This window comes from Nomascus leucogenys, chromosome 5 (genome assembly GCF_006542625.1).
Source record: "Nomascus leucogenys isolate Asia chromosome 5, Asia_NLE_v1, whole genome shotgun sequence".
Lineage (NCBI taxonomy): Eukaryota > Metazoa > Chordata > Mammalia > Primates > Hylobatidae > Nomascus > Nomascus leucogenys.
Window position 1 is genome coordinate 104,834,675 of NC_044385.1, and position 72,089 is coordinate 104,906,763.

The 72,089-nt window shown below is 37.2% G+C and overlaps 1 long non-coding RNA gene and 1 pseudogene across 1 annotated transcript; both read left to right on the plus strand.

Annotated features, from left to right (window-relative positions):
- Positions 1 to 24,872: 24,872 nt before the first annotated feature.
- LOC115835112 lies at positions 24,873 to 50,710 on the plus strand. The gene is made up of 3 exons (XR_004030033.1): positions 24,873 to 24,885; positions 33,835 to 33,844; positions 50,611 to 50,710. It is a non-coding gene; the product is annotated as an uncharacterized LOC115835112 (long non-coding RNA).
- Positions 50,711 to 65,749: 15,039 nt separating this feature from the next.
- LOC100586553 lies at positions 65,750 to 66,421 on the plus strand (annotated as a pseudogene).
- The last annotated feature ends 5,668 nt before the right edge of the window (positions 66,422 to 72,089 follow it).

The window sequence follows — 72,089 nt, forward strand, 5'->3', positions numbered from 1 at the left end:
AGCCAATTCGTCACTGAAGCTCCAAGTGAGACACTTAATGCCCATACAAGCTGCCTTCAGTGAGCCCAGCCTAGATTTTTTTTTAATCCTCAACACACAGATACACAAGTGAGCCCAGCTGAACACAGTCTAGATTGTCTAGATTAGCAAAAGCACACTAACATAAAAATAAATATTAACTTTGTACTATTGAGTTGTGGGGACATTTTTTTTTTTTTTTGAGACGGAGTCTAGTTCTGTCGCCCAGGCTGGAGTGCCGTGGCGCTATCTCGGCTCACTGCAAGCTCCGGCTCTTGGGTTCACGCCATTCTCCTGCCTCAGCCTTCTGAGTAGCTGGGACTACAGGCGCGTGCCACCAGGCCGGCTAATTTTTTGTATTTTTAGTAGAGACGGGGTTTCACCGTGTTAGCCAGGATGGTCTCAATCTCCTGACCTCGTGATCCACCCGCTTCGGCCTCCCAAAGTGCTGGGATTACAGGCATGAGCCACCGCGCCCGGCCGTGGGGACAGTTTCTTAAGCAGCAATTCTCTGGCAATAGCTTGCTTATATGCCACACTTATACTATCATACTTGGAGAATTGCTGTGGGCACATTCATCCATTCATGCAATGGTATTTAAGACATATTTCTCGAAGTTACCATGTGCTAGAACTGTACTACCTATGGAATTAGACTAGCAAACATATGGGCACAACCCTGAGTCTAGGCATGTATTTAGGATCACTGGCTTCAGTTGGAAAACAGATTCTTCAAATGGTTCCTGTAGGCAAATATTACTGAGGATTTCAAATAGCAATTTTAAAATGAGAAAACAAATATAAAATTATAACACATTTATTTCTTCCTTCTTCTTGCGCAGAATGTAACGTAACAGCAATTTTCTCTCAATTAGGTCCTTTGTATCCCCTGAAAACGGTAAATATTTTTTGCCTCTCAAGTGAACTTGAGGAGGATAGTTGTTCTCAGTGAACAAAAGCAAACAATTTTAGCAAATATTCAAAGCAAGGTGAATTGTTGATTTGTTTAATGGAATCAGAACTAAACTTTTTATGAATATGTTTAATAACCTATTCTTGTATATTTTTAATATGTTTAATAAGCTTATTAAATATATTTAACACAGTATTTTAATGTTTTCCATAAACTTTTTTCCCTTTAAATAAGAGTTTAGCCTCAATGCTAACCTTACATCAGATTGGGTCAGTAGGCACACCCTCCAGCTACAACTTATAGATGTGATAAAATTCCAGACACTAGACTAATGATATTAAAAATTATGTTTAAATATGTAGCCAAGCTGAAAAGGAAGGTAAGACCTCTAGACACAGGAATGAAGGGGGAACTCGAAGCCAGGGTAGCGGTTTCATTCAAAATGCCAGATGCATTTTAAAGCCAGGTATGATCATAAGAATTGTGGGATTGCAGTTTTAATGACAATGCAAAGACAAGAAATGTTACCATGGGAGAAGAGCTGAGATGAAGATCATTTAATAAAGCCAATATCCTTAAAAGCTCACCCAATCACTGAAAAGAAATTTTTAAAAATTCTACCTATTGGCTTGTAGATGTAGTTAAGACTGCTATATATCCCTGTTTCTGGTGAATTCTTGATTTTTTTTTTAAGGGTCCAAGCACAGTGGCTCATGCCTGTAATCCCAGCACTTTGGGAGTCCAAGGAGGGTGGATCATGAAGTCAAGAGATCGAGACCATCCTGGCCAACATGGTGAAACCTTGTCTCTACTAAAAATACAAAAAATTAGCTGGACATGGTGGCAGGCGCCTGTAGTCCCAGCTGCTTGGGAGGCTGAGGCAGGAGAATCACTTGAACCTGGGAGGCAGAGGTTGCAGTGAGCCAAGATTGCACCACTGCACTCCAGCCTGGCGACAGAGCAAGACTCTGTCTAAAAAAAAAAAAGGAATCTTTTTCTCCACAACCTGACCAGCATCTGTTTTTTTTTTACTTTCTGATAATAGCCATTCTGACTGGTGTTAGATGGTATCTCATTGTGGTTTTGATTTGCATTTCTCTTATGATCATTTATGTTGAGGTTTTTTTTATTCATGTACGTCTTTGTTTGAAAAGTGTCTGTTCATGTCCTTTGCCCACTTTTTTTGTGCAGTTGTTTCGTTTTTTTCTTGTCAATTTAAGTTCTTTATAGATGCTGAATATTAGACCTTTGTCGGATGCATAGTTTGCAAAAATTTTCTCTCATTCTTTAGGTTATCTGCTTACTCTGTTGACAGTTTCTTTTGCCGTGCAAAAGCTCTTTAGTTTAATTACCAATGAAGTTATGATAAGAAAAACAAAAACAGTAAACTGTATTTGAAGATAAATTGTGTATGTGTGTGTTTTTCTTATAACTCTCTCACCTAATTTCTGCTAACTATAGGGCATAATTTATATTGATACTTATTCATTTTTCACCAGGTCTGGAATGAGAATGTGTTGTGCATGACTGTGCAATGCTATTATCCTAAACCAATAAATAAGTTTCATTATGCTACTACAGTTTGTTTTTATAGTTTACATTAATAAAAGGGCAAACAAGAAAAAAAAGGAATCAGAAGAAAATGATCAGACATTTTTTCTTAATATAGTTGAATAAAATATTATGCATAAACTATCTTTTCTCTTTTAAAGAATAGTTTAGTCTCAGTGCTGACATCATGGCAGATTGAGAAAAAAATATGCATAAAAATGAAACTTCCAACCTTATACTTTGCACGGTTATGGAGGGCTAAATGCTATCCCTGTGGTGTTGGAATCCCAAACTGAGAAATTAAAACCTCTAACATCTTGGCAAAAATTGTGCAGTTGCAACATAGGAAAATATATTCAATAGGAAAATATATTCAACCTAAGGCACATGAAACTTTCCAAGAAAACAAAGAGAAAAAAATATCTGCCAAACAGGGAGGGTCAGCAGATATAGCAAATGAGAAATGGCACTACAAAAAAATAATTTGAAGAAAAAAATTTAAAGTGTGCTTAATATAATAAGCATGTAACGAAGATAAACCATGATAAAATATGACTAATGAAGTAGAATTTCTAGAAGAAAATCTTGCAAGCTGGAAAGAGGGTAGAGGGAATTACCCATTAAAAAGGCCAAAAAAGAAATTATACTGATAGAAGCCAAAACACATTGAAATAATAATTTCAAATAGTTGGTAAAAATAACTGTCAAATTAAAATTCTATAGCCAGCAAAGCTATAATTTTTAAAGAACAAAAATGAAAACACGTTAAGACAAAGAAACATTAAAAATTTTACCATTTAGAGATAATACTCAATAAAAAACAAAAAATCAAAAGGCACACTTCTATTAAAAAGAAATTAAATTCAGAAGAAAGGAGTAGTATGTGAAGAAAATGGTATGTGAAGGAATTGTAAAAATGTAAGTGGATCTAAAGAAAGAATAACTCTTAAGATCCAGGAATACTACTTGTACTAATAATCAAGTAGTTGAAGGCATTATAAACAAGATGAAAGTAAAATATTGAACAACAATAATATAAAATGTCAGTGGTAGATTACAATTAAAATATTATAAGAATATTGTTGTTCAATAAGAGGTTTAGAATATTTACTGTTTCAGATATTATTAAATCAACTACACATGGTAAAAGGCAATTAAGGGCAATTGCCACAAGAATAGACATTGAATGTATAACTTCCAAAGTTAAAAGGGGAGATAAAAAGCAAAATAAAAAACAATAAAAGCCTCAATACAATTAAAAATAGAAAAAAATTAAAAAGCATAATAAATGCAAAACACAAAATAAGATGTTATAAATTAGTACTCCCCAAATCAGTAATAATACTAAATGTAAATGGATTAAACTCCTTTGTTGACTTTCTCCTTGACTTACAATGGTTGGACTTACCAGTTTTTGATTCGACAATAGTATAGAAGTGATACACATTCAGTATACTCCTCAACTTATGATGGGGTTTATCCATATGTAACCCCATCATAATTCATGAAGCATCTGTACTCAGATTAGAACAAAATTTTAAAAATAAACATCACAATCCAGATCTATTTACAATAGAAGTGCCAAAATGCAACAAAACAAAAATATTGAGTATAAAGTAATGAAATATGCACATGTATTTGGTAAAAACTAAAATATAATAAAACTAGTCAGGCAATAATAAAATAAAACACAGCAAAAATTAAGGCAAAACCAATTTTTATGGCTAATGATATATATATTTCTTAAAGATAAAAAATTTACCTGACAGATATAACAATCCCAGATATTTATGCATCCAACAATAGAGCCACAAAATATATAAAGTCAAAAGTCCCTGATTATAAGGAGAGCTGGCCCAAGCCACCATCAGAACAGGGTCTTTTTTAAAAAACACATTTCTTCCAAATATGTGTACATTCAGGCATTTAAGAAACAAACAAATATGGAAAAGATTTGAACAACACTAGACGTATATGGAACCTCATATCTCACAATCGGTGGACACACGCTTTTTTTAGGCATACATGCAACATTTTAAAAAATCAACTATGTTCTAGACCATGGAGGAAGTATCAGTAAATAAAAAAGGATCAATTTTCTTGATGACATATGATGTATAGCATCTTTTCACATGCTTATTTACCATCTATGCCTTTGCTTTGATGGGGAGTCTGTTAAGGTCTCTCACCCATTTTTTCAGTCAATTGTTTGTTATGTTGAATTTTAAGAGTGACTTTGATATTTTATATAACAGTTCTTCATCAGATATGTCTTTTGAAAACATATTCTTCTAGTCTGTGGCTTGTCTTTTTCTTATCTTTGCAGTGTCTTTTGTAGAACAGAAACTTTCCATTATAGTGAAGGCCAGCTTATCCATTCTTTTTCTCTCATGGATTACGCCTTTTGTGTTGCATCTAAAAACTCCTTGCCAAACCCAAGGTCATTGAGATTTTCTCCTATGTTATTTTCTAGGAATTTTATAGTTTTGTGTCTTACATTTAGGTCTGTGATCCCTTCTGAGTTAATTTTTGTGAAGAGTATGAGGTCTGTGTCTAGGTACATCTTAATTTTATCACGTAGATGTCAAGAGTTTCTTTTCTTCACTGTATCACCTTTGGTCTTTTGTCAAAGATTAATTGACTATGTCTGTGTAAGTCTATTTCTGTGTTTTTTATTCTGTTCCATTTATCTATTTGTCTATTCTTTCTTCAATACTACACTGTCTTGGTTGCTGTTGCTTTATAGTTAAGTCTTAAAATCAGGTAATGTCAGTCATCCAACTTTGTTCTTCTCTTTCAATATTGTGTTGGCTATTCTGGGTGTTTTTCCCCTTCATATAAACTTTAAAATCAGGGAAATAGCTCATCAGGGAAATGCAAATTAAGGCAACAATAAGATAAAAGGACACATATATTAAAATGGCCAATACCCAGAACACTAGCAACACCAAATGCTGATGAGGATGTGGAACAACAAGAACTCCCATTCACTGCTGGGCAGAACACAAAATGATACAGCTACTTTGTAAATTGGTTTAGTAGTTTCATACAAAGTTAAACGTACTCATGCCATACAATCCAGCAATCTCACTCTATGGTAGTTACCAAAAGGAGTTGGAAACTTACATTCATACAAATACCTGTATACAGATGTTTATAGCAGCTTTACTCATAACTGCCAAAACTTGGAAGCAACTAAATTATCTTTAAGTAGGTAAACAGGTAAACTGTGACACATCCAGACAATGGAATTCATTTAGTGCTAAAAAGAAATGAACTATCAAGCCACAAAAAATATATGAAGGAAACGTAAGTGCATATTGCTAAGTGAAGCCAGTCTGAAAAGGCTATCTACTACATGATTCCAACTCCATGGCACTCTAGAAAAGCCAAAACTGTGGAGTCAGTATAAAGTTAGTGGTTTCCAGAGGTTAGAAGGGAATGGGGAATAAATAGGCAGAGCACAGAGGATTTGTAGGGCAGTTAAACTACTCTGTATGATACTACAATGGTGAACACGTTATTATACATTTATCCGAATGCATAGAATACACAACATTGAGAGTGAACCTTAACGTAAACTATGGTCTTTGGATGATAATGATGTGTCAGTGTGGTTCATCGACTGTAACAAATGAACCACTCCAATAGGGTTGTTGAAAATGGGAGGGGCTATGCATGTTGGGGGATAGAGATATGTGGGATATCTCTGTACTTTCCATGACATTTTGCTCTGAACCTAAAACTACTTTAAAAAAATAGTCTACTACATGTATGCAGCCGATATACATGAAAAAAAAAGCTCATCATCACTGGTCATTAGAGAAATGCAAATCAAAACCACAGTGAGATACCATCTCATACCAGTTAGAATGGCAATTACTAAAAAAGTCAGAAAACAACAGATGCTGGTGAGGCTGTGGAGAAATAGGAACACTTTTACACTGTTGGTGGGAGTGTAAATTAGTTCAACCATTGTGGAAGACAGCGTGGTGATTCCTCAAGGATCTAGAACCAGAAATACCATTTGACCCAGCAATCCCATTACTGGGTATATAGCCAAAGGATTATAAGTCATTCTACTATAAAGACACATGCACACATATGTTTATTGCAGCACTATTTACAATAGCAAAGATGTGGAACCAACCCAAATGCCCATCAATAATAGACTGGATAAGGAAATGTGGCACATATACACCATGGAATACTATGCAGCCATAGAAAAGAATGAGTTCATGTCCTTTGCAGGGACACGTATGAAGCTAGAAACTATCATTCTCAGCAAACTAACACAGGAACAGAAAACCAAACACCACATGTTCTCACTCATAAGTGGGAGTTGAACGATGAGAATGCATGGACACAGGGAGGAGAACATCACACACAGGGGCCTATGGTGGGGTTTTTGGAAACAGCCCTTTAGGGTAAGCACCAATATATAACAGCAAAATATTACATTTCTTTAAGTTTCAGTCTTAAAATTAGCATTCCAAAAACCAGACTGGAGAGAGGACAAGGATGCAAGTAAGCGTTATGATGTCTGTTTGCTGCTTGCCTGTGTATAAGCACAACAGTAGGTACTTACACAGCGCAGACAGATTGATCAGAAGATCACTGTCCAACCTTACAAGGCTGACTGTTACAAGGCATAAAGAAAGTGACTTCCGCATTTGAAATGTTTCATTTAACCATGTGTAAGTTTAAAAGCAAAACTTTAAATTCGCTCAAGTAAAATTTCCATGTCTTGTCTCATCCGTATCTGCCCATACATGAGACTTACTAAACTTCCCCTGGCTCTAAAACCAGAATGAAAATTTACAAATAAAGAAAGCACCAGATAACACCTTGTTTAACAGATCTCAGTCACTTTGCTGCCGTGAGGTCCTCCTGGGTCACTTTCAGTTCTAAAAATGTATGTGGCACATTAGAAAAAAATATCACCTAACCCAGCAATATTTTCAGAGGCCAAGCCTTGCTCAACTGCACCATTTGGTATGATGAGTGTTTTAACAGCTGCCACCCTGTAAAGGGCTTCTCCATTACCCATTCCTGCCAGAGTTGCTGGCTTGCTCTAGTTTATTTCCTCTCTGGCTTTTCTTCTTTGAAGATTTGTGTTTGTGCAACTGTGGTGCCCAGATAATTGTATTTATTTTAGGTATTTTCTACTTCGTATGGGTTGAACTGGCTTGAGAGAGATCATGCTGCTTTTGGCAGGGGGTGGGTAGTTACAAAATTTTCAAGACAGGTCATCACATTTTGAAATATGTATAAGTGTGTGTGTGCATGTGCATGTGTTTTAGAATTTAAGTGTTGCAAATAATAAGTCCCTCAGAGTGTGTTTTGTTTGTTTTCTAGAACACGAAGAACTTTTGAAGTTTGGTTAATTTCCATGCCAAGAGTTCTGTGGAGTCAAGAGGCAGCACCCCCACTGTGAAACCAATGGAACTCTCTTCAGGGATGCTTAGTGAAAGACAAAATTTAAAAATGTACAGAACATAGAAACACCAGCACCTGCAAAACCAGACTTGGGATTTGCCACTTGTTTCTTGGAATTTAGGCTGCCCTGGGCTATGAGGGCTTTCTGTTTCTTTGCCTAGATATTCTTCTACAATTATTGAATATCAGACCTAATTTTGCTTAGCTTCTCTTTGTTTTCAAGCATGGTCATTGTGATGGTTAATACTGAGTGTCAAGTTGATTGGACTGAAGGATACAAAGTATTGATCCCGAGTGTGTTTGTGAGGGTTTTGCCAAAGGAGATTAACATTTGAGTCAGTGGGCTGGCAAAGGGAGGCCCACCCTTAACCTGGGGGGGCACAATCTAATCAGCTGCCAGCATGGCTAGAATATAAGCAGGCAGAAAAATGTGAAAAGAGAGACTGGCCTAGCCTCCCAGCCTGCATCTTTCTCCCATGCTGGATGCTTCCTGCCCTCGAACATCAGACCCCAAGTTCTTCAGTTTTGGAATCTGGACTGGCTCTCCTTGCTCCTAAGCCTGCAGATGGCCTATTGTGGGACCTTGTGAGTGTGAGTTAATACTAAATAAACTCATATATATATATATATGAGTTTATTAAGTATTATAAGTATTATGTTATTATTAACTATATATATATATATATATATATAGAGAGAGAGAGAGAGAGAGAGAGAGAGAGTTCTGTCTCTCTAGAGAACCCTAATACAGTCATCACTGTTACTTTAAACACAGGTAAACTCTCCCACTGGTTAAAAAAAAGACGGAAGCATCCACTTTTCTGGTGGCAACATGATGCTAGGTTCAATTTCTATAGTTAGCATAAAGAAATGGGAAAACTGAAGGCAAAAAGTCACAGTTAAGTATCTCTGCAATGGGAATTTAGTATTAAAAGAGATGTCTATATTACAGCAAACACGTTTCAGTAAGGATTTTTGTTCTATGACCTATGTCAGCTCCACTCTGTTTCTTCTTCCTGAAGAACTATCCAATCCAATGCCATTTAAGTAGATGTCATAAAGTCAGAATCGCTATAGAAAGAAAGAAAGAAAGAAAGAAAGAAAGAAAGAAAGAAAGAAAGAAAGCTTGCTTGCTAAAATACTGTCTTCTTTTTAGCTGAGCTAATGGCTTCCCATCTAGGTCATTTTAAAGTAAAGGAGGGGGCTTCATTAATTTGAACTCTGTAATTACAGGTCTAGAATCACAAACAAATTACTTCTAAAAATTAAATTTTAGAAGCCAGACCACTTAGCAAAAAACTATTCTAATAGAATTTAATTGAAAAATGCTAAATAACATGAAGATGTATGATTCTTATGGTAAAGAATATGTCAAAGTAGGAAGGTCATCATCGCTCCACTGGAAGTAACGTAGAACTTCCTTGTGTGGGTAGAGAGAAAAGCAGTGAGAGAGTGGGAAGGATTGCAGGATTATGAAAGGACAAGAGTAAGAAACTGTACAGGAAGGAGCAGTGTTGATTGTTTGGGGACCTCATCGTGGGGCGAGGGGTTGGTGGTGATGTTCATACAGTTAGTTAGAAACAGACATAAAAGATGCATGCATTCATAGAGGCTCAACATGCAAGAGACTATACAGTGATCTCACTGGAGCTTTGGAGTTAAAAAGTCAAAAGTTTGATCCCAGACTCAGTCATTTACCAGCTACAAAGCTGGGGCAGTTACATAACTTCCCAGGGCCTACATTTCCTCATTTGAAACCCATGAGATGCGCATTTCTTCCTTGAAGCTTTGTTATGAGGATGAAATAACAACTGGCAAATGGATGAGCACAGTACCTGGCACATAGTAGGAAGTCACTAAATTCTTTCTTCCTTTCTACTAACTCTGTACCACTCACCACCATTGTCACTTGTTCCAAATTCAAGAGTTTGGAAATTTTGTCATCTGTAATAACAAACTCCATTCACCGTGGCTATATTCTTACAGCAAGCTACATAGTGTCTAATAGAGCCACCCAGCCATCACCTTCACCACGTATTTAATAAAACTATTGTGAATCAATTACTTGCTAAGAATTATGTAAGTGAGCTATAGCGCCTCTAATCAGTGTTACTGATTATACAAGCTTTCTGGAAAGTGGAAGAATTGTGAAAACACAGAGATGAAGTCAGTTCAGTTCAGTGGAAGAACAACTGTGACATCTAAAGGCAGACAGCCAGGCTGAAACACAGTGTTGGAAACATGCACAAAGCTATCATGCACATGGCAAATGGCATTGCTATGCACTGAAAGAGATTAAATATTCTTTTCTGCTCTTTATTTTATTGCACTTTCCAATTTAGTACAGAACCCTTTTGCAATAAAACCAGAGTCTCTCTGAAAAGTAAATGTGTCCTTTCATTAATCACCACTTTCCACTTGTTTTTCTCAATTTTGCCATCAAGAAGTCTGCAGTACTACAAACCTTTGATTAGTGTGCTACCTTGATTAAGCCACAAAACGTTAAAAGCAAATTACTATGAAAGTATGAAACAATTTGCACTTAATGTTTCAGTCATATCTGTAAAAAATATGACTTAAATATAGTTTTATTAATAATACATATTTTAATTAAACGGCTGGAGGTGCATCTAGCAGGAAAAAATTGAATCTTCTCTGGATTTCACATACCGGTATGATTCATGGGCAGTAAATATGCAAAGCTTTATGCCCATAAGGCAATCAAACTCCAAAGCTGATATGCATGTTTTTATCTAAAAGAATGAAATCTCGTAAGGACTAGAAATAAAAATAATAACAGACTGGTATACCATTCTAATGAATTGGCTTTAGCCAACAGTATCTTTCTTATGTAATAAAATCATCCTTTCAGCTACAATTACATCCACTCCAACATTTTATGGAAGTAATAACTACTTCCATTATTCTCATTACACAAGAAAATCCTGTATATGTACTTATACATGTTGAAAAACTTCACACGTATTAATAATAAAATCCTGGGATATGAGTGACCACCTTTGCAAAGCAGGAAATGCTTTCCCTTGCAGACAGTTTAGGTGTTGCTTAATCCCAAAAGGATCTCACTTTACTCCTGCTCTTTCCCTGGCATTTGCCTAGTGTATTAGTTTGCTAGCGTTGCCATAACAAAGTACTGAAGATTGGGTGGCTTCAACAACAGCAATTTTCTTTTCTCACAATTCTGCAGGCTAGCAGTCTGAGATCAAGGTGTCAGCAAGGCTTTTTTTTTCTGAGGCTTCTCCCCTTGACTTATACTTAGCCACCTTCTCCCTTCTCTTCACACGGGTCTCCCTCTGTGTATGAATGTCTGTGTCCCAATTTCCTCTTTTTATGAACATATCAGTCATATCGGATTAAAGCCTTACCTTAATGACCTTGTTTCCCCTTAATTATCTATTGAAAGACCCTGTCTCCAAATACAGGCACATTCTGAAGAACTGGGGGTTAGGACTTCAACATATGAATTTTGTTGGAACATAAATCAGCCAATAACACCTGGAGATTATTTTTCAGTTACATACAGTTACATTATCTGCCTCTACATCACTTGGCATGGTATTTTGTCAACAAGAAAAGCCTGTTAAAATTTTAAGACTACGTAGAATGAACTCAAAAGCTAAGATTTTCATTTATATTTTATCTTTAGTTTGAATTTCTCTGAAAAATTGTATTATATTTGTGATCATCACTTTAAAATACCCGAACAATTAAAAATGAAAAGTTGACTACTATTGAGCTAAAGGTGAGAGAACATAGCCCTTGTAACTATGCCAGACCCAACTGTGACTCAGGGGCCATATGCATCAGGTATCCCTGAAGCCATGCTAGTGAGGATATCTTGCAGAGACGAAACCGACTTGGCATTGACTTTCCCAAGGTGACCAGGTGATCTCAACGGTACCTTTAAAACTCTATGGTTAAAAATTGGCAAATGGGATTTAATCAAACTAAAGAGCTTCTGCACAGCGAAAGAAACTATCATCAGCGTGAACAGGCAACCTACAGAATGGGAGAAAATGTTTGCAAGTTACCCATCTAACAAATGCCCAGAATCCACAAGGAACTTAAACAAATGTACAAGAAAAAACAAACAATCCCATCAAAAAGTTGGCAGAGGATATGAACAGACACTTCTCAAAAGAAGACATTTATGTGGCCAACAAACATGAAAAAAAGCTCATCACTGGTCACTAGAGAAATGCAAATCAAAACCACAGTGAGATACCATCTCACGCCAGTTAGAATGGCGATTACTAAAAAGTCAGAAAACAGATGCTGGTGAGGCTGTGGAGAAATAGGAATGCTTTTACACTGTTGGTGGGAGTATAAATTAGTTCAACCATTGTGGAAGACAGTGTGGCAATTCCTCAAGGATCTAGAACCAGAAATACCATTTGACCCAGCAATCCCATTACTGGGTATACACCCAAAGGATTATAAATCATTCTACTCTAAAGACATGCACACATATGTTTACTGCAGCACTATTTACAATAGCAAAGACTTGGAACCAACCCAAATGCCCATCAATGATAGTATAGATAAAGAAAATGTGGCACATATACACCATGGAATACTGTGCAGCCATAAAAGAGAATGAGTTCACGTCCTTTGCAGGGACATGGATGAAGTGGAAGCTATCATTCTCAGCAAACTAACACAGGAACAGAAAACCAAACACCACATGTTCTCACTCATAAGTGGGAATTGAACAATAAGAACACACAGACACAGGGAGGGAAAGATCACACACTGGGGCCTGTTGGGAGGTGGGGGACAAGGGGAGGGAGAGCATTAAAACAAATATTTAATGCATGCGGGTCTTAAAACCTAGATGACAGGTTGATAGGTGCAGAAAACCACCATGGCACATGTATACCTATGTAACAAACCTGCACATTCTGCACGTGTATCCCAGAACTTAAAGTAAAATACAAATTAAATTACATTTTAAAAACTACGGTTAGATGCAGACATTTATAATTGTTTTGTCTTCCTAAGGTATTGTCTCTTTAATCCTTATAAAATATCTTTCTTTATCTCTAATACTTTGAGTCTTGAAATCATCTTAACCTAAAATTTTAAAAAGTCACTCCAACCTTGCTATGTTTATAATTTTTATGCCATATGTTGTTCCATCTATTTACATTCAACCTATTTATGTCCTTATATTTAGTGCGCATTTCTTGTAGGGAGTACGTCCTAGATTCTTGCTTTTTTATCCACTATATCAATCTCTGCCTTTTAGTGTTTCAGCCGTTAACATTTAATATAATTATTGATATGGTTGGATTTAGGTCTACCATTTTTTATTTGTTTTCTGTTCTTCCCTCTGTGTTTTGTTTCTGTGTTTCTTTCATGCCTTCTCTTTGGTTACTTGAATATTTTTAGTATTCAATTTTAATTTATTTGTTACTTTTTTAGCTATCTCTTATTACATTTAGGGATTTCTCTAGGGATTATAATGTATGTATCTTATCTTTCACAGTCTTCATAGAGTTAATACTGTACTACTTCCTGTAAAATAGAATAGTCTTGAAATCAAATAGCCCCCTCTGGCTGAAGTCTATGTTATAGTTGCTACATGAATTATACCTACATATATTGAAAACCTCACCCAACAATGTTATACTGTTTGCTTCAATCGGTCATATGTATTTTAAAGAACTGAAAACGAAAAATGGTAGTATTTTATAATTATCCAACAATATACCATCATGTTGTTCTTCTCACATTCCTAAAGACAAGTTCACCCCCAGGACCATTTTCCCCTTCACCTTAAAAGCATCCTTTAGCATTGTTCATGCTAGAAACAAATTTTCTTGTCTCCTTCATCCAAAAATACCTTTAAAGTTCTGAAAGATATCTCACAGGACTTAGAATTTTATTAATAAATTAACAGCTCTTTTAGCACTTTAAAGATGTCTCATTGTCTCCAGGCCTCCATAGATTCAGATGAGAAATCCACAGTAATTCAAATCATTGTGCACCTATATGCAAGCTGTTATTTTATCTAGCTGCTTTTAGGACATATTTATTTTTGATTTTCAGTGATACAATTATAATATGTCAAAGCCCAATTTTTTTAATACATCTTATTTCCTCTTCACTAAGCTTGTTTTTGTAAATTTTTACTGTTCGCCAAATTGGGCTTGGCTATTATTTCTTCAAATATGTTTATTGTTTCAATCTTTCTCCTCTCCCCTGGAACTCAATTTTCACATGTTAGACCTTGTTATATTGTCCCACACGTGCCTGAATTTCTGTGTTTTTTGTTGTTTATTTGTTTCAATCTGCTTTGTTCATTGTTCTCTTCATTTTGAATAATTTCTTTTTTAGAAAGTAATAGTTGCACATACTTATAAGGTAAATATATTTTTATATAAATATTTCATTTGTCATTATCAAATCAGAGTAATTAAGACACTCATCACCTCAAGTATGTATCATTTCTTTGTGTTAGGACTATCTCAATTCCTCTCTTTCTCTCTCTCTCTCTATATATATATGTATGTATATATACATATACATATATATACACATATATAAAAATACACAATAAATTATTGTTGGCTATAGTGCTCTGTTGTGCTATCAAATACTGGATCTTATTCCTTCTATTTTTGCACCCATTAATCAGCCCCTCTTTAATCCTTCCTAGTTTCTAGTAATCATTTTAATCCTCCCTAGTCACTACCCTTCCTAGTCTCTAGTAACCATAATTCTACTCCCTATCTCGATGAGTTAAATTTTTTTAACTCCTACATAGAAATAAGATTATGAAATATTTGTCTTTCTGCACCTGGCTTGTTTCACTTAACAACGTCCTCTAGTTCCACCGATGTTGCTGTGAATGACAGGATTTCATTCTTTCTATGGCTGAATAGTAGTATTCCATTGTGTATATATACCACATTTTCTTTATCCACTCATCTGTTGTTGGACACCTAGGCATATTCTGTATCTTTGCTATTGTGAATGATGCTGCAGTAAACATGAGAGTGCAGATGTCTCTTTGGTATACTGATTTCCTTTCCTTTGGGTAAATGCCTAGTAGTGGGGTGGCTGGATCATATCGTAGTTCTATTTTTAGCTTTTTTATTTTTCCATCTTTTTTAGCTTTTTTTTTTGGAACCTTTATGCTGTTCTTCGTGGTAGCTATACTGATTTACATTCCCACCAACAGTGTACCAGACTGAATAATTTCTATTGATCAGTCTTCAAGTTCACTGACTCTTCTGTCATCTCCATTCTACTATTGAACCCACTCAGTGAAATATTTATTACAGATATTTAACTTTCAATTCTGAAATTTCCATTTGGTTGTCCTTTATAATTTTTCTCTGCTGAACTGGATGTTTTTCTTTACCTCACAGATCATAGACATTACAGTTTCTTTAATGTCTTTGTCTATTAATTCAACATGTGAGTCATCTAGGGTTTGGCATCTTTCTTCTTTCCCTTGAAAATTAGTTCTATTTTTCTGCTATGTTTGTTTGATTTGAGTAATTTCAGACTGATGAATGTGATGTTCTGTAGACTCTGGGTCCTACTGTAATTATCTGAGAAGTGTTGATGTTTTTGTTTCAGCATGCATTCAAGCCATTTAGGTTCATCCTCTGAGAGCAGTGGTTAAAATCTCAGGTTAGGTCTCCCAAGCTGTGCTACCTCATTTGCGACTGAGCCATACATGCATAGCTTAGGGGTTAGTCTGATACTTTTGTGGATTCACTCAGAGAAATAGAGGTCTTTTTCTCTAGGCTCTCCTTTCCAAAATTCTTCTCATACTCTCTGGCCCACAGATGCTTCTTTCCCTAGTTCTCCCAGCCAGAGAAACAGGATTTTTCTAAAGTTTCGGCTACCTCTGCCAAGTAACTACACACTGAGATTCACCCTCAGGGCAAAGCTAGGAGAGAAAAAACGAGGGCTCACTGTCCCTTCCCCATATGAGTTGCCTCTTTACAATCTGCCTACCTTTGTTTACTTTAATATCTGAGCCTTTGATAGATTTTTTTTTGTATTTTATCCAGAGTTTTTAGTTGTACTCAGCGAGTGGGATAGGCTGCAGAGGTTTACATCAACATAGTGAAACAAAAATTCCCTAACCTACCTAGAATTTCCCTTTGTGACACAGCAAGGGAGACAAGCTGTGGGGAATCTTCCTAGACGTCTAGCTACCCTCACTCCTCCTGGGTCATGCAAGAACCCTAGAAATCACCTACAATTAGGCATAGGTATGTATTAAGGAGGCCCAATAGCCTAACGTTTGCCTGAAGTGTAAGCCCATCCACCCAGTTTTTAGGTCAGGATCAGAAGTAGCTGATTCCAACGACAGGTGTGGTGGCTTATGCCTGTAATCTCAGTTAATTGGGAAGTCGAGATGGGAAGATCGCTTGAGCCCAGGAGTTTGAAACAAAGCCCGGGAGTTTGAGACCAACACAACATAACATCTCTACAAAAAAAAAGAAAGAAGGAAAGAAAGAAAGCAAAAAAAAATTAACCAAGTGTGGTGGTGCATACCTTTAATCCCAGCTACTCGGAAGGCTGAAGTGAGAGGACTGCTTGAGCCCAGGAACTCAAGACTGCGGAGACGTGATTGTGTGTCCGGAATTGGTGGGTTCTTGGTCTCACTGACTTCGAGAATGAAGCCGCGGACCCTCGCGGTGAGTGTTACAGTTCTTAAAGGCAGCGTGTCCAGAGTTTGTTCCTTCTGATGTTCAGATGTGTTCGGAGTTTCTTACTTCTGGTGGGGTTCGTGGTCTCGCTGGCTCAGGAGTGAAGCTGCAGACCTTCGCGGTGAGCGTTACAGCTCTTCAGGTGGCGCGTCTGGTGTTGCTCGTTCCTCCTGGTGGGTTTGTGGTCTGGCTGGCTTCAGGAGTGAAGCTGCAGACCTTCGCGGTGAATGTTACAGATCATAAAGGCAGTGTGGACCCAAAGAGCGAGCAGCAGCAAGATTTATTGCAAAGAGCAAAAGAACAAAGCTCCCACACTGTGGAATGCAGCCAAAGCAGGTTGCCACTGTTGGCTGGGGCAGCCTGCTTTTATTCTTATCTGGCCCCACCCATATCCTGCTGATTGGTCCGTTTTACAGAGAGCCGAGTGGTCTGTTTTGACAGGGTGCTGATTGGTTCCTTTAAAATCCCTGAGCTAGACACAGAAGTTCTCCACCTCCCCACTAGATTAGCTAGATACAGAGTGTCCATTGGTGCATTCACAAACCCTGAGCTAGACACAGGGTGCTGACTGGTGTGTTTACAAACCTTGAGCTAGATACAGAGTGCCGATTGGTGTATTTACAATCCCTTAGCTAGACATAAAGTTTCTCCAAGTCCCCACCAGAGTAGCCAGATACAGAGTGTTGACTGGTGCACTCACAAACCCTGAACTAGACACAGGGTGCTGATTCGTGTATTTACAAACCTTGAGCTAGATACAGAGTGCTGATTGGTGTATTTACAATCCCCTAGCTAGACATAAAGGTTCTCCAAGTCCCCACCAGACTCAGGAGCCCAGCTGGCTTCACCCAGTGGATCCCCCACCAGGGCCACAGGTGGAGCTGCCTGCCAGTCCCGTGCCCTGCCACCGCACTCCTCAGTCCTTGGGTGATTGATGGGAATGGGCACCCTGGAGCAGGGGGCGGCGCTCGTCGTGGAGGTTTGGGCCTCACAGGAGCCCACCGAGGTGGGAGAGGCTCAGGCATGGCGGGCTGCAGGTCCCGAGCCCTGCCCCGCAGGGAGGCAGCTAAGGCCCAGGTCAAGAAATCCAGCGCAGAGCCAGTGGGCCCGCACTACTGGGGGACCCAGCACCCCTTCGCAGCCGCTGGCCTGGGTGCTAAGCCCCTCATTGCCCGGGCCGGCAGGGCCGGCCGGCGGCTCCAAGAGTACGGGGCCCACCAAGCCCACACCCACCCGGAACTCGCGCTGGCCCGCAAGCACCGCGCGCAGCCGCGGTTCTCGCCCTCGCCTCTCCCTCCACACCTCCCCGCAAGCTGAGGGAGCAGACTCCAGCCTCGGCCAGCCGAGGAAGGGGCTCCTACAGTGCAGCGGTGGGCTGAAGGGCTCCTCAAGTGCCGCCAAAGTGGGAGCCAAGGCAGAGGAGGCACTGAGAGTGAGCGAGGGCTGTGAGGGCTGCCAGCATGCTGTCACCTCTCAATTGCACCACTGCACTCCAGCCTAGGCAACTGAGGAGACTCTATCTCAAAAAGAACAAAAAATGGCCTGGCGTGGTGGCTCATGCCTGTAATCCCAGCACTTTGGGAGGCTGAAGAAGGCAGATCACAAGATCAGGAGATCGAGACCATCCTGGCTAACAGCGTGAAACCCTGCCTCTACTAAAAATACAAAAAATTAGCCAGGCGTGATGGCGGGCACCTGTAATCCCAGCTACTCCAGAGGCTGAGGCAGGAGAATGGCGTGAACCCGGGAGGCAGAGCTTGCAGTGAACCGAGATCGTGCCACCGCACTCTAGCCTGGGCGACAGAGCTAGACTCCCTTTCAAAAAAAAAAAAAAAAAAAAAAAAAAAAAAAAAAAAAAAAAAATCGAGAAAAAAGAAGTAGCTGATTCCAGTTGCTTGTCTTAATGGCTCAGATATATGCATTCAAGTAACTTTTTTGACATTATGGATTTAAACTTACTACTCCTATACCCAGACTAATTTCAAACAAAGCCATCAAACAAAAATAAGATTAAATAAAGAACACCCTGAGGATAACATTTATCTCACTCAACCCTAAAGAGTAAGCCTCATATTGCCCTAAAACCAGGTTCGAAAGTTTGGGATTCATTTCCATAAATCCATTATTACTCCAAGGAAGTAATTATAATTTCAACAAGGTTGTAGAATGAGTACTGGCAGTGCCTGAAAATGCATTTATTCATTTAACAAATATGTACTGAGCACCTAAATACATTAGGCAATGTTCTAGGCAACAAAATTATTTTAAGATAGAAAAGCAAATTGGTAGACTCTGAAATTTGCTGCCAACACCTGAATGAGCAACTATTCACTCCTTTTTCATGCTGTTACACTACTATTTTTGCAATTTGCCTTTTTACTTATTGCAATGTATTTTTCTGATTTGACTAATGCATGTTATATGAGGCTGCAGTACAGTTAGGACTATTCTCAAAGAGCATAGAAAATCACTGATTTGATGTAATACTGATGGCTTGGTGCACATATGACACTTCATTGAATGCTGCCAATGTGTGACAGCCACTAATAATCAAAAATACAGCTAGCATATACAGAAGTCTTAAAGGAAATGATAGTGCTAAATTATCATCCCTCCTACCAAAACCAAGAGAGGAATAGGATGCTCTCAATCCTTTTCCCTCATCAGTTTTTTACCCTCTTTCCTGCTACCTGGAGTGCAGGAGAAAAGTGAGGTATTGCTGTGTATCCAGAGCAACAGCCCCACACAGTGCCCCTTTCCAAGATCAGTAATCTGATAGCAGTCATCCTGACTCATCAATCTGCTCTCCCCACGCACAGGACTGAACTGGGTTTTCAAAGTCTGCAAAAAACTATCATGCATAAATACTATTGAGAAAAAAGGGTAGAGACTCCCCAATTCACTGGAGCATTAAGTCAAGGTTTGAACACGTGCGGGAAGCTGAAGGCCAATTTGGATGTTCAGCAATTTACAACTACTGTACCCACCCTCCTTTTTGGTGACTTTGTTCTTTCTCCATTATTTCCAAGGTCTTCACTTTCTATTGATAACCTTACTTTATCGAAGTTCTTCGTTCAAGTTTCATCATTTGTTCAGTAAACATGTTTTTTTGCAGAGCAGTTTGTGCAACGCCTGGTACTAAACATGAGAATCAATAACAGAGAGAGACATGAAGATTCCAGTGCTCAAGGAGATTCACCCCTGAGTCACAAACAGCCTTGTTGAGTCCCTGGGTCTTTTAGAGCTGTGTCCTCTTCCTAAAGGCCTGCTGCTCCCTCTCACCTTTATTTACCACCCTTACACCGCTTCAGAGTGAGGCTATTGTGGGGGCCCGTTTACTGCCTGACTCACAGTCCCCCATCCTCCCTGTCAGTCTTCCTCTGCCTCAGGAAGCCAAGACTGCTGCTGAGTCCTGCTAAAGTTTCTTTTTGTCACCATGTTCATTAAAAAGAAATTAAGTCCAAAACTTAATTCCTGCTCCCTCAAAGCCTAGAGCATAACAAAGAGCTTATTCTACAGAAATTAAAAGCATAGAAGTTACAAAAGTACTAAGTTCAGGTTTTTCATGTTTCCTAGATCAATGAAAGGAAGAGGCTCTCCCTGTGGAAATTAATTCAATTTTAATTCTATTTATATTAATAGTCTATTTTTCTCAGGGAAGAAAGATAACACTTCTAGAAGGAACATCTCTAAAAACTTATCTCCCTTTCTCTCTCCCTGACCCCAACTGAATGTACTGAGTTAATCTCTGTTGATGAAATGTTAAATTCCTCCAGAGTACCCTAACTTCACTAGGTAGGCCACAAGCCCCTGTACTGATGCTTATAACACCATATCCTCTTCTATTTACCACTTACCAAAGGTGATATTTAATTTGTATTTGCTTGATTCTTTCATTAATGCCCATTTCCCCTCCTAGATTCTAAGTCTCATGAGACCAGAGAGTCTTCATTTTTCTCCCTTTTTTCCTTCCTTTTTTCCTCTCTTCCTTTTCTTTTCTTTTTTTCTTCTTTTTTTTCTAACCATCACATCTCCAATGCCAAGCACAGAGGTGGTACATTGTAGGTGCTCATTAATTAACCCAACAACAATCTATATATGAATTAACTATGTTTATGTCTCTACCTCAAAACCCTAATGGATACATTTGAATGAGAGTCACTGTTTTGACTGATTGATTGATCAACTTTGGACCATCAGGAAAAACATCACAGCCTTCAAGTGTCTTTACTGTTTGACAGAAAAGTGACACTTGTTTAAATTCCAGAAAATAAGGGCTGGACTTTTTGGCCCCAACAAATTTGTCTAAACATGAATCAACTCTCACTCTCTGAGATCCCCAGAGAAGTGATAAGGCCCTGGAATCTGGAGGAACCAAGTTACAGGATTAGAATGTAGAACCCTAGAGGTGAACCCCGATGTTTCTCCATGATCTAAGAGGAGTCTTTAACACTTTTAGTCCATGCCGTTTCTCTAAATCTTTAGGACTGGTCTGGATTTGGGAGATAATGTGTAAAAATGCTGGACCAATAAAGTAATGAAAGGCCAGGTTCCAGCTGTGCTTCAATCTTTTAGCAACATTGTGATCCTGAGCAAATGACTCAACTTCCTTAACATTTTAATTTATCTACTGGTATTAATAGAATGCAGTGAATAATGCCTCCCTTGAGCATCCATAGGATTGCCACAAGGTTAATATGGGACAATACATATACAAAACAGACTGAACAAGCAGAATGCTTGCAATGTAAGCCAAAATCATCTTCTGCATCTTTTCTGTTTTCAATCTGCCTCATTAAAACTTCTCAATGGGGCCGGGTGCGGTGGCTCACGCCTGTAATCTCAACACTTTGGGCGGCTGGGGTGGGGGGGCGGGGGCTGGACCACAAGGTCAGGAGTTCAAGACCAGCCTGCCCAACATGGTGAAACCCCATCTCTACTAAAAATACAAAAATTAGCTGGGCGTGGTGGCGCCCATCTGTAATCCCAGCTACTCAGGAGGCTGAGGCAGAAGAATCGCTTGAACCCGGGAGGCGGAGGTTGCAGTGAGCCGAGATCATGCCACTGTACTCCAGCCTGGGCAGCAGAGTAAGACTCCATCTCAAAACAAAAACAAAAACAAAAACAAAAACAAGCAAACAAAAACTTCTCAATGAACTCAACACAGGCAGCTCATCACTTGCCACTGGATAAAAATGCAGGCAAAGCCCAAGACTTTGCAGGTCACTCCTAGATAGTGTGAAGTCTTGCAGATGCTTTAATTCACAAACCAAACATTAATTCAGTAATTAAATTTCTAGTCTCATTTGTTAATCAACACTTCAAACTTGATTTAGAATTAAGAAATCTTTTCCTTTCCCCAGAAGCACCCTGTTGCCTGCAGGTGGGATCACTGGAGCTGATCACACACAGCTTCTCCCCATCTTGAAATGGGGTATGTAGCTTCTCTCTCTCCCTCACTCACCTCTTCTGCCTTTTCTTCATCTCTGTTGCTAACCCTCTCTCCCATTTCTTCTCTCTCTTGCTAATTTTCTCCTTTACTTGCCAGACATGTTTTTGAAAGAGAGAAAGAAAAAAAATGAATTAGGATAGAGTACTTACTGCTTGACTGGTACTGTCAATGAAGGTTTCTCAATATCTGGGCTGGGGAAGTGTTTAAGGAGCACTAATTCTCACACAGAGTACTTTCGTATATTCAACAGAGAGTCCCATGCCCTGAGTATCTCTCCTGAAGTTCTTCTGACGGTAACCATGCATTCTACTTCCTTGGCTGCTGTGCTACCTCAGTCCCCAGTTTGCTGACTGGTACTTGCCAAACAAATTTTCTCCATGAGAATCTCATTGCCTTTCCACAGAGATCCTCTTGAGTAGAATTTTCTAAACTTTCTTTTAGGAACATGAGTGATCATTCCCGAAAAAGAGAGAATGAGACAGTGAACTCTCATGCACTGTTATCTAGTTGCAACAATTATCAGCATTTTTACCTATTGTTATTCCCCTGGGATATTTTTAAGCAAATCTCAGATTTTCTGTATTTCACTGGGTATAATTTTTTCTTTTTTTTTTTTGGAGATGGAGTCTCACTCTGTCACCCAGGCTGGAGTGCAGTGGCATGATCTCAGCTCAACAACCTCCGCCTCCCAGATTCAAGTGATTCTCTTGCCTCAGCCTCCCGAGTAGTTGGGATTACAGGTGCACGCCACCACACCCAGTTAATTTTTGTATTTTTAGTAGAGACAGGGTTTCGCCATGTTGGCCAGGCTGGTCTCAAACTCCTGACCCCAGATGATCAACCCACCTCAGCCTCCCAAAGTGCTGGGATTACATGCATGAGCCACCATGCCCAGCCCACTGGGTAGAATTTAAAATGGCTCCAGGCTAGCTCTTTCTCCCAACTGGCCTTCATCTGGCCCAAAGGAAACACAAACTTTCTGTGCTGACCAACTTTGGGGTGCAAGCCAATCCCCCAGCAGCACTCTTCTTCACTCTGTTGCCACAACAGTTCAATGGTCCTTCTTTCTTGCCATCTAGATTTCCAAGGCAGTATGTCAGAGTGCATAGCTAACTGCAGGAGCTGTGCAGTAAGTGTTATAGGTAGACTTCATGAAGCCCTTCTCCTCAGGCCAGGGCTTAGAAAATAGCACTTAGCTACATTCCTCCCTCTTGCAGAGAATACGATGCACAAGATATCTCTCTCGGAAAAAAAAAAAAAAAGAAAGAAAGAAAAATCTCAGTATACTATCTCTCAATACTTTCATATCTTCATACTTTATCTTCAGTGGGTAAAGTAGTTCAGGAGACTCCTAACCAGTTTTCTGATGTCTCCTTCATAAATTCTGTATATTGTCCACCATATCCAACAGGACACAGAAATTATTGTGACTTGGTGTCTTGCTCAAAACTTTAATAGTCTTATTTAACTTAGATCCAAAAGGGTAAGCTACAAAGTGATTCCCCATCTCTACAAAAACAGAATAATTAGCTAGGCATGGTGGCACATACCTGTAGTCCCAGCTACTCAAGAGGCTGATGTGGGAGGATGTCTTGAGCCCAGGAGTTCAAGACTGCAGTGAGCCATGACTGCATCACTACTCCAGCCTAGGGAACAATGAAAGACTCTGTCTCAAAAGATTAAATTTAATTTAATTTAAAATAAGAACGAAGAAGTTTCACACAGTACATACCTAACTGTATTTGTTTCAATGACATTGATGCTAATAGAATTGTATTTTATCTTCCAGTATTTTAATTATCCTAAATGATAGATGTTTGTAAATTTTTCCACTTATAGCTACTACCAAGTCACTTTATCCTACATTAACCTGTCAGTGGTAAATTATTATTGGTTTCCCACTTAATTCTATTAGTATTCTTACTTTCAAAATTAAAATATGATTATCTGTGGAGAGGGTCATGCTTTTGATATTAAATATGAGTCGCTTCTGGAAAAGTGATTAGCTACATTTATGTTCTATTGCCACAGTTCCACTGAGATTTGCAACTTATTCACTCATGATACAGCTAAAACTGAATCATTGTATGATAATGAATACATTCACATGCCATTGGCTGATTTCTTTCAGGTATAGAGAAGCATAATTTGCACATGTGGGTGACAAAGAAGATTACCTGAACTTTATTCCTAAGTTTACCCTCATACAAATTTAGAGTAAGGTGACTAGTCACTGATGCTATATTCCCTACATGCAGGATTGCCAAAATTCTGCGAGGGACTTGAAGAAAATTTTGGGCCATTGCATTCTCCTTCCCAAAGGTATTCTGAGCTACATTACACAATAGGCTTCCGCAGAGCAGAAGCAATGCTTATCTTGTTCACTATCTATCCCTATAGCCCAGCTTAGCATCCAACACTTAATAGGTGCTCAGCAAATGTGTGTTGAATGAGTGTGTATATCAAACAATCAGGACTTGTGGGATTTAATCATAGAGCAACTTACTTTTGTCTTCTACTATTCCTTGAAGATATACATGACAGGAAAGATTTTCCCCTGATCTGGATAAAAAAACATGGGCAGTCCCACAACTGCTGGTCGCTCTTCAGTAATTCAAAGTCCCACACTGATTTTAAGTCACCAAGCAGACTCTCAGCTCTGTACTCTGAATGTAAAGATCAGTATAATTGCCAAAGTTTTCATCCTTATTTAAAGTTCTGTCTTCTGCAGTTGGGGCCTGCTACAGGGTGAAAGCTTTGAGTCAAGGAAGGACTGTGGTCAGTTTTTTCTGCCTTTTCCTGCTTCTCCTTTTCCAGTTTGTTACCTAAGATTTCTGACAACTCTGGCAATTAGCCATAGGAAAAGAAGAGAATAGATGGGAGCAAGAAAGTTCTTAATTAACAAGCCGAAACCTGAGCAACAATTTGTATGTTTATAACGCATACAATTGACAATTACTATCCAGATACTTTATTTTTAATTTCTGGAAAGGAGATACTAAGTAAAAGGCTAACAATTCTTAGAAAAATTGAGAATAGGCATTTTTTTCTGAAGAGGAAACAGATGGCCAATAATTATTTTAAAAGATAAGCAAGGTCATTGAAATAAAAGATGAGCAAAATAAAACATCAAGGAGATACAATTTCCTACCCACCAGTCAGGCAAATTATGAATTCTGATGATACAACATATCAGCAAGAACACGGGGGATATCCATGGCTTGGATTTGTAGAAATGACAGCTGGTACAACTACTTTAGAAAATAAGCATTGCCTACTAAATTAGAATTACATAAATAGCCCATCAATTCCATTCCTAGACAAGTACGCTGAAGAAAGAAACACTTGTATATGTGCATCAGGAGACATGTACAAAAATATTCATGGGAAACATATTTGTAGCAGCAAAAATGTGGGGGAAATCCAAATGCCTATTGATAATGAAGTGAATTAATCATGACATATTAGTAAAATATTGTGCAGTGAAGAGGAAAAACTGCAACCACAAGCATTAAAATGGATGAATCTTAAAAGTTATATGTTGAAATGGAAAATAAAACATTTTAAATATATAGGAACACCTCCACATGTGGTAAGATCTTGAAGGAAAACAAGAAAGTGTTAAGCATACAACTCAGACTAATGGTTATCTCTGAGAAGAAGGGGAGAGAGATGGGTTCCAGGAAGAGCAAACAGTGGCTTTTAGATATTGGTATGGGCCTATTTGGTAAGATGGGTTAGCAAGTATATGGCTTTTCTCTTCTTTAAATTGCACTTATATATAATTTATACTTTTTTGCACATATACTGCATTTATCAATGTTGAAGGCAAAGACAAAAATAAAACAAGAAAATAAACAATTTAGGTTGATCGAGTTTACTGAATCGATTGTGGTTTTAATTTTTTTACTTTCAGTTCTAGAGGGACTAATTTTCAAGGAAGTTCAGGAGAAATGCCAAAGAGAAAGAACAAAAGGTTGTGACATTTTGTCCAAGACTTGGATATTTATGAAGTACATGATGACCCCCCAGATTATAACACAGAGAAAAGCCATGCAGAATTATCAGCAGGATTTTGTGTAAACATTCCCAGTGTTGGGGAAAAAGCTACCATCTTACCATGAGTTAAATGGAGTTACACTCCACCTCTGTTCATACTCAGTGCTCCTTTATGACTAATGTCCTGTGGTCAACAGGAATGCACAGGCTTTGGTCACAGTCCAAACTAACTTTCATTCCCAGTCCTACTACTCACTTATGTGACATTGGGCAAGTTCCTCTATCTCCCTGTGTCGTTCCTCATCTGTTAAACAAGAATAACACCTACATTACAAGGTTAGGAAGGTTAAGTGGCACAACACATACGTGGCAAAAGTGCCGAAATACTTGTAAGGCGCAAAGAACTGAGAGTTGCCATTTTTAACATCAGTATCGTCACACACCATCATGTAATTAGTAGGAAGGAAGAAAAAAACATATCTATTAAGTAATTTTCATAAACATGGTTTAACACGAACTTGAAGGCTTCTCAGAGCATCTTTGTAGTTCTATAAATTTTAAATACCTTATATTACATATATACTCTGAATCACTACTAATGTAGACTCTATAAAAATCGTGTTATTTTATTTGTTCATACCCCCAAGTACCTGAACTAATAAAATGGTATTAATGGCTATTTACATTAATTTACAATTCTAAATTAGACCTTTAATTTCTATAATAAAAAAGAAAGTCGCTCATGCAATTTCCCATTTTTATTTTCCTACATGGAATACAGTAGCTCTAACATAATGTATGACTTTGTGAATACTTCCAGGGCTGCTAATATTTTATCTAATATTATGTCTTATGTTTTTTGATCTCTGACCCTCGTTTATACTCCCAGAACCCTCATGAGCAATGTGTACTGTGACAACCCTTGGTAGCAGAAGCAGGACTGAAATTGAAGTTAAATCATCCACAGCAAGAATCTTTCAAGGAGGCCTCTCAGGGTCAGTAGTAATTTTTTCCATGTATATTTCTCCACTTAAAGAATGTTTCTTAAATATTTGATTTATCAGGACTGAAATATATGACTTATTTTGAAATAGATCACTAGTAAACACTATAGAGTATGAATATGACCCTAAATTCTTCTTTTTTTTAATTTTCACATTATTCATTATATCAATATATATTCCCACAACCTCTGGGGAACAACAAAATGGAACAGCAGAGCACGTAAGAAAATTATGAGACAATACAGCTTTTAAAAGCTGGCAAAGGTAATTTATTGACAAAAGAAGAAATAGAAAAACATTATTTTTAAAATTAAATTGAATCGTTGCCTTAATATTTACAAAAGGTGAAGAACATTTGAAACCAAAAATGGATATACTTTCCTCAAGGGAGGAAAAAGAAATATTAGCAGGAATCAGAAACAGGTGAGGACAAGATTATAAAGAATTATAACACATTAGGAGCAAACACAGGAGGGTTATGATATAAATGGCAAATGGGCTGGAAAGGATTTAAACAGTCAACGGAAGCAAATAAGGAAAAGGCATTAGTGAAAAAAACATTGCAATTTTAGCACAAAGACAGCCATAAAATCACTAGAGTAAGCTGTAATTTAGAAGAGCAGTTAGAATTACTAGTTAGTGATAACTTTCAAATGTTATCAAATGTACCAATTTTCACATGATTACAACCCAAATCAAATCATTGAGCAAAGTTAATAATGTAGCATCTCCCACTTATTTACCAAAGGAAAAGTGGCTTCAGCTTTCAATTCACAGCAATAGTGTCTACACCCAGAGTCTCCATTGTTTCTCCCATTCTCATTACTTACACCTGATACATTTCCTCTTCAATATCCATAAATTGTTCCTTTTTTTTTTTTAGACAGAGTCTTATGCTGTCACCCAGGCTGGAGTGTGGTGGCATGATTTCGGCTCACTGCAACCTCCGCATCCTGGGTTCAAGCGATTTTCCTGCCTCAGGCTCCCCAGTAGCTGGAATTACCGGTGTGCCACCAAATCCAGCTAATTTTTTTGTATTCTTAGTAGAGACAGGGTATCGCCGTGTTGGCCAGGCTGGTCTTGAACTCCTGACTTCAAGTGATCTGCCAGGCTTGATCTCCCAAAGTGCTGGGATTACAGACGTGAACCACCCCTCCTGGCCTCAATAAATTGTTTCTAAAACCCAAATTTAATCCTAGGATTCTCCTGCTTAAAATTTCCTGCAGTTTCTCCATCACCTACAGGCAAAGCCCAGGTAAAGTCAAATTCCTCCACTCAGTAGTCCCCTTGATTTCGCCTCTGCATGTTTTTCTACTCTGCTTTCTGCAATGACTCTGGGCCCTCCAGGTAGATGGAAACATTCAAAACCCCTAAAAGCACAGGCCTGAATGCTTCGCTAACTTTGTACTTTCTTTTCTCTCTACCTGGAACATCCTTCCTCCCCTTGTCCGCCTGGGAACTTTCTCATTTTTCATGACCCAGAATCCTGTCAATGGCAGAGCTTTGTTTTTCTCTGTTTTGCATGTCTCTAGGACATAGGAGGGTATCTGTCCCAGAGAATATTAGGTAAATATACATCAGGGGCATGACCACAAGTAACGTTCAAAGATTTTATTAACAGGTTTTTTGGTTTCTGCTGCTACTTCCAACCAGTGTAATTTCATTTTCCTTTGTTAGAATAGGGTGTCATGGATTTAGGTATCCTACCATAAGCATTTCAAAACTGACAAGATACAATGAACAGTGGGTTGATATGAGGAGGGAAAACAGTGAACCAGAAACGACTACTTCTTACCAGCTATATGATTTGACTCAAGTTTTTTAAAATTTCTCAGCTTCAACGTCCCTATCAGCAGAATTGTGATATTCTCACTGGGAATTTTTATGATTACAAAATGTGATTGTGAAACTGCTTGTTTGCTTTTTTGTTTGTTTGTTTCTAAGACATCACCTCTCCTCTACTACTGATTGATTTTGGTCAATGAGTTCTCTCATTTGTGGTCTATTTTTATCCCTTCAAATAGGTCAGGGTTATCATATTACTCTCCCCAGGATTTTGGTACTGCAGTAGCCTTGAGATCAGAGTCATAGGTAACTGGTAGCATTAAAAGGTTAAGAATTTGTTCTTAATCAAATAGTAAGACAGTAATGGCACTACAAATAGAAACACATTTTTTATATTCTCATTTCCTTCCATGGAAATGAGCATACTTTTCATTTGCTAATGAACTACACGAAGGTCATAGCCATAGTCGTATTGAAATAGACACTCATCAGGTAATGCACTACAGCAGTGTTTATAGGTGGGATAATTATTCAATCAATCAACTTGCTATTGAGTACCTACTCTGCACACGGCGTTTTGCTAAATCACGTGGCAGACACAAAGAAGTAGAGGACACCTTCTCCCACAGTCTCAGAGCCCAAAATAAATCAGCATGCATTTTGAAAAAAATAAATGATTCTTTCTCATAATACAGTACCTAAAAGATAGCTGAACAGTTACATATAAAATATAAACAGCTTCTTCAGATGTAGTGTATCAATATATTCAATGATTCACCCTCAAAGAAAGTTTTTTGGGGTGGTTTAAAATCATATAAGGTAGGTCTAATCTCAAATCTTCAGCCTGGACTTATTGACACATTCACACCTTCATCCATTCATTCATTCATTCATTCATTCATTTATTCAACTATAATGGAGTGGCAAAATATCTATTACCAGAATTTCAGGAAATCATGGAAAGGCCTACCTTCCTGGATGCTGAGCATGATGGGGAGAAGCATGGATTGGGAATTTAAGGCAGGAAAGCATAGACAAAAGGAACACCAGAAAGAAAGAGTGGGGGGCTATGAGTAACTAACAAAGTCCTCCCCATAAGTCCTTAAGATTTCAGTAAAATTAACAAATTCACAATATCCTAAGTGAAGCAGGAGTGTTTGAGAGAAAATGCCAAAAGATGATACATAGGGTTAACCAAGATGGCAGGCTACCATGCAGAAGCAGAGAAAGAAGAAACAATGAGTAAATAAGAGACTTACATGGAATTGCAGAAAGAGTGCTAGCTATTCAAAGGCCATGGATGACCAAGGGACATGGAGGCCCCATACATCTGGGTTATTGTCTTAGTCTGTTCAGGCTGCTATAACAAATACCATATACTGGGAGATGTATAAACAACAGAAATTTATTTCCCACAATTCTAAATGCTGGATGGTCTAAGAGAAAAACACTGGCAGTTTGGGTGTCTGGTGAGGTTTCACCTTTTAATTCATGGACAGCCATCTTTTCACTGTGTCCTTACCTGGTGAAGGGGGTGAGGGTTCTCTTCTGGATTTATTTTATAAGGACACTAGCCTCATTCATAAGGGCTCTACCCTTGTGATATAATCACCTCTTAATGCCATCACCTGGATAGTTAGGATTACAATGAGTGATTTTGACAGGGGGAACAAACATTAAGACCATGGCAGTTACATATCAAATATTTATTAAGTACCTACTATATGCCCACCACTGTGCTGGCTGCTAAGAATACAAGAACAAACAGTCACTGATTTCATAGTGTTTACAAACTACTTGGAGACAGACAGAATGAAACAAGTGATTATACTGTAGAGTAGTAAGTGTTAGAATAGAGACTGTGTGATACACAGATGAACACAAAGGAGAAAGAACAGTTGTGCCAGATGCTTTCTGGAGCAGATGATATCTAAAGAGAATAGGCTCTGGAGTTAGAGACCTGGATTGAAATCCTAATTCCTTCACATACAGGATCCATGATCTCAGGAAGATTACTTAAACTCTCTAAGCCTCAGGTTTTACATGTGTGAGAATGGGATAATAAGAGTTCCTAGTTCATAGCTTGTCACAAAGATGGTATGTTTAAGCAACTAAAATAAATTCATAATGGCTGGGATACAAATTTAGAAGGTTTAGACTAAAAATGATTCGGAAGTAGTAGTCTTGGGCCATTAGATTTGCATTTTCAAAGAAGTGTCTTATTACTAAAAGAAAGTTCTCATTAATGCTTTCCAAAACTAGAGATGTGTTGGTGGAGATGGAGTGCAATAGATTGCTTTGAGGAATATTTCAGTACTTGGGAATTAGAGGTGAGGAGTGGGGAGAGACTAGAAAAATCAATGATAACTCCAGATCTCTGGTGTGAGCAAGGATTGTAGCATCATTCCTTGAGACAGGTAGCAATGAAGAAAAAGCATATTAGGGGAACATCTTGGGAGAAATGGTAGATTCATTCTGGTTGTATCAGGATGGAGGTGCCTGTAGGATCTCCAGGTGGGAACATCTAGCAGTCAGGTAAATACGTGAATCTAAAGCTCAGAAGAGAGAGCTGTTTGGGAAAAGAGATGATAATTAAAGAGTAATTGAAACCATCCAAAGAATGTGTGCAGAGCCAAAAAAAAAAAAAAAAAAGGGGCCCAAAATAAATAATGAAGAAAAGACCACTTAAGAAACAGGTAGTTTAAAAAAAGGCAATGAATTATGTGAAAAAGGACAATTTCTAAATTATCACAATGTTAGAAGAGAATTTTTTTCTTACATAAACCATATCTTTAAAATGGAGAACATTCTTTTTGATAAATTTGTGGAAAGTTTTCACCCTCATGAAATTACTTACTAACATTTACAGCGCGCTTATCATCTGCCAAACACTATGCCATCACATTTGGAAAATGAAGAAACTTGGGCTTGGTAAAGTTAAGTAAATTGCCACAACTGTTAAGTCTTAGGGCTTATATTCAAACCCCGGAATCTGACTCTGGAGGCTACAATCCTAACACCTGTATAATTCAGTAATTATGAATGTCAGGGTTGGATGGGACCTTAGAAGTCATCTACTTCAAATCTCCAAGTCAGAAGAATAATCTCTCTTCAATAAATTCTAGCAGAACTCATGAAAAGAAACAATACCTCAAAGGACATCTCATTTGTCGTTAAATCTAGTTCTACATTTAGAGAAAAAATTGCCTTCCCATGTAGCTTCTACTCTTCGAAATTAGAGGTCCAAATAAATGGGTATGAAAATGAGGAAAACATTAGTAAAAGTTGCTAATACTTGATACCTAAACTTGATACAATAGTATAAAATGAAAATATATATATAAAAATTTGACTTAGGATACAGATAAAAATTCTAAATAAAATACTAAGTAATTGAATCCATAAGAAATATGACACATAGTATTTAGTCCAGAAATTCATAAATGATTAAACAATATAATCACATCAAAAAATTAAATATTATCCATATGATTATACTGACAGATGCCAAATAGGCACTACTTTTAAAATCAGCAATTATTTCATCAGGTATTTTAAATATAAGGGAAATAGAAGAAAATTGCTTAAGTGTGATACAGTCTGTTACAAAAAGAGCTACAAAGATCACAATTAAATACATACTTAAATCACTTTTACTAAAATTAGCAATAAGACAGTGATGATACCAACCTCTACCATGTTCAATATTGAGAGGTTTCACTGACCAAAATAAAAAATATGAAATAATTGGTATAAATATTAGAGTAAAGGCAATAAAAATTTCTACATTTGATCCATGAAACTCTTACTATCAAACTGTAATAAATGAACTTGGGAAGATGTCTTGATGCAGGGAAAATACACAAAAGTTCACTGCTTTTGTCTATAATACTAGACAACAATCATTATTTGAAGTAGAAGAATATTCCATTTGCAACAGCAATAAACAATATAATTTAACACAGGAATTAATTTAACAAGAAAGATACGTGACATATATGAAGGAAGTTACACAATCTTATGGAAAGATAAAGAACTCGATGGAGAGTGTATTATTGTATATAAAGACTTAGTCTCACAATGTGGTCAATCCTTCAGAAATTTAATGCAATTTTGATCAGAATTTCAATTTGTTTTCTGAGAACTGGGTAACATTATATTTTATATTTGCTACATTATAATATTAAATTTTATATTTAAAATGTTTGAGATAATCATAAAAAGTAATACAATATTATAAAACCACGACTGAAGTAGGATACATGGAGGATGTTTGTTGCAAGATTTTTTTGTAATGTCCTAAAAGCAACCAAATTGTTCACTCACAGAGTAATAGTTGAGCGAATTTTATTACATTCATTATGGAATATTAAGATGCTTATATGATCAAATTTTTATAAGATCTTCAACAACAGGATCTATTAATGTATTTGAATACATATGTTAGGAGGAATATAAATTGATTAGTGTGAGCATAGAAAAGACTTTGGTTCAGAGTGAATTAAGTGAAGAGAAGGTGTTCAAAGCGAGGAGGTCATTAAGAGTTAACATCAGAAGGAAGGGAGAGCAGGGAGGGAGGAGGTGAGAAAAATAGTCATAAAATGGAATTTGCATGGTATAACACTAACTGAGAAAGTAAAAAGAAAAACGATGAAAATGAAAATCATAGGGACAAATGAAAACACAGATCTGATTTTCAGCATGGCATTTTAAGGAATTTTTATTTGGTTTCTAATATGGCCTCATAAATAAAGTTTTGAGAGAAAGGGCAACTTGCAGAATAATCTGTTTAAGGTGATCTCATTTTTTGGAAAAAATACACATATGATTTCTCTAAACTGCAAGTCAAAACTACAATGAGACACCATCTCATGCCAGTTAGAAGGGCAATCATTAAACAGTCAGGAAACAACAGGTGCTGGAGAGGATGTGGAGAAATAGGAAGACTTTTACACTGTTGGTGGGAGTGTAAATTAGTTCAACCATTGTGGAAGACAATGTGGTGATTCCTCTAGGATCTAGAACCAGAAATACCATTTGACCCAGCAATCCCATTACTGGGTATATACCTAAAGGATTATAACTCATTCTACTATAAAGACACATGCACACGTATGTTTATTGCAGCACTATTCACATAGTCAAGACTTGGAACCAACCCAAATGACCATCAATGATAGACCGAATAAAGAAAATGTGGCACATGTACACCATGGAATACTATGCAGCCATAAAAAGAAAGTTCATGTCCTTTGCAGGGACATGGATGAAGGTGGAAACCATCATTCTCAGCAAACTAACACAGGAACAGAAAACCAAACGCCATATGTTCTCACTCATAAGTGGGAGTTGAACAATGAGAACACATGGGCACAGGGAGGGGGGCATCGCATACCAGGACCTGTCAGGGGTAGGGAGCAAGGGGAGGGATAGCACTAGGAGAAGTACCTAATTAAGAGATGACAGGTTGATGGGTGCGCCAAACCACCATGGCACGTGTATACCTATGTAACAAACCTGCACATTCTGCACATGTATCCCAGAACTTACAGTATAATAATAGAAAAAGTCTTCTCTTCAGTTACTTCAGTGAACTAGTATTCAGAATTTATAATAAGGAGCTTGTTAACTTTTGCTTTCTATCTGCATTATTAGATGTCCTTCAGAAATCAAGTCATACTTCTGTAATTTTTAAAAATCTAGTACAGTGAAAGGAAGGAGGAAGAAGGCAGGAAAAAGGAAGGGAGGCAGAGAGAGAAGGAAGGAGGGCTAGAAGGAGGGAGTTAGAAAGATGGGATTCTAAATAGAAGCTAGAGGCCTCCTCCTTAGCATTATTGGGTCTGCATGGCCTTCTCTAACCAAGATGGACCAGGTACGTCTTCTGCGTGTTCCTATAATACTCTACACTCACCACTTTTGTATCAAGTAGAACATTGTATATAAAGGGCCTGATCACTTCTCTGTATCCTCTTGAATTCATGCAGGATTACTTTACTTTATTATTATTATTATTATTGAGACAGGGTCTCATTCTGTCACCCAGGCTGGAGTGCAGTGGCACAGTCATAACTCACTGCAGCCTCAAACTCCTGGATTCAAGGGATTCTCCTGCCTCAGCTTCCTGAGCAGCTGGGAATACAGGTGCATGCCACCACACCCAGCTAATTTTTTCATTTTATTTATTTGTTTATTTATTCTATAGACGGGGTCTCACTATCTTGACCAGGCTGGTTTCGAACTCCTGGCCTCAACCAATCCTCCTGCCGCAGCCTCCCAAAGTGCTGGGATTGCAGGTGTGAGCCACAGCGTCCTGCCAGAGTATTACTTTATTCACCCTCACATCCTTTGTGATAATCACAGTGCCTGTCACAGAGGAAATGCTCGATTAATAGTTTTCGGAGAACGGGTAAACTATTTCCAGTACCAAGGGAACACAGTAGGCAGCCAGGAAATGCTCGCCACCCTTTTTAACTAGGGGTTGCAATGGTCTGAAAGTGTGTGTCTCCTCAAAGTGCATGTGTTGAAAGCTAATCCCCAATGCAATTGCATCAAGAGATCGGGCCTTTAAGAGGCATTATGGGATTAGTGTCCCTATAAAAGAGCCCCACGGGAGGCTGTTTGCCCTTCCACCAAGTGAGGAAGCCTGAGAAGGTGCCATCTATGGAGCATAGAACGAGCCCTCACTAAACACCAGATCTGCTGGCACCTTGATCTTGGACTCTCCAGACTCCAGAACTGTAAGAAATAAATTCCTGTTGTTTGTAAGTTAGACATTCAAAGGCATTTTGTTATAGCTGCCTGAACAAACTGAGACAGAGGCTTTTTATATTTACAAAATCTGCTATTTCAATTTTAAAAATGATTTTTATTGCTCAAAATTATGACTCATATTTATCTTTTATTTTTACCTGAATGAAAATAATCTAATTACTTACTTAAAACAAAGTGCTATAAGGTTCATCAAAGAATCTGAGTAAAATTTTTATTAAAATGGACAAAAATTCATTTCTTGTATTATCTAATGAAGGGAGGCAATGTGCACATGAGATGGATTCGACAGAATGTGGCTCCTGAGAGATGCTCGGTGAGTGTTCAGTGTGAATCTACAACAGCGTAAATTGCATTTGTAGTTTCGCTTGAGCAACACACACAATGGACAGACTTTGGGGATTTCTTGACTTGGGTTGGCAATATTAATGTGGTGTAAATAACATCCAAACACTAAAGGGGTGACAGAGAAGTTAAGGACTTTTTAAAACTAAAAGAATTTCCATGTCTTTGGCATGTAATTAAAACAATGAAGTTTCCCAAATACAGATTTTTTTTAAGTGCTGTGGAAAACTAAGGTAAATTGCATAGAAGATTCAAATCTCATCGTACCTTTACCAAAAAAATTTTGCTCTTCGCACTGAAATAAGCTGCTAGGGAACAAAAGAAATTAAGACATACCTGCCTTTGAAAGAACCTCAGCTTAACTATTATTAATACAGTGAAATAACAGTAGTAATAGGAATAATAACATGACCTATAATTTAAAGACTCCAAGATTTTAGATGAAGACATCAAATGCTTTGCAAGCCTCCAGACCAGTTTTATTTGAGTGTGAGCTGCCTTTAAAACTCATTCCTCATGAGCAAAGAACAAACACAAGAATTCGGTTTAATAGGAGATAGTAGGCAGGTGAGAGGGTGGATGGGTAGAGAATGTTTCCTAACTTCTCTATCATCTGTGAAGAAACAGTAAAGAGCAGTCTACCTCTGGGGAGAAGGATTAAGGTAGATAAAAGGTAGCACATTAGTTAAAGTCAGACAGCACGATCTTTATCACACCTACTTCTGACTCAGCACATTATTAACATTGTTCATAGCCGGGATATGCCACATGTCCTCGTCCCCAGCATGTTGAAAACAGACAGCATATTGTTTTTGCAAAACTTCGATATCATATTACCTTTAGTTAATCTAATAGACACTGAGTTTGTCATAGCTTGTTTACTACCATAATCAAACAGAAGGTTTAAATAACATATAATAAAATGATTAAGATGAAGGCGGTTAAATGAATGCTGTTGATTTTCTTTACGCCAAAATGGGACTCATGAACTTAATGCTTTTCTCCATCAAAGTGCACCACATTTAAAGCCAGAGTGAGATGCTATCAATGCCCACATTACTTTCAAATGCTTTGATAAGGCTTTATCAATGCCATTCATTTTTCTTGGAGTAATGAAGTAATGAAGCCATTACATTTGTAATGCAGGAAGCATCATTTTATTTCAGCATCACACACACAAATGGAAATAAAACTCATTTTCTCTTCTTCCAGATTTAAGTAAGATAACATTGTGAAATCAGAGAAAGAGGCAGCTACCCCCATCCTTTCAAGACTCACAACTCTCCTGTGCTGAGGCAGGTCATGTGACGTTTCCCACTTATTTATGTTTTTCCCTAATGAAAGGGTGCTTCTTTGTGCGGCAATAGATAGTTTAGATTTTTTAATATTGTTAGTGTTGAGAGATAAACACTTTGGTACATATTGGAGAGTAATAAATTGTGTTGAACATTGATAAACTAACGCAATTACCAGCAAGGTCAGAGAGTCAGCTAATTTAGAAATATCAGTCCTAGGATTTTGAGTTGTCCCCTGGAGAACTGCAGCCACTTTATTACAGCAGGAGGGTGAGGAGAAAATGGTACATTAGGATTGATCTTTTGATCTAATTGTGGAACTCTGCCATTCCTTGTTTGACCAAAAATGCTTACCAAGCAAGAGGAAACATAGCACAACTAACTGAGGACCATCCCTTACAAACCAGACGAATTCTGGGAAATAAAGGACAAATTGCACCTGATATTACTGGTATGAGGTAGCTGTCACCGAGGTGCATGTTTGTGATTCTTTTCAAGGATGTTTTTTAAATCATAATTACAAATAAAATTTAGTATATTCAACTAGTATAAGGAGAAAAATTCATTTTTACATTTGTCACCTGTGCTGGTAAAATTCTAACAAATTTTGAATGAAATATTTAGCACCCCTCTTTGGAAATGGGGCTTAAATTAGACTTCAGGGTACTTAGCTTTCAAAAAACTTTCATCTCCAGGAAATGTTTTATGGGCCTTGTATATTTTTTAATATTTATCTCCTTGCTATCAATGACACAAAGAATATGCATTGCCTAACTTATACCTAAAGCTACATTTATTCTAGACTTCCTAAATTCTGGACTAAAATGTAAGTATAATTTTCTGTTTACATTATTATTGTAACTCTTAACATGATTTAGTTTAGCTTTCACCCAATATCTATCAGGTCCTGGCCTCTAGGACTAGGCTAATTTGACTGATTGTGTTAAAGTTAAACTGGGTAACATCCTGATTCCAGAGTCCAAATAGAGGTCAATTGAAATAAGATTTGTGTTTAGCTACCAGGCACATCACAGGCACCAGCAAATTGTGTTACTTGGGAAAGCTGTTTCAAATGTAGTCTCTTTTAATACATAATCCCATTTGATAAGGGAGTCACACAGGAAGCACTAAGACTGAAAAATGATTAAAAGGGTATATATGCAGCATCTTTGAAAGGCATGGAATTGACAGCCTTTCAGAAGTTCAGATTCTCATATTGGACAATAACAAAAATGTCTTAAGACTCTGCCCTAATATTTCCATGCAAATATGTTAGTTACTTACAACTAGTAAATTCTGATAATCTAATAAGGTTGGATTACATCTGAAAATCTTCCCCTTGGATATTATGCTTCCAAAGCAGAAACCTTTTAATACATGAATTCATGCTCAAATGGTTATAAGACAATCAGGAAATAGAAGTAAAAATGTGGCATCGTTTACCACAATTCTAATTTCAAATGGAATCAAGTTTTCCAAATAGTAAGGTAATTAATGGGAAGAAAAAAGTTCTTAAGAAGCTGAGTAAGGAAAAAGATGTCATTGTTGAATGATTATGGACCACACTTTCAGTTCTTTGCCAAGATTCAACTCAGTGTCTGCAATTTTTAGACTCACAGACACGTCTTGCAGAATCCAAAGCCCTTTCGGTTTCATTAAGTTTTCCTTCTATATCCTCAGTTGCTGTGAATTTGGCTGTATTATTGAGTACTTAAAGTTCACTCAGGGATGTTCGTATTTTCAAAACAGGGTCTTGAGAACACAACTAGAATGTTGACAATTCTGTACTGTGGCAGCAGATTGTACTAATGTATACAGCAAATAACCGATGTCAAATTGATGCAGCTGCCCAGCTGTCTGGCCTTTGTCTGCAGGTTTAATTCCCAGAATGGGACTGGGGTAATCCCTTTGTGATACAATCAGCTCTAGGGGTTTAGTCACTTATATTACATTATTGAAGGGATGATGAGCTGATGATGGGCTGATAACAGGAAGATTGCATTAGGCAGAATATTAGCCCAAATACCTCTGAGATGCTAAACTGCCTCTGTTGCTGGAAACTTACACACAGTTTTTGTTTTTTTGGTTTTTCTTTTTTTTAAAAAAAAAAAAAAAGCAAATTGAAATCATCTTAGGATAAGTCTGAAGTAGTTTGCCTAGATGAGAGTCCATATTTAGCATATAGAAGATAATTTGCACAATAAATGGATAACAGAAAAATTTGGAATAGAGAGTATATTTGCATAACATATTATATATTGTGTAAAATACATATATAACATATACATATATTATATACATATGATAACAGTATAATGTTATTTTGGTAAAGTCATACAAACCAATAGATTTGTCACAAATTATATCACGATTTAAAATACAGACTGCCTTTAATTTCAAGAATTTGAAGCAAATTTCACTTTCAACATTATTTTGAGACTGGCATCATGAGATAGTGTGTCTTTCCTCTATCAAAGCTCTCACCAGCAAAGGCATTAATACTTTGATTTTCCAAGGGGAGCGATGGCACGTTCTTTGGGTTAGTTAGCAGGCCAGTACCCTCTGATCTTATAATTCTTTGAGAATGAGAATTTCAGAATTTATGGAAGCAATCTTGTTCCAAATAGGACAACCCTACTTTTCCTAATCTGCAAAACAGAATTCCCTCAAATAAATTGTTTAATTGTTTTAACAAACCATTTAAAAATCATATTTTTCATTAGAAAATTACTTTGAATTAGTTTTGAATTGGTTTTCAAAAAATTGATGAGTTTATAATATGATAATCAACGTGTTCATTCATTCAGAGAAGCCTGTAGGTTAATTGCTCAGAATGAAATTGTCCCAGAAGCTTCAGTCTCTTCTAGGAGCATATGAAGTAATGTGTATTTTGGAAATGTGTTCCAGGGACAGTAAAGAGAGGAAAGAAGTGAACTGGATCTTCTGGCCCTGGAACCTCTGCTTAATGGCTTGCTCAGCACTGCTAATAGGTAAAAACCGAAAGTGAATATATTAATATTTTCCTATCCCAAGGCTTTGCATTTTTATCTTTTTCCCTTTCATTTTTTCTTTTTCCCTTGAAAACAAATCATTATCTCCTCAGTCACCAGTATGCGGTCTTCCTATTTAGTATCAGGCACAAAATATATTTGTAAATAAATAAACTAACATGCCTTTTCACAATTTGCTGAACCAAAATCTGTACAGATTCTTCACTCAAGTTGAAAAAGAATATCTTGCTTCTGTTAATAATCTATACAACCACTTCTAAGTGTAAGACTTGATGGTCTTTACACACAGATACTTTGGCAATTATTTTTAAATAAAAGCAAGTATCAGCTTTTTGTTTTTTGTTTGTTTGTTTGTTTTTCTTTGAGATAGGGTCTCGCTCTGCGGTCCCGGCTGAAGTGCAGTGGCACAATCAAGGCTCACTGTAGCCTCCACCTCCGAGGCTCAAGTGATCCTCCCACCTAAGCCACCCAAGCAGCTGGGACTACAGGCACACACCACCGTGCCTGGTAAACTTTCTCATTTTTGATAGAGACAGTTTCGTTATGTTTCTCAGGCTATTCTTGTACTCCTGGGCTCAAGCAATTCTCCTGCCTTGGCCTCCCAAAGTGCTGGGATTATGGGTGAGAGCCACCATGCCTGACCTGTTTTTTTCCTTTACATAAACTTTATTTTTTAGAGCAGTTATGGGTTTACAGCAAAATTGAGTGGAAAGTACAGAGAGTTCCCATATACCACCAGCCCCCACACATATACACACAGCCTCCCCCACTATCAACATCCCACACCTCAGTGAGACATTTGTTATAACTGACGAACCTACATTGACACATTATCACCTAAAGCCAATAGTTTATATAAGGATCCACTCTCAGTGTTGTACATTATGTGGATTTGGATAAAAGCATAATGGCATGGATCCACCATTATAGTGTCACACAGAGTAGTTTCACTACCCTAAAAATTCTCCGTGATCTGCCTATTCAACCCTCCCTCGCCCCAACACCTAGCAACCACTGGCCTTTCTACTGTCTCTTTTCCAAAATGTCATATATTTGGAATCATATAGTATGCAGCCTTTTCAGATTTGCTTCTTTTGCTTAGTAATAGGCATTTAAGACTCCTCCATATCTTTCACGGCTTGATAGTTCATTTCTTTTTATTGTTGATTAACATTCTGATGTCTGGTGTACTACAGTTTATTTATCCATTCACCTCCTGAAGGACATGTTGATTGCTTCTAAGTTTTGGTATTTATGAATAAATCTTCTATGAACAACATGTACAGGTTTTTGCATAAATACAAGTTTTCAGTTTATTTAGGTAAATACCAACAAGCATGATTGCTGGATCATGTGATACGAGTACATTTAATTTTGTCTTCTAAAACTGTCTTCTAAACTGCCAGTGCCATTTTGCATTCTCATGAGCAAAGAATGAGAGTCCCTGTTGCTCCACATCTTCATCAGCATTTGGTGTTGTCAGCATTCTGGATTTGGGCCATTTTAACAGGTTTGTAGCAGTATCTCATTGTTGCTTCCATAAGACATATGATGTTGAGCATCTTTTCATATGCTTATTTGCCATCTGTAAGTCTTCTTTTGTGAGGTGTCTATTCAGGTTTTTTGCCCATTTTTAATCAGGTTTTTTGTTGTCTTATGTTTTAGGAATTGTTTATATAGTGTGGACAACAGTTCTTTATCAGATATGTCTTTGGCAAATATTTTTGCCTACTCTGTAGATTGTCTTCTCATTCTCTTGTCATTGTCTTTCACAGAGCAGAAGTTTTTAATTTTAATGAAGTCCAGCTTATCAGTTATTTCTTTCATGGATCACATCTTTGTTGTTGTATATAAAAAGTCAACACCAAACCCAAGGTCGCCTAGGTTTACTCCTATATTATCTTCTAGCAGTTTTATAGTTTTGTATTTTACAATTAGGACTGTGATCCTTTGAGTTAATATTTGTGAAGGGTATAAAGTCTGTGTCTAGATTCACTTTTTTGCATGTACAGTTGTTCCAGCACCATTTATTGAAAAGAGTATCTTTTCTACATCATATTACCTTTGCTCCTTTGTCGAAGATCAGTTGACTACATTTATGTGTGTCTATTTCTGGCCTCTCTAACTTGCCCCATTGATCCATTTTTCTATTCTATCTCCAAAACCACACTGTCAATTACCGTAGCTTATAGTAAGTCTTGATGTTGAGTTGTGTAATCCTTCAATTTGTTCTTCGATATTGTGCTGGCCATCCTGGGTCTTTTGCTTTTCCATATGAACTTTAGAATCAGTTTTTTTATATCCATAAAATAACTTGCTGTGATGGGATTATGGTTGGGATTTCATTGAATCATACATCGTTAGTTAGCTTTTGCTGTATAACAAACCACTCCAAAACTTAGTGGCTTAAAAAAACAACCACTTTATTTCATTCACAATTTTGTGAGTTGCCTGGGCCAATTTCACTGATTTCTCCACTAAGCTAGCTGTTGAATCAATTGGGAATTGGATAATGTAGGATGGTCTCACCCCATGTCTTTCATTTGGCTATGTCAGTGAAGTAAAGTGCTGATTGACTGTACTACCTGTCTCTTACCCTCCAACAGGTTAGCTTGAGCTTCTTTATATAGCTGTGATTACAGTGTTCCAAATACAGCAACAATGCAGGTCCCAAAAGACAGGCACTTTCCAAGCCACTCCTTGTGATGTATTTATTAAATGACCCACGTGATAAAATAATCTTATATGCTCAGATTCAAGGAGTAGGGACATAAATACCAACTCTTGATGGGAATAGATGCAAAGTCACCCTGAAAAAGAAGTGTGCCTACAGGGATGGGAAACATTTTGACCACACATAGTATATGCTTTTAGAACCATGACACACTGAAAGAACATTATAATTGATGACTGCAGTAGACATGTGTTAATGTTTGTCTACAGAGTATCCAACTCCCGCTTCTAGTGTTGGAGAATTTCTCATTGTTACAACTACTAAGTCTCAGTGGGATATCATTCTCCAATTTGTGATACAAAAATTTACTCCTCCACACACAGGACTACCAGAGTCTTGGAACATGATGGGAGGTGGGACTTTGAATCTTGAGAAAATGAGCCAAAACAAAGGGACATTGGCTGCATACTATTCTCATGGTGAGTTCTCAGGTTTCATTTATTATCTTAACACAATTGATTAATCTTCATCCTTATAATAAATTATTCATTTACCTTCTAGAAAATCACTTTCTCATTGTTCCATCTATTTTACTGGCCATATAAACATCTACCTGCTTGACATCTTCACGTGAATGTTGTTTTGATGCATTGGTGCTGCTCTAGCAAAATACCCGAGACTGGGTAATTTATAGAGAACAGAAATTCATTCTCTCACAGTTCTGGAGGTTGGGACATTCAAGATCAAGGAACCAGCAAGTTTGACTTCTGGTTCATCATAGATGGCTTCATCTAGGTATCTTCAAATGGCAGAAGAATGAAAAGCAGAAGAAAACAAACCCACTCCCTCCAGACCTTTCATAAGGACCCTAATCCCATCCCTGAGGGCTCTGCCCTTGTGACTTAATAACCTCCTAAATGTTCCACCTTTTAATACTGTTACATTGGTGATTAAGTTTCAATATATGAATTTTGGAGGACACATTCAGACTATAGCAAATGTCTAAAAGTTAATATGTCTAAATCCGAACTCCTAATTTCTACCCCTAAGCCTGCTCCTCCAGCAGTCTTTTCCATCTTAGTAAACATAGTAAATATAGCTCCAACCTTCCAGGTGCTCAGGCCAAAAGACTTGGTACTTGCAGATAGTGATTTGGGAATAAAAGGAAAAAAGAAGAAGCCTTGAAATTATCTTTGCATTCCCTGACTCCTCTCTTTCTTTTACATTTAATTCATCAGCAAATTCTTTCAGAGGTACCTTCAAAATATATCTGGGGACTAATCACATCTCACCACTCCACAGCTTCTTCCTGATTCAGGCCCCATCACACAACTCACTGGGATTACTCAATGGCCTCCATATGCTCCTAACTGGGCCCTGGCTTAACTTCCACCTCATACACATTTCTTATCTCAACACTGTAGCCAAAGCAGTGTTATTAAAATGTAAGTGATATCACATTACTCCTCTGCTAAAAACCTTACAATATCTTCCTATTTCATTCAAAATAAATGCCCAGGTCTTTATAATGGATTTCAAAATTCTACATGACTTAACGCCTCCCCACCTTTGTTAGTCTCTGACCTCATCTGCTCCCACTCTTTCCCTCCCTAATTCTGTTTCAACCACACTGGCCGCCTTGTGTTTCCCTGAACACGTTTGTGCCTCAGGGCCTTTGCATTTGCTCTTTTCTCAATCTGAAATACTCTTCCTCCACATATCCAAATGGCTTTCTACTTGTTTTTCTTCAAGTTTCTGATTTTTAAAAATCTCACCTAATCTGTAGGAGCCACCCTAGGTATCTTATATCAAGTTGTAACCCAATGTCTCCAACCCCTGACACACAATTCCTTTACATTGGGGATAAAACATATTTCAGAGCTTTCATTATTATCTGACATATATTTACCTGTTTATTTATTATCTGTCTGTCTCCTCAGAATGTAAATTTCAAGAGGGTAGTGATAGCTGTATTTCTAGCACACAGAACAGAATCTGGCATGTAGTAGATTCTCAATAAACATTTCAAATGTTTATATGAAAAAATGAATGAGACTGGGTGCAATGGCTCATGCCTATAATCCCAGCACTTTGGGAAGCTGAAGTGGGCAGATCACCTGAGGTCAGGAGTTTGAGACCAGCCTGGCCAACATGGTGAAACCCCGTCTCTATTAAATATACAAAAAATTAGCTGGGCATGGTGGTGCATGCCTGGGAATCCCAGCTACTCGGGAGGCTGAGGCAGGAGAATCACTTGAACCTGGGAGGCAGAGGTTGCAGTAAGCTGAGATCGCACCACTGCACTCCAGCCTGGACGACAGAGCAAGATTCCATCTCAGAAAAAAAAGAATAAATGAATAAATGGCTTCTGTATAGCAGCAGTGGCAGTGGCCTGTGGAAGCAGTTTCATCCTGGACAGATTGTCTGTGCTTCCCAAATACTGCATCTTGGCACCTCTGAAACTGTCTTGAACCCTGGCCATCTTGTACATGTAGTCCTCTAAATTCGCTTTGATTCTGTTAACTTCAAAATCTTTCCAATCAGTTCCCTCTCTTTTTCTCCTAAAATAAAGTTGTTTTCATTGTTTCCAACCAAAAACCCTGATGCTACACTAATGTACTTTACCGTCTCCCAAATTTATTGTACAACATTCACCTCTCAGAACTCTCCTTCTCAACTGAGCAAATGTGATCAAATAATTAGCTATGTATGAACTTAAACTACTTTCATCTTCAATAGAGTATAAGATGAGAATAAAAAGTTTTTATTTTCCAGCTTCGATAAAGGAAGCATACTGTTTTTTGCATCTATTCCAAGTCAAAAACATATAACCACAGAACAGTTTTAAGTCCACCCAAATCTGTCAAACATAGGTTTTTTTCCAGTGCTCCTGAATGTCAGCAAATCCCTACACTCCATAATTCCTCTAAACCTACTAAAAGATTACTCTTTGCTTTGTTCAGAGACATTGTGTTTCATAAATACAGTTTCCTTTTGCATAGCAACTAATGATAAATTATAATAAATCCGGTTTTCTTCCAGATATATTTGAGTGGTGGGCTCTTCCTTTGATAGGAGGTATTAAGGAATAAAATATTGCCAGTGGAATTCAAACTGTTCATAAGCTGTCACCTTTGTTAACATTCTATATTGAATACATTTTATGGATAAATTATATAGTTATCGTAGAAGGTAGTCATCATGTTTCCATGACAACCCCAAATGCAGGCTATCCAGGATTTTATTTAGAAAAAAAATGACTACTTACTCTTAGGTTTGGTGACGTATAATTGAAAATGATGCTGAAGAAACACCTGTCAAAAGCTATAATATATGCCAGAATAACACATCCACTGAACCTTTTTCTCCACAAAAACTAACCAAAAGTTTTGATAAAATTTCTATAGTGGACTCCAGGCCATCTTTAAGAGCAATATCTTAATTGCCATCAATTTTTCAAAATAACTCAAAGAAACTTCCAGCTTTAACCTAAAAAAATCAGAAAGTATCCCTCCCACCCTAACAACAACAAGAAAAGCCATATAATCTAAAAAATTATAATATTTCTTAAGTCTATCAGACACCAGAAGTTGCAGGGTAATCAGTTAGTCTGAAATCTAAGGAAAGGTAAGTAAGTACCATGTAAGTAAGTTTCTCCAGAGAGACATGGTGCAATAGTCCTGCCTCACTTGTAGCAGCCCACAGGAGAAAGGTGGAAGCTACCATGAAAGTAGAAGACAAAAAAGGAAAAGAATGGGGCAGAAAAAGTATTTTAAGAGATAATAGCTAAGAATTTTCCAAAATTAATAAAACACATCAAACCACTGATCACGTAATTTCTCAGAAACAAGAAGAATAATTGTAAAACAAATCTATATATGTTACAAAACCCCTATATATGTCATACTAAACTACTGAAAACCAAAGATAAGGGAAAATCTTAAAAGCCGTCAGAGAGAGAAGTCTTGTTATATACTGAAGAACAACAAAACAAGAATTACAGGATATTTCTCATCAGAAATTATGCAAGCTGGAAGACAATGGAGTGCTATCTTTAAAATGCTAAAAGGACATAACTCAAAGAGTACCTTATTTCTTCCAAAACCTCTGCCAGAGCTTTTCAGTCATTATTTATAAGATACAACTTTTCCAACAACATCATTTCTGGAAATAGTCTGTATTTGCATTTGCATTGGTCAAATTAAAGAATTTATAGGTTGGAATTTTTCAAGTTTTAACATAATTTATATGAAGAATATCTTATGACCCTTGGGTAAATTTAAGACAATGCAGACTACTTAGAGCATGATTTGATACTTCAGAGCAGCCAGCAGAACTAGCTGGGTTTCTCATCGCTCCAGAATCATAGGAGTCAGTCCTACTAATTTCCATGAAGTTATAGATGCATTGGTCTTAGTGATTAATAGTCCAGACTTTGAGTCAGAAAGATCTGGTTTCAGACTCTGGCTCTACCACTTAATAACTCCACAAGTTGGGGCAGAGCCTCTGACTCTCTGTAAAAGAGGATTAACAAAACCTACTTGAAGTGGTTTTGTTATGTATGAATTAAATGAGATACACATAAAGTTCCTAACAGTAATAAGCTCTCACAAAATGGTAGTTCTTATAATTAGTGTGCTGTTATTTTAAGATTTGTGCCAATAATTAATATTTAGACTCAACTCTGGATAACAAAAATGAATGAAAATGCATTTCAGATGAGGATTTTTCAGTAGCTACTCTTTGTTAATTTTTCTTGCAGACATTAGTCTTTGGAGGAAATTGTGGTACAAGGCAAGTGATTTTTATTCCACTGTGAAATACGGAGCCTGCAAGAAATCTTATAAGGTCTCATTATTGAAAGTGGCCTGGTGGGTATTGCCATAGGAATTAATTACTAATGTGTCATTTGTCACTGATATCCAAAATGATATCCAGTGTTTGCAAAGTGTTTTGAGTACCTTCCATAAAAGACACATAGAGACTGCAAGTGTTATGATTTAATAAAACAATCCCAAAGGTAATGATAAATTTCATCAGAAAAGTCAATATGTGTAGTTTGTATATGTAATTCTATTGTTAAGATTTTTTGTTGGCATGCATGAGCAATATTGATATAAGTAATCTCTAATTTTATACCACAATACATAGCTGTCTTTTTAAATTTGGTGTGTTATAGGAATCTATAGTATTTATTGATAAAATACAAATCATTTAAAGTCTACTGTATTTGTTCCATAAGTTGTAAAATATCATTATGATTCTGTATATAAGTGTGTATTTTGTCCCTAATTGTAGTTTCATAATTTTCAGAAATCAAGTTTCCTCAGCATCCCGTAAATAGCTTATAAATAACAGCCATATTATTTTGAATGTTTTCTGCTTTATAAATGTCATTGAGCAAGCATTCAATAATATTGAGCATTCACTCAGTGCAGGTCATTGTGCTCAGTGCCAAATAAAACTAGTAGCACATTATCAGAGTGACTTACATATGGGCTAGTTTTTGAACTACACTAAGATAATTAAAACCAGATGTTACATTAAATAACTTCATTTAATGGAGAGTTTTTAAAAATCATTTCAAGGCCAATGATGATTTTTTTTGCTCCTATTTACTTCTTTAATAAAGCAGATACTCTCCTTCATGAGCAAAATGGTGATTTGCAGCAAATGATAACTCAAATGATTAAATAATAAAGGAGATGGGATGTATTGTGCATTATCTTACACTCAAGTACTTAAGATGATTTGCTAGAGGTTTTGTTTTGCAGATTCCCAGGGCTTGAGAATAATATGCACAGTCATTTCATTGCAACACTACCTTTCTGACTATCGACATAAAGAGTTTCTATACTACAAAAGAATATGAAATTTCTGTTACTGAAAATATAAAGCCCCTTTTTCAATAAAAAAATGCATGTATACTTCATTAGATCACCGTCTATCTGCTTTTCTCGAAGACATTAGTCACAAATCATTGAATTTAGTTATCATCTGGTCTAAACTTCTTATTTTACAGATAAAGTAGTTGAACTGAAGAGAAACTGTGACTTTACCACAGTCTCAAAGACATTTATTGAGACTTGTAGAATCAGAGTTTTCAGGGCTGGGGCCTCAGAACCTGCATTTTCTGGCAAGTCAGAAAAGCTGCTTTCAAGCAGAGATGAAAACTATGGGTCTGGCAAGAAATACCAGACCATATGAGGTTTGTATTCAGACAGACTTGAATTCCACATCCCTTTGTCACTTACTACTGTGTGACTTTGAGCAAGTTATTCACCTCTCAAAATCTTCACATCTCTATTTCTTCATATAGGAAACAAGGATAATACCTGCCTGATGGGCTTAACATATATATGTATGTCAAGTAAGTTGTGCAGTGCATGGGATGTGTCCAGGGCTTGTAAAGGACAGCTTTTATGACTGCTCAGCTTCTCTACAACTTGTCTGATGCTCTTCATTACTTTCACCCCTCTTAATCTTGTGAGTGTCTCCTCTTGTGGGCTCTTGGAGGACCTTGGTGGTTATCCCACTGCCTCCCCAACTTCTCAGACTCTCCCACGGGTGCCTCTTCCTCTATCTCCCATTAAACGTGGGCTTCCTTTAGGTCTCAGTCCTCCATTCTTTTCTCTGGCTATTTTGTAGACTGCCTTTTCCTTTCCTATTTTGTCATCCAACACCTACTTGACAAAGACCCTTAAACTTATATATTTAGCTCTAGCATATATTGAGTTCCAGAATTGCATTTCTTTTTCTATTATTATTATTTCAATAGCTTCTAGGATATGAGAGGTTTTTGGCTACGTGGATGAATTGTACAGCGGTGAAGTCTGGGATTGTAGTGCATTTGTCACCTGAGGAGTGTACACTGTACCCAATATGTAGTTTTTTATCCATCATCCCCCCACCACCCTCCTCCCTTTTCTCCAATGTTCTTTATACTGGGGGTCTCCAATCCCTAGGTTATGGAGGTACCAGTCCGTGGCCTGTCAGGAACTGGACTGCACAGCAGAAGGTGAGTGGCAGGCAAGTGAGCATTACCACCTGAGCTCCACCTCCTGTCAGATCAGTGGGGACATTAGATTCTCATAAGAGCACAAACCCCATTGTGAACTGTGCATGTGAGGGATCTAGGTTTCACTCCCCTTATGAGAACCCAATGCCTGATGACCTGTCACTGTCTCCCATCACCCCCAGATGGGGACCGTCTAGTTGCAGGAAAACATGCTCAATGATCTCACTGATTCTACATTATGGTGAGTTGTATAATTACTTCATTATATATTACAATGTTATAATAATAGAAATAAAGTGCATAATAAATGTAATGCTCTTGAATCACCCTGAAACCATCCCTCCCACCCCAGTCTGTGGAAAAATTGTCTTCCACAAAACCAGTCCCTGGTGCCAAAAAGGTAGGCAACCACCGCTTTATACTACTGTGTATGCCATTACATATGCATAACTTGGTTCCCACTTATAAGTTAGAACATACGGTCTTTGGTTTTTCCATTCCTGAGTTATTTTGCTTAGAATAAGGGCCTCCAGCTCCATCCAAGTTGCTACAAAAGACATTATTTCATTCTTTTTAATGGCTGAGTAGTATTCCATGGTGTATATATACCACATTTTCTTTATCCACTCATTGGATGATCAGCACTTAGTTTGGTTCCATATCTTTCCAATTGTAAATTGTGCTGTGATAAACATATGCATGCAGGTGTCTTTTTGATATAATGACTTCTTTTCCTTTGGGTAGACACTCAATAGTGGGATTGCTAGATCAAATGGTAGATCTACTTTTAGTTTCTTGAGAAATCTCCATACTGTTTTCCATAGAGGTTGTGCTAATTTAATTCCCACTAGCAATGTGTAAGCATTCCCTTTCACCATATCCACGCCAACCTCTATTATTTTTCAGCTTTTAAATAATGACCACCAGAATAGCATTTCAAGCTGTCATTAAGTATTTTCAGCTTTTGGAGTCCTATACATGCATCAAACTCATCCTAACTTGAACTGAACTTGCTAATACACACACACACACACACCCCTCAGTTCTGTGCCTCATACTGTTTTTTATCTTTTATCATAACCCCATCTTTATTTAAAATTTTGAAATTTTGCTCACAATGGGTTTTTGCATTGATTTTGATTTTTTAACATATTTATCAAAATATTATTTGTCTTGATTACTAGTTTTTTGAAGTCCTCTTAAGTTATGTGTACAAGGCTAGTGCTACACATGCCTCATCCTAGTTCCTCCCTGGGCATTACCATCTAAATGTCACTTGATAAAAATTATTATTAGCTGTGGGTTCTGCCCTTGATTGTTTCTAGGACCTGATTTTGGCTTGGTTCTGATTGCATAATATCTCTCCTCTGAGCAGTCTCTGAGCCTGATTCTCCACCTTTAATACCAATTTCATAAGATCCAATAACCTTTCAATAAATATCTGTTCTACTTAAGTCTGACAGAGTGTTTTTCTATTACTTGCATTTAAGAAGAGTGAATAATCACGCCTGTAATCCCAGCACTTCGGGAGGCCGAGGCGGGCAGATCATGAGGTCAGGAGATCGAGACCATCCTGGCTAACATGGTGAAACCAAAAACACAAAAAATTAGCTGGGCATGGTGGCGGGCGCCTGTAGTCCCAGCTACTCAGGAGGCTGAGGCGTGAACCTGGGAGGCGGAGCTTGCAGTGAGCCGAGATTGTGCCACTGCACTCCAGCCTGGGTGACAGAGTAAGACCCCATCAAAAAAAAAAAAAAGAAGAGGAAGAGTGAATAAACGGAAGAAGGGAGTAATAGTACTCAAAATAATACTACTAAGAAGTTGCAAAAATCTTACTCTGGCATCTAGAAACAAGACTTTTTTTGTATTTGCATTTTGTATTTTTCTGTTTGTCAGATTTCTACAGTTTGATCTTCTTCATAACATTCTCACATAAAAGTACTCAAATTTTAGACACAGTAACAGTATAAGTACTTATTGGCCAAGAAGTCCATGATACAAACTTCAATATGGGCCAGGGGGAATTGTTTAATGTGCCATTATGGTATCACAGCATAGCATATACAAGCACCTGCTTCATAACAGAGAAACTTGGGTTAGTTCCAATTTCTGAGGTTGAGAAGAACATTACCAGCTGTATTACCTTCAGCAAGTTAGTTATCTTTCTAGACCTCTACTTTAAGATTATTGTGTGGGTTAAATTTAAAATTTAAATTAGTTAACATCTTGTCAGGCACACAATATATGCTCAATTAATGTTTGTGGAGGTAGTGGAGGTAACGATCAATTTCGTCTCCTTATTGTATAGAACTCCTAATCTCAAGAAATTGGACTGCTCAATGTAATAAGAACAAGTTTACACAGATGACATGATTCCATATCTAGAAAACCCCATTGTCTCAGCCCAAAATCTCCTTAAGCTGATAAGCAACTTCAGCAAAGTCTCAGGACACAAAATCAATGTGCAAAAATCACAAGCATTCCTCTACACCAATAACAGACAAACAGAGAGCCAAATCATGAGTGAACTCCCATTCACAATTGCTTCAAAGAGAATGAAATACCTAGGAATCCAACTTACAAGGGATGTGAAGGACCTCTTCAAGGAGAACTAAAAACCACTGCTCAACGAAATAAAAGAGGACACAAACAAATGGAAGAACATTCCATGCTCATGGATAGGAAGAATCGATATCACAAAAATGGCCATACTGCCCGAGGTAATTTATAGATTCAATGCCATCCCCATCAAGCTAACAATGACTTTCTTCACAGAATTGGAAAAAAACTACTTTAAAGTTCATATGGAATCAAAAAAGAGCCCACATTGCCAAGTCAATCCTAAGCCAAAAGAACAAAGCTGGAGGCATCACGCTACCTGACTTCAGACTATACTACAAGGCTACAGTAACCAAAACAGCATGGTACTGGTACCACAACAGAGATATAGACCAAGGGAACAGAACAGAGCCCTCAGAAATAATACCACACATCTACAACTATCTGATCTTTGACAAATCTGACAAAAACAAGAAATGGGGAAAGGATTCCCTATTTAATAAATGGTGCTGGGAAAACTGGCTAGCCATATGTAGAAAGCTGAAACTGGATCCCTTCCTTACACCTTATACAAAAATTAATTCAAGGTGGATTAAAGACTTAAATGTTAGACCTAAAACCATAAAAACCCTAGAAGAAAACCTAGGCAATACCGTTCAGGACATAGGCATGGGCAAGGACTTCATGTCTAAAACACCAAAAGCAATGGCAACAAAAGCCAAAATTGACAAATGGGATCTAATTAAAACTACCATCAGAGTGAACAGGCAACCTATAGAATGGGAGAAAATTTTTGCAATCTACTCATCTGACAAAGGGCTAATATCCAGAATCTACAAAGAACTCAAACAAATTTACAAGAGAAAAACAACCCCATCAACAGGTGGGCAAAGGATATGAACAGACACTTCTCAAAAGAAGACATTTATGCAGCCAACAGACACATGAAAAAATGCTCATCATCACTGACCATCAGAGAAATGCAAATCAAAACCACAATGAGATACCATCTCACACCAGTTAGAATGGCAATCGTTAAAAAGTCAGGAAACAACAGGTGTTGGACAGGATGTGGAGAAATAGGAACACTTTTACACTGTTGGTGGGACTGTAAACTAGTTCAACCATTGTGGAAGACAGTGTGGCGATTCCTCAGGGACCTAGAACTAGAAATACCATTTGACCCAGCCATCCCATTACTGGGTATGTACCTAAAGGAATATAAATCATGCTGCTATAAAGACACATGCACATGTATGTTTATTGCAGCAGTATTCACAATAGCAAAGACTTGGAACCAACCCAAATGTCCATCAATGATAGCCTGGATTAAGAAAATGTGGCACATATACACCATGGAATACTATGCAGCCATAAAAAAGGATGAGTTCATGTCCTTTGTAGGGACATGGATGAAGCTGGAAACCATCATTCTCAGCAAACTGTTGCAAGGACAAAAAACCAAACACCACATGTTCTCACTCACAGGTGGGAATTGAACAATGAGAACACTTGGACACAGGAAGGGGGACATCACACACCGGGGCCTGTTGTGGGTGGGGGGAGGGGGAAGGGATCGCATTAGGAGATATACCTAATGTAAATGATGAGTTAATGGGTGCAGCACACCAACATGGCACATGTATACATATGTAACAAACCTGCACATTGTGCACATGTACCCTAGAACTTAAAGTATAATTATATATATATATATATATATATATATATATATATATATATATAAAGGAAAACAGTTCTACAACCTTTTCTGGAAAACAAACATCTTACTGGTCATTCTCTCAAGGCCTCCAGCTCAGGGAACCATCTTTTCCAAATCCAGAGTTCCATTTACATTGTATTCTGTAGAAATGCTGCTCCTTGGAGTTGTACAGTGTACAGCCTGTGTATAACAGATCTGTTTCTGCTTTTGATTTAAGCAGATAATGCGAAGATCATGAGCTATGACTTCTTTACTCTTTTAGTATTACCTTCATTTTAGATTAAACAATAATTACTACAGTATCAGAATAACAAATATCAATTCAACCTTTTGTTGAATTGTCTGTGTTTGCTTTCTAAAATAGGTATCAAATAAGTATTTTTAATTTTAGAATGTTGATAGAATATTTGTTAGTAGTACTGATTTTTTTTTTCCCTTCTGATTGAATAGGACTTGCAATCTTAGCAGTATGCCTCTTTACCCAGAGTGAATATTAAACATATGAGGAAGTAGTTAAGCACCTATAATTTTGTTAGTCTCACAATGTATATATCAGGCTTATCACCAACACAGAAAAACCTCAATGAAAATACTGTATCGAAAACACAAAATGGAAACGCATCTGAAGTTAAAAACAAAACAAAACAAAAATACTGTGCTTTTCCCTTAGAAACATTTGTTTGTTAAAAAGAAAATTGTGTTCAATTTTGGGGAATATATATTGGACATGTTTCTTCAGTTCAGATAATTTCTTGTTAGATGCTATGTCCTCACATTAAATAAGTGCATATGAAACATTAGCATTAATTTGTGATGTGATAATCAAGATATGTAGTTATTTAGCAGGTTACTTTTTATTCCTATAAGCAAAGAATTGAATATGCAATATAAGTTCACAGTAAACAAACTTTAACATAGCCTAACTGAATAACCCTCGTTATTTCATCATCATTATTATTATTGTAGATCTCTATCAAAACTTCAGCTCAGTGAGTCAAAGATGATAGTTGAGAAAAGAAGTGTCCCAAGCTTTATTTGTGCCTTATTGGGTGGGGAAAGGGAGGGAAGGAAGAAGGAATGAGGAAAACAACCAGATACAAAACTCTTAAAAAGCATTACACTTGTTGATATGAGCAAAAGTACAAAAAGAAACACATAACTAGAGTCAACTTATACTTAAGAATCAAAACCAGAATCTCAGAGAGGAAGTTTGTATCCTGCCTGTATTTGTTTTTTGTTGTTGTTGTTGTTGTTGTTTTTGCCTTTGGCTTGTCTTTTCTATTTTGCAAGGCTTTTATCACCACCTAGGGGCAAGCTAAACACATAAGGGGCTCCTTTTTCACTACTAAGTCATTCCTAAATTATGCGTTTTCTGAGACAAAAAGACGTTTATGATTTCAAATGACTGTTTCGCTTCTCCCCCCCAAAATAAAAGTCAATCTTTTATTATGTATTTCTTTTTCATCTCAAATATGATTTTAAAATATAAACTGATTTTTGTATTACATGAATATCATCTTTTAGTTCTATCTTTCTGTCTCTTCTTATACGTCATCTTGTCAAAAGCTTTTTCTTTATTTTAAGCAAATTTCAGCTTTATAGAAGAAGCCCACTTTAAAAATGTTCAGCACTAAGCCTTTAAATTAATTACTATGCAAGGCATTTGCAAAGGATGTAATACAGTAACTTTGGATTATCTGTATAGTTCAATGATGAATCACACTAAAGAAACTCTTCTGCTAAAATTATTTGAAAGTAACTTAATTTCAAGGGATAACAAGAAAAATTTATTGTTTTCAGACAAAATATTAAAATTTCTCAGTTTAAAGTATCTTCACATGGAAAATGGTTTCGATTCATGGTTATAATAAACAAGCTCATAATCAAAAATCAGTATGAATTGAAAATAGAAATGAAAGAGGTGTGTGATTTATGACGGTGTTAATGCAATTTCAAATAAGTTGTCAACTATACTATTATAAAATACAAATAGTACCCAGAAAACAAACCTGTAACTTTCCATAATTTAGAAAAACTACAGCATCTTTGGTAGTTAATTAGGAAATTGCAATTTGGCAAGGTGCTAAGGTAGTTTCAGATGAGTAAATGCTATTCTTCTTCAGATGTCAATTTTCAGATAAACAGAGTTTCAAAAACCCAAACTAAGCAACCTTTTCTCTAGGTCTTTTATTGGCTAAAGTGTAAATAGGTTTTCACATACTTAGAGAAATTGCATTTTAAAGATTTTTGATGGTATTGTGCTCAATATTTATTAATATTTTATCAATAGATAAAGTAAACAAGAGGCTAAACAAAGCATTGTGAATACACCCCTCATATTGCAGCCAGTCACTTGTTTTCAATCCTTCCATCTTAATAATTGCATTTTGAAAATGTACATAAATTCTAAAATTTTTTATTTTTGTTGGATTCCTAATAATTTCTTATTTTTCAACAGTAAACATCGTTCAGTGAAATTTTTAAAACCATTAGTTAATCGGCCGGGTGCAGTGGCTCACGCCTGTGATCCCAGCACTTTGGGAGGCCAAGGCAGGCAGATCAGCTGAGGTTGGGAGTATGAGACCAGCCTGGGCAACATGGTGAAACACCATCTCTACTAAAAACACAATTAGCTGGGTGTGGTGGCGCATGCCTGTGATCCCAGTTACTCTGGAGGCTGAGGCAGGAGAATTGCTTGAACCCGGGAGGCAGAGGCTGCAGTGAGCAGAGATTACGCCATTGCACTCCAGCCTGGGCGACAAAAGCGAAACTGTCTCAAAAAACAAAACAAAACAAAACAAAACAAAAAAACAAAAAACCCATTAGCTAATCAACAGAGTTCCCACAAGCATGATTTTTTTTTCTCTTCCCAATAAATACAAAAACAAACCTCAGCACTAAAAAAGAGAAGAAACATGTTAAAATCCAAAGACAAAGACACAGACTTAACCTTTGGCATTGTCTAGCCACGTGCCGCACTGCCTTGTTAATATAGGCTACATCTCAACATGGACATGCATGGTGAGGATTTTCCAGATGCCAATTCCCTGCATGACTGGTCTTTTATAGAGCTCCAGTCCACAGAATTCTCCAGCTCAGCTCTTAAAGCTAACATTTTACATTTCAAGGACACTTTTGAAGAGTACTTCCTCAAGCCCCCACTGCAGGCACTGAAAAGCCCTGACCTATTATCCTCAGAATTGCCTCTAAGAGTGAGAATCCCCCCTTGAAAAAGAAAGTTCAGTAACTAAGGGTAGCGGTCTTGCTAGGAAACAAGCAGATACTCAAAAAAAGGGGAGGCCCTATTTTGCTTTGCTTTTTAGAGGAAACTAGAAAAAGATGAGAATAAAACAAGATGGTCTACCATTATACTAAGTGAAAAAGTCAAGCACAGAAAGATAAATATTACATGACCTCAGTCATATGTGGAATCTAAGAGTCAAAGAGTCAAACTCACAGAAGCAGTAAGTAGCATGGTGGTTACCAGGGCTAGAGGCCTGGAGGAGATGTTGATCAAAGGACGCAAAATTTCACTTAGGAGATAAAGTTCAAGAGATCTATTGTACAACATGGCGACTGTAATTATAAACAATGTAGTGCATACTTGAAAATTGCTAAAAGAGTAGATTTTCAGTTTTCTTACCACAGATAAATATCTGAGGCAATACAAATGCTAGTTAGCTTGATTTAGTCATTCCACAATGTATACGTATTTCAAAACACCATGTTGTACACCATAAGTATGTAAGATATATCTGTCAATGAAAAATAAATCAGTGTTTTAAAACAGAACTTCAACAGGAAAACAAAAATGAAGTGATCTACAAGGAGATTGTTGTTAATCTTTATTAATAGCCAAGCTCTGAGCTGAAGGCTCTTCCTAAGTGCTTCACATTAATGTGTGGTCTATTTGTTACCAGTCCATGGCAATAGAATTTGAAACTATGCATTTAAGAACTTGTATACCAATTTTTAAATTTTAATAGATACATAATAATTGCACACATTTATGGGGTATATGTCATATTTTGATACATGCAGACAATGTATAATGATCAAATTGAGGTATTTAGGATATCCATCATCTCAAACATTTATTATTTCATTGTGTTTGGAATATTTCAAATCTCTTCTAGCTCTTTTAAAATGTACAATAAATTACTGTTAGGTGCAGTCACTCTACTTCGCTATTGAACACTAGAACTTATTCCTTCTGTCTGTGTTTGTGCCCATTAACCAACCTCTCTTCATCCTCCCGACCTCCACACCCTTCCTAGCCTCTGCTGACCATCATTCTACTCTCTATCTTCATGAGATCAACTCTTTTAACTTCCATATATGAATGAAAATATGCAATATTTGTCTTTCTGTGTCTGGCTTCTTTCACTAAACACAATGACCTCCAGTTCTATGCATGTTGCTGTACATGACAGGTTTTCATTCTTTTTATGGTTGAATAGTATTCCATTGTGTGTACATACCACATTTTCTTTTTTTTTTTTTTTCTTTTTTAAGACCGAGTCTTGCTCTGTTGCCCAGGCTGGAGTGCAGTGGCGCAGTCTTAGCTCACTGCAACCTCCGCCGGATTCAAGCAATTCTCCTGCCTCAGCCTCCCGAGTAGCTGGGACTACAGGTGCGCGCCACTATGCCTGGCTGATTTTTGTATTTTTAGTAGAGACGGGGTTTCACCATGTTGACCAGGCTGCTCTCGAACTCCTGACCTCAGGTGATCCACCCACCTCGGCCTCCCAAAGTCCTGGAATTTCAGGCATGAGCCACCACACCCAGCTACCACATTTTCTTTATGCATTTATTTGTTGATGGACATTTAGGTTGATTCCATATATTGGCTATCGTGAATGCTGCTGCAATAAATGTGGGGGTGCAGGTATCTCTTTGATATACTGACTTCTTTTCATTTGAATAAATGCCCAGGAGTGGGATTGCTGGACTGCATGGTAGTTTTATTTTTAGTTTTTTGAGAAATCTCCATACTGTTTTTCATAGTGGTTCTACTAATTTACATTCCCACCAACAATGTATAAGAGCTCTGCAAATGAGATATTACTTTTCCACAAACGACGTATTATCTCACCCCATTAAAATGACTATTATCAAAAAGACAAAAATTTAAAACGCTGGCAAGAACTTTTATAGCAATTTGAAAGTGTAATATTGTATCTGTTGGATCTAATAATTAGAATCCTAGGTTTATAGCTGTCTTTTTACATTTAATTTTTCTATTAATTTATTTTTACTGTATTTTACAAAAATACTAATCCATGACAGCTGAAAGAATTATTTTTAAATGGTTCTTTACTACAGTAGTGTGGAAAGCTCTGGTTTATGTACATTTTCTCATTTAATTTTCACATGAAACCTACAATGTAAATACCACTACTACCCCCATCTTTCAGTGAGGAAACCAAGCTTGGAAAGAGGAAGTAATTTAGTAGCTGTCAGAGTCTGGATTCAAACCCTGGTTCCTGTCTTTTCAGTTCATTTGGCACCTGATGCCATTTCTCCATTTTGGATAATATTGCCATGCTGGGCACCAGATCCCAGTATTCTCACCCAGTGGCATATTTTATCTTTGAATGTCATTAAGGAAATTATGAGAGTTATAGCCAACAGAGATATATAAATATAAATACAAATTTACATATAAATTATGAATTAATTACTTGTGAATTTTTCTACACTTTTCTTATACCTATTTGTGTATTCATCCCTTAGCAACTCCTACAGAGTTTTGCAGATGTACCACCCACAATATTAAGTAACATTTTCCTCTTATTTCCCATAAATTTAAAGCATGTTACCCCCTGATTACACTATTCTGAAAATCTTTTGTTCATGTTTTAGCTATGAAGGCTTGACTTTTTTTTTTATGTCTCATTTTGGAATAAATATAGACTTATAAAAAGTTGCCAGTATAGTACAAAGAGGTCTCCTGCTCCCATCACTCAGTTTTCCCGGATAGTAACATCTTATGTAACTATACTACATTGTCAAAACCAGAAAATTGACACTGACACATTACAATCAACAGACCTTACGGGGATTTCACTAATTTTTTCATGCACTCATTTTTTGAACTTTATTCCTTTTTGCACTATTTAATTAGAGTGTTCTGTAATTTTACAATCAACATATGCAATATATTCTGCTAATCTGTTTCCTTTTGGGGCAGCTCTCAGAATCAACATCTTAAGGATCCAGAGCATCATTAAATTTATGCTTATGTTAGCAGTTGTTGGTCACATAAAGAATCCCACACTGGCTGCATGGCTACAAGAACATTTATATCACTGGTCTAATGTTTCTGGTCTCATTGACTCCTCCGAACTTCAATGAAAGGAAGCCCTACTGATTAGAGTGGCCTCATGGTCCACCCAGACCCCACCCTGACTATTACAGCTCTCTAGTCTGCTTTGACAATTCCACGAACTTTTATTGATATCCAATTTTTATGGTATTTGTTGAGATGCAGAAATGAATAATTCACCATCCCTGCTTTCAAGTAGCTCACAGTCTAAAAGACGAAAAAGAAATGAGCCTTTGATTTCTGTAAAGGTGCTGAGCCAGCACTGGCTACAGGATTTTTCCCTGAAAAAACACCCTGGAGAAATTATAGAGAAAGAAGTAAGCAGGGATCTGGGAAACTAAGATCAAAATTGCAAGAAACCCGTGAGGGAAGGAAAGCTATCATGAACTGTTGTCAGGCTTACTTATAGTATGGAGGGAGGGGGGAGGGTGGACAATGACAGAAGACTGGGTGTATGTAATGGGGAAAGTCTTCAGATTTGCTCTTCCTTCCCCCATGTGCATTGGGGAAATGATGGCTTCCCCAATTACCACAGATAGGTAGAAATCCGCAGGTGAGAGCCCAGCCCTCCCAAGGTAATTTAGTAGCATTAGGGTAACACCAAAGCTCTAAAAAGATGAGGAGTGAAGAGACCAGATGCTGGGAAATCAGCCGCCGTCAGCAATACTGCATATATTCCCAGGCAAGAGGGACCCCTGCCCTTTGTCCTTACCAGAGTCCATGCATCCCCTCTGGACCATATTCCAGGTATTAATATGGTCCCGATCTCATTGATAGGGTCTGTATAGGCCTCTTCCTCAGTCCCATCTTTCCAAGGATAGACTAGCTCATCATCATCATCAGTGTGTACACCCCTAGTCCATAGGGTGACAGTTGGTGGAGAATGTGGTCAGAGCATGGGCATGCAAAGTTGCAGTGTCTATGGACATGCATGAGACTTCTTTAAGCTAGAGTGAGAAGAGACCTGGGGGTCAGTTTGCTCCACTGCCACACTGTGGCATGAAACTAAAAGGAGACCAAGGATTCTAAATTTGAACCTAGCTTTCCAGGATGTTATGATGGTGCATTTGTCAATGTAGAGGTATAGAATATATTTTGCTGAACAGTATTTTTTTTACTTTATTTATAACTTTTAAATATTTAGACAAATAATATGTGGGCCTTCATTTTACTCCTGCCCTGGGTCCTACAAATGTTAGCAGTGTACCTCTGGCAGCATTCATTTCCTCACCACTTTTCTTTTGAACCCTCAGCTGTAATGTGTTACAGTCTGAGGAGCTTGTCTTTTTTTTCCAGGCTGCTTTGCTCAGTGCTTAAGGAAATATTTCTGACCACTGAGTTGTTTGGTGGAGTAGCAGCACAGGATGGTCAGCACCAGGATTTCTGTGGTATCTAGGACTCTCCATCCTTTTCTGCCCTCCATCTCCTCTCTTTGAACTCATCTGTGGATTCACAAACAGAGGCCTGGGTATGAGCTACTTCTTTAATGCATATTGCCAGACAAGGCAGCTGATATATCCAAGGGAACATGATCTCTATAGACCAAATTGACTATAACCTGAAGAATGCAGCCAATATACAAAACAGAAAAAACCAAGAAACACATACTACATAAAATTAAATTACTAAAACATGTCAAGCATTTAAAATGAGTACACTTTTTTAAAGGGATAAAAGGGGTAATACACAGCTGAAACAAAAACTCATAGAAAGGAACTTTGTGAAAATGTTAGCTATACAAAATATAATAAAAATAATTGGCTTAATAGACGCAATAAAGAATGGAATGGATATAGCCAACGAAAATTGATGAGTTCAATAAATTACTTGAGAAACTCTTACAGAATAGGAAAGAATAAAAAGAATGAGAAGTAGAAAGCAAGGTAAAAAGAAAGCTAAGGTACATCAAGGATAGAGATAGAAGTGCTACAGTGCTTAGACTGGAATAGCAACAGTCTAAGCATGAAAGAAAACAATTAATAGAAAGAAGAAACCAATTACATTTTCCAGTAGTAGTGACAGAAAGACCTGAGATTAGAAGTGCTCATTTAATGCTAAAAGGTACAGATGAGGAAGATCCATACCTAGACACATTATGTCTAATGTATCTGATAAAAATAAGATCAAATGCAACACTTCCAAAGAAATAGCTGAACACCTATAAAAGAAAAATGATTTGAGTGACAGATTTCTCAACAGCAACACTGGATACAAAAAAGGATGGAGTAATATTTTCAAAATATTGAAGAAAAAACTTTGTACCTAAGATATTATATGTAGCCAACTGCCATTCAACTGTTAGAACCATATTTTCAAGCAAAGGAATCCTCACTTAGATGCATTTTGAAAACACTCTTGCAAAATATACTCAAACAAGCAGGTACAACCAGAAGACATTGCAAGAGATAAGGGAAGTTAAAAAAAAAAATAAAGCTTATTAATCTATTAACCAAAGAAAAAAATGTGTAATAACTCATAACTAAAATTGTAGATAATACCAAGATGATAAGAGTGGGAGAAGGATGCCAGGCACGGTGGCTTATGCTTGTAATCTCAGCACTTTGGGAGGCCAAGGTGGGTGGATCACGAGGTCAGGAGATGGAGACCATCTTGGCCAACATGGTGAAACCCCATCTCTACTAAAAAAAATACAAAAAATTAATCGGGTGTGGTGGCACGTGCCTGTAATCCCAGCTACTTGGGAGGGTGAGTCAGGGGAATTGCTTGAACCCGGGAGGCGGAGGTTGCAGTGAGCTGAAATCGTGCCACTGCACTCCAGCATGGCGACAGAGCAAGATTCCGCCTCAAGGAAGAAAAAAACAAAAAGAGTGGGAGAAGAAGATCTTGCTAATGAACTTGTATTTTTATAGCAATATTTATGTTTAAGAACATAATAGAATAAATTAACATAAATATTGATCTTAGGATATGTGCAAGTACCATAAGAAAATGCATTAATTTTAAACTAACAAAGTTTCATCTAACAGAAATGAAGAAGAGAAAATTTTTTTAAAAAGTATAATTAGTAAAAAACGTAAGATATCAAAAAACTACTCATTATGTGACAGCAATTAAAATAATTAATTATTTAATCCACTTACTAATATAAGTGGATTAAATTCACTAATTAAAAGAAATTCTTGGCCTAGATTTTTAAATAAAGAAGGTTCACCAATATTTTATCTATAAAGACATATTGATTAACAAAATGATACAGAAAGGTTGAAAATAAAAGGTTGTGAAAAGATGTACTAGACAAATATTAACTAAAATAAAGCTCATATAGCAATCATCATATCTCACAAAGTAGTAGTTAGAACATAAAATATTAATAAGAACAGAGAGACAATATTTACTGATAAGAAGCAATAGAGCAAGAAGATAACCATCATGAGCTTACAGGAATTGAACAATAGAGTCTCTACATGTGTAAAGCAGCAATAATAGAACTGCAGAGCACACTGGAGTCTACCTGAGACAGGAGGGAGAGGAGCAGAAAAGTTAACTATTGGGTTCCAGGCTTAATATCTGGGTAATGAAACAACCTGTACAACAAACACCCATGACACATGTTTACCTATGTAACAAACAGGTACCCCAAACAGAAAATAAAAGTTAAATAATGATTCATTAATTGTTAAAAAGAACTGCAGAGCAAAATATATAAATCAACAATTGTAATGAGAAAAATCAACATATCTCTTTCTGAGACACATAGATCAAGCACATCAAAAAGCTATAATACAAATCTAAAAAACACAATTATTAGCTCAAACTATATAAGACATATAGAATTGTTAATCTAACAAACAAAAAAGATATATTGCTTTTGAGCACACTAAAATATTTATAAATGTTGGCTATGTACTGGCCATAAGGAAACTTCAAAAAATTCTTAGAAATTGAATACTATATAAACTATGTTCTCTGATCATAATGTAATAAAATTAGAAATAAATAACAGATATATAGCTAAAACATCTTGTATATTTAGAAATTAAAATGCTATAATTAAAAATAAAATAAGAGAAATTACTAAATACTTACAAGCTGATGACAATGTAAATGTTCCTTGTTGAAATTTTGTAAGCATAATATTTAAAGTAATATGCAGATACAAATACATGTATTGGACAAGGTAAAGACAGACAACAACCAACTCAGTGTTCACAAGATGTTGGCAAAAAAGCAATATTGCAAACCTGAAGAGATAAGGAGAAACATCACCAAATATATATACATGGCAGGCGTGGTGGCTCACGCCTGTAATCACAGCACTTTGGGAGGCCAAGGCAGGTGAATCACTTGAGGTCAGGAGTTCCAGACCAGCCTGGTCAACATGGTGAGACTCCATCTCTACTAAAAATACAAAAAAAGTAGCCAGGCATGGCAGCAGGTGCCTGTAATCCCAGCTACTCAGGAGGCTAAGGCAGGAGAATTGCTTGAACCTGGAAGGCAGAGGTTGCAGTGAGCGAAGATCACACCACTGCACTCCAGTCTGGGACACAAGGGAGAAAAAAAAAAGTGTATATATATATATATATACAATATATATATAACAATATAGGAGAGAGAGAGAGAAAGAGCTTAACAAAAACCAAAATGTGGTTCTTTGGAAAATTTAATAAAATAAATTTATTTTGAGTGGGAAAGATAAATTCAAAATGAAATAACATAAATAAGTACAAACACAATACATTAAGATGCTAAAGGGGTATTATTAACAACTGTTAGCAAATTTGAAAACCTAGGTTAAAAGATGAACTATCTAAAAAAATATGAAATATCTAAAAAAGTAGAATAGAGACTTGACCAGAACAATGAACATAAAGAAATATAAGTAGTAATAAAAGACTTCCTTCATAAAAAAAGAATAAAAATGAAAAATTAAAAAAACCTCAAATCCAGAAGGTTTATAGATAAGTTTTACCAAATTTTCAAGAAATCTATAAGACTTATCTAAATTGCACCAGAAACTAGAGAGACCATGAAAGGCTGCCCATTTCATTTTATAAGGCTATAAATATGATCTCAAAACCAAGCAAGAGCACTTGAAGAAAATCACAAGCCTATTTAATTTGTTATTACAGATATGAATATCAAAAATAAAATATTAGCTATCTGTATCAATAGTGTATCAAAATAATGGATAGAAACCTAAGGTCTCCAAAATGATGCTCATGGGTTTGGTGGCCAGAGAGGTTGTGGTGGATGTGCTGCTGTATTTTTATCAAGGTTATGAAACCCCTGGTGTACAGTGCTTGTGGAAGAGGACACTCACAGACACTGAACTACTAAGAACTACCTGAACTACCTGACACCTTGGATTATTCTGCTTTTGAAGACATAATGAAAAATGGATTTGAAAGATTGGCCCCTCGACAGCCAATTGAATCGCTCCATATGAAATGATCTGAGCTTCCAGTCCCTTCCTCCAGTCAGAAAAATGACATTACTGCATGGCAAGAATGCGTAAACAATTCTATGGCCCAGCTAGAGCATTAAGCAATTTGAATCGAGAATCTAGACCTAATGTCACAGTGTGGATGTAATGCCTGCAAGGTATATAATGAAAATCTAGTTCATATGATTGAACACGCACAGAAAGAAGCGCTTCAGAAGTTAAAAAAACTTATTCAAGATTTAAACTAGCAGCAAAAGGACATGCAACTCACAGCTGGAACTAAATCAAGAGAAATTGAATCAAATTGGATATCCCTGATCAGTAAGAATTACAAGACTGAACAGACTATTGGACCAATGTTCAACTAGAAAATGAAAACCATCAAATTAAGTAGCAATATGGAGAGGCAAACAAAGAAAACATCCAGCAAGATTTCTGAAAAGACAGCTTTGTGGGTGGAAGAAAAGTTTGGCTTTCACCAAAGCCATCTGAACTTTCTCCAAACTATGAAGGACAACAGCATCTTCCAGAAACCATTGATGTTTAAATGTTTAGAATGTGTGGACTGTTGTAGTAATTCTATTCTATCTTAGCAAAATAAAAATATCTAGGTTGGTGGTATTTTTATAACCATTAACAAAAAATTCTAGACATTCAAAATAAGTATAACTTTAGCATAATATTATGTCACTGAATTAACTTTGAGCTGTGTAGACCATATTTTGTATCCAAGAATCTCTATTTAAACCTTTCAACATGTACAGGAATTTGGAAACTTTTAGTTTATGTCTTTGTCTAATAAAGAGATACTTCTAAACAGACACACAAAATTCTACATATATTAATTTTGTAAGGCTCTTGGCAAATAAGAATAAAAAGGAATTCATTAATTCAGTAAAAGTTATAAAACAGCAGCTTGGCAGCAATTAGTAGAAAAACACTTCTATTTTAGGATAGGAAGGTGGAGGGAATGTCATATTAAAAGAAAAAGAAATAGGATTAAGGGGAAGAGAAAATTACCTATTTATTTACAAACACTGTGATTATCTACATAGAGCAACCAGCAGAGTCACCACACATTTTGAGAATTTACTAGAGTTCGACAAGACAGTTGAAACAAGAAGAGACAGACGTGCAAACCAATAGTTATGACAAAAGAATGATGTGACAACAGAGGCTTGTATGATGCAGAGGTAGCACAGAGATGGGAACTTTACCTGGAAGTGCAAGGAAAGACTTCTTGGAAGCAGTTCACAAGTTAAATTTCAAAAGATCATGGCACTGTAGGCAGATGTGGCTGCCTTCCCAAAGACTAAGAGATATAAAACAGTAGTTCAGAAAGTTTGGAACTGGGAGAGTGGGAAAGGGTGGGCCAGCATGTGAAACTGGAGATGTGGGATAAAGTCTCGTCCTGCAGACATTTGTGTGCTATGCTAAGTTGCTTGGATTTTAAAGTGAGTGGAAAGATACTGGAGGGTGTTCGTTGGTGCTAAGATATGGTTCAATTTAGGGTATTGGAAAGATTACTTTGTTAGCAGTATGGAAAATGAGCTGAAAAGGGTTGAGACCAGAGACAAGAAGACATGTAAATTAGGCCATGTGAGCGGTGGCTCACACCTGTAATCCCAGCACTTTGGGAGGCCAAAGTGAGTGGATCAGTTAAGGTTAGGAGTTCAAGACCAGCCTGGCCAATATGGTGAAACCTTGTCTCTGCTAAAAATACAGAAATTAGCAGGGCATGGTGACAGGCACCTATAATCCCAGCTACTCTGGAGGCTGAGGCAGGGAGAATTGCTTGAACCCGGGAGGCAGAGGTTATAGTGAGCCGAGATTGTGCCATGGCACTCCAGCCTGGGCAACAGAGCAAGACTCCGTCTCAAAAAAAAGAGAAGACATGTAAGTTATTGCAGTGGTTCAAATAAAAAATGATGATATTGTCTGAACTAAGGCTGTATCTGTGGGAATGGAGGAATCTGGAGATGTTTAGAACATAGAAGCAATTGGATTTTAATGAAGAGAGTAAAAAGGAAGGAAGACTCTAATATGGCTCCCAAGTCTGCATTTGGAAACACAGTGACAGTGATGCAATCAGTCTGCCAGGAAAAATAGTCTTCACCAATTACTATCTGGGCCAATGCATTATTCTTAATTTTCTTTACATTTGAAGTCATACTAAAAATAATCTACCTCAGGGAGGCTATTCATGTGTCAGGGCAGAGAATATGTGGGATATTTCTGTACCTTCCTCTCAACTTTGCTGTGAACCCAAAATTGCAATAAAGAAATAGAGTATTTAAAAACTAAACAGACAACCTACAGAATGAAATGGTGTATTTATAAACTATGAATCTGACAGGGAGCTGATATCCAGAATTTAGAAGGAACTCAAACAACTCAACAATAACAACAACAACAACAAAAACAAACAGACCCATTAAAAGTGGAAAAGGACATGAATAGATATGTTTCTAAAGAAGACATAGAAATGGCCCACAAGCATATGAAAAAAGTGTTCAGCATCACTGATCATCAGAGAAATACAAATTTAAACCGCAATCAGATGTCATCTTACACCAGTCAGAATGGCTATTATTAAAAAGACAAATAATAACAAATGTTGGTGAGGATGGGGAGAAAAGGGAACACATGCATTATTGTTGGGAATGTAAACGAGTACAAACTCTGTGGAAAACAGTATGGAGATTTCTCAAACTAAAAATAGAATGACCATTCAATCCAGCAATCTCACCACTGTGTGTCTACCCAAAGGAAAAGAAATCATTATATCAAAAAGACACTTGCACTCAGTTGTTTATCACAGCACTATTCACAGTAGGAAATATATGGAATCAACCTATGTCCATCAACAGAGGACTGGATAAAGAAAATGTGATATAGATGATGATAGATAGATAGATAGAGAGAGAGAGAGAGAGATAGATAGATAGATAATGGAATACTATTGAGCCATGAAAAATGGAATCATGTCTTTTACAGCAACATGGATGGAACTGGAGGCCATTATCTTAAGTGAAACAACTCGGAAACAGAAAGTCCAAAAATGCATGTTTTCATAACTGGGAGCTAAATAATGCATACACATGGACATAGAGTATGGAATAATAGTCACTGAAGACTCAGACAGGTGGGAAGATGAGAGTTGGATGAGGGATGAAAAATTACTTAATGGGTACGATGTACATTATTTGGGTGGTGGTTGCGTTAAAGCCCAGACTTCACCACTATACAATATATCCATGTAACAAAATTGCCCTTGTACCCTTTACATTTATACAAATAATAATAAATAATTAAAAATTTAAAAATGAAAATAATTTAAAAAATAATCTACCCAAAGAAGAATCAATAGATAGTGAAAATGATTTTATTACAACTTTTTAATAAAAATTTAAATGTAGCACATTCTAATATTTACTTCTCAGCTTTCTGGTTTTGAAGGAGTATATACCCAGAATAGGCAACATATTTCGAATTCAACTAAACTACACAACAACTCTCGTGGGTAAACCTGGAACACGGGCATAATGTAAGTATTGAATCTAGATTTCAGATACATCTCTGATAGTTTTCATTGCTTTAGCAGCTTGCACTTTTTTGGCTCAACGCTCTCTTCATATGATTATCCATTTTGCCACATAGAGCTCTCATTTCATTCATTTTAATTGCCATATGGTAAAATACATTGTATGATATAATTCATTCATAATAGTTTATTTGGGTTGTTTTCCATTTTTCTCTATACAATCAATTCACCTATAAACATTCTTGTACATGTGTGCTTATATACACTGTGCAAGAGTTTCATCTAGACTATATAGCAAGAAGAGGAATCATGAGGTCAGATGGCATGCAAATCTTCAACATCACTAGATATTGTCAAGCTCCTCTTCAAAGAGGTTGGGCCAATTGCACTCCCACCAGCACACTATGAGAGTTCCACTTTCCTCATTTTCTTGAAACATTAGATCTTATCAGACTAAATGCCAAGTTGATATTTAAGAAATGCTACCCTGCTGAAGTTTATGAGTTTTTAAAATTTACTTGACTGCAAATGAGCTGACCATCATTCCACATGACTTCCTACCATTAGGATATTCTTCCTATGAATTGTTTCTTTGCATCCTTTGCCAACTTTTCTGTTAGTTTGTCTTTTTCTTCTTGATTTGTAGTTCTTTGTATATTTTAGATACAAATCTTTGTCAGTCGTATATGTTTCATATATCTTCTCCCAGTCTGTGGCGTGACTATAAATGGTGTTTTTTGATGTCTATACAAAAAAATTTCATGTAACATATTCAAATTTATCATCCTTGGCCGGGCGCGGTGGCTCACGCTTGTAATCCCAGCACTTTGGGAGGCCGAGGCGGGCGGATCACGAGGTCAGGAGATCGAGACCACGGTGAAACCCCATCTCTACTAAAAATACAAAAAAAAAAAAAATTAGCCGGGCGTGGTGGCGGGCGCCTGTAGTCCCAGCTACTCGGAGAGGCTGAGGCAGGAGAATGGCGTGAACCCGGGAGGCGGAGCTTGCAGTGAGCCGAGATCGCGCGACTGCACTGCAGCCTGGGTGACAGAGCGAGACTCCGTCTCAAAAAAAAAAAAAAAAAAAAAACCAAATTTATCAATTTATCATCCTTTTCCTTTGTGCTTAGGGTTTTTGTGTCTTGTTGAAAAAAATATTCCCCCATTCTGGTTTCATAAATATGCTATTTTTAAATTTAAAAGTTTTTTGTCATTCAGGGATTTAATCCATCTAGAATTAATTTTTGTATGCAGAATGAGGCCTAGATCTAATTTTAATTTTTGCGTGGAAAATTATTTATCCTAGCAGAGCACATTTATTGAATAATCCAGTCCTTCACCACAAATTTCTAATGCTACATCAGACATAAATTAAATTTTCATGTATGTATGTTGTAAAGCCCATCAAAGAAGAGGATTTGATCAGGTGCTTTAAATAGTCTTTAATGAGGGGGACAATTTAGGGAGATAAGGGCAGGGTTAGGAAAACAAACAGTGGTATGGAGGCAACCGGTGACTGCAGGAAGTCTTTTCCACCCTTAGCACTGAAGGGAAAAGGAGGAATTAGCGTTACTGGATCCCAACGAGAGCAGTGTATTGGAGGAGGGCTGCCCAGCAGAAGCTGTAACTGCAGAGAAACAGAGCTGCTGCCTTAGAAGCAATCTCGAATCTCCTCCTACCCTCTGATTCTCTGCAGGTGCCATCCATCAGTCAAATCCAAAGTGAAGCCAGAGGACAGGAAGGTCAGGTTGGCAGTCTGTAGATTTCAGCTTCCCGTAGTGCAGGGCTAAGTAGAGGTAAGTAGAGGATAGAGAAAGTGTGTGGGAGTCACCAGCACAGTCCACTTCTTTTGCCACTCAGCATCTATTCTTGCCTTTTAGTGGATTGAAAAAAAAAAAAGACAAAAAAAAAGCCTCATTCTCCACACAGGCGATCCACATAATCCCATCAATTACAGTATTATCAAGGGATGAGGTTAATTCAATTATATACCCACTTGGAATCTAACTTAAAACATTAGCCTCCACCTGTCCTCTTGACAAAAGGTAACAGGAAAGGGGAGTAAAAGAGAAACCATCAATTCCTGTAAGATATCCATGGCTGCTTTTGTCCCTCTCTGATTATTCTTTTCAATTACCCTACTGTCCTTTTTGTCTCTGATTTCCAAGCAAAAACTGGCAATCACAACTTCCTCTTTCCACCACTCATTTCCTCTTTTATCACTTTGGCTACAAAGTGACCCAAAACTTCATTCTTTTGGGATCTGAGCCCTTAGTGGCCCTAATATGTTCCACACTTTTTTATTTCCATAGGTTTTGGGGGAACAGATGGTGTTTGTTTACATGAATACATTCTTCAGTGGTGATTTCCGAGATTTTGATGCACCCATCACCTGAGTAGTATACACTGTACCCAATTTGTAGTTTTTTATCCCTCACCTCCCTCCCACCCTTTGCCCCTGAGTCCCCAAATTCCATTGTATCATTCTTATGCCTTTGCATCCTGATAGTTTAGCTCCCGCTTATAAGTGAAAACATATGATGCTTGGTTTTCCATTCCTGAGT